Source organism: Pan paniscus, chromosome 6, assembly GCF_029289425.2.
Source record: "Pan paniscus chromosome 6, NHGRI_mPanPan1-v2.0_pri, whole genome shotgun sequence".
NCBI classification, from domain to species: domain Eukaryota; kingdom Metazoa; phylum Chordata; class Mammalia; order Primates; family Hominidae; genus Pan; species Pan paniscus.
The window spans coordinates 171,269,008-171,329,955 of NC_073255.2; the positions used below are offsets into that span (position 1 = coordinate 171,269,008).

The window sequence follows — 60,948 nt, forward strand, 5'->3', positions numbered from 1 at the left end:
ACTCTGCACGGTTGAAGGAACAGAGAATCTCAATTTCCAGAAAGAATGCCTTACCACAGGCTCTGAGTGGTGTCTGGGCACAACCCACCACTGATGAGAGCAGGGAGAGCAGAGGACATCCCTACCCCAGAAAGAACAACTGGGGCCCAGGCAGGAAACTGCCCAGGACACACTGAACTTTCTCCAGGCTTGATGGCGCCTTGATTGATTTTTCTCTGAGGAGCTGCTGAGGGCACACTCCGCAGGCTCGGCCTAGCCACGCACTGCCTGCCATGCAACTGGTGCGGTGACAGGAACATGACTCAATCCAGGCCACGAGACTCAATCTTTGCACTTGAATTGGAACCCCTGAGTCCAGCCCCGGTTCTGCTGGGTCACTGAGCTGGGAGAATGTCAGCCTGGAGCTGCTGGAGGAAAGCGGAGGGAGGCCAAATCCTGGTGACAACATTTACAAGCCTGAATCTCAGACACCTAATGTCAGCGGCTGTTGTTTGGGAAGTCAATCAATCCCCACCCCAAACACACTTTTTTTTTTTCCTGCTTAAGATTAAAGTGGTTTTTCAGTTCTCTGGAACCAAAAGAGCACAGACTAGGATAATCAAGCTTGCGTTGGCACGAAATGAAAAAAAAGTTGTGAGAGGTTTTTCTAGAAAAGTAAAAGACAGCAATGACTGCAAGAGGTCACGAAGAAGCTGCTGATCATTCCTTGGATATGTGCCATTCGCTGGAGACATGTGTGCTGGGAGGCTGATCAAAGGTGCTGGAGGGAAAAAGTCACCTCTGCAATGAAAATGTACAAGGATCCACAACCACATTCTATGTTAATGATCTCAATGTACAGCCCTTCCCTGAGAGAAACTAATTTGCCTTATGAAAAATGAAGCAGCCAACTTAAGCTATGGTGAGAAACCATTCACTAAACTTGGGAATGCCAACACAGGATGACAACATCTCCCCATTCCATGTCAACAAAGAGAAAATGCAAACAGAAGGAGGGGTCCAGATTGACTTCTAAAAAGAAGGTAAACTATGAAAACATGCTGGGTGGCATCCAGGCACAGCCATTACTGATGAGAGCTGTAGAAATTCAGTATATGAAACACTCCAATTACAGCTCAATCATACAAATCCTACATGTTTCTAACCCGATCCTGCCACTAATCTGTGTGCCCTTGATGGGCAAAGCCATGCATGCCCATTCCTCCTGGAACTTCTGGCTCTGCAAAGCTCTACGTTGGGCAGTGACTTGAAATGCTCTGGGCTGATGGCACCAAGTGATGGCAGTGAGAAGCCTCTGCCCTTGAGTCCTCCACCACCTCCTTCAAGACAGCAGTCCTACTTCCTCCTTTGATAACACCGGCTGGCTAATACCAACTCTGAGACACTGATAACTAAAATCAGTGTCTCCCTCCTACACAGATACAACACTCCTTTTAAAACCTAGTCTTCTTCCCTTTTGCTTACAGGTCTTGCTAGTTACTTCAAGATACCCCTCCCTCTCTTCCCTCTGCAAGTCAAAAAGCAAGCCACAGTGCTAAACAGGAAGACGGTCACAGGACAGTGTTTATGGTAAAACCAAAGTATCTCAAAGATTGGATATTTTGCAATATTAACCACGGGGATCTCTGGGAACAGGGAACTCTTCATTTTTGAAATGTTCTCTAGTTAGCAGGTGTTACTACTGAAATGAAAGGATAAGGGGAGGGGGCAAAAGAAACTTCACTTTGGGTAAAGAAACGGTCCTGAGTAGGAAGCATGAGAATGGTGTGCTGATAATCCTGCAGCAAGGAACAGGAAACGATCACTCAGAATCAGGTGTGGCAGCAGAAATTAACTTCCTCCTGTACTGTTTTAATCAATTTGTCCCAAATTCTAAGACACTGCTGTTTCCAACTAGTTGAGATGTGCATGGACCAGGACTGACCCTGTAGGGGCAGGGCTTATTTAAATGTCTTTGGTCTTGAAGAGGAGGAGATGGGGGCTTTAGAGACACCAGGGAAGTGAACAGTAAATCTGGCTCCTGTGTTACCTCCATGCCCACAGCGCCTCAACCCTCACCCCATCCAAGGATCTTGGGCCATCACAAGCTTACCCCACTTGGGGAAGGTGGAGCAAGTCTTTCCTGGCACATTTTCTTTTACCTCATGCATTCTTAAAGTGGGTGCTATTGTCCCCAAAGAGACAAAAATTAGTTCTTTGGGGCAAAAAAAACCCCTCAGCTTATAGAACAGCTTGTGACCCTCTAGAAGGCTACTGGCCATAAGCAGAAGTACAATATTATCTGTGATATTACAATTTTATTTTGGGGCAAATTAGGGGGAAAAAAAAGTCTCACAAGACTCCTAGGTGGGAGGGAGGTAGTGATCATGGCAAAAGATGGAGAAACATAGTTGTACCTTCAGCCCTAGGAGTATTCTGTGAGCATATATAGGAGACTTACAATGACTTTTACCTCCAACAATTTTTCAACTAGATTAAAAACACTATCAGTAACAAGACACTGGTGGGCACCAGACATCATCTCTGTTTTAAAAGCTTCCTGGCTTTACAATGCTGTGATGGGTTTTTGTTGTTGTTGTTGTTGTTGTTTCTGAGACAGAGTTTTTTTTGCTCTTGTCGCCTAGGCTGGAGTGCAGTGGCACAATCTCAGATCATGGCAACCTCTACCTTCTGGATTCAAGTGATTCTCCTGCCTCAGCCTCCCAAGCAGCTGGGATTACAGGCACCCACCACCATGCTGGGCTAATTTTTGTATTTTTAGTAGAGAGGGGATTTCACCATGTTGGCCAGCTGGTCTCGAACTCCTGACCTCAGGTGATCCACCCGCCTTGGCCTTCCAAAGTGCTGGGATTACAGGTGTAAGCCACCGTGCCTGGCCAGTGGCCTTGTTTACTATCCAATGTAGAAGGCAAGACTGCCAGAAAGAAACCCTGTCCAAGCCACATGGGTCTGGGGCAGAGATGGTCTCCCCACCTGCCTGAAACCCTCACCTGAGAAGAGAATGGAGTTTGAGGACCTTCAAGAGTAGAGACTACCAGAGCCCTGCTGAGGGTCTGAAAGGTACAACACAGCCGCTACGGCATGGGAAGACCCAGGAGAATAAGGAACTGCACCTGCCTGCAGGGCCTCCTCCAGCTGTCACAAAGACAGGCAAAGGATCACATCTTCTGTCGAGCATCTGTGAAAGAATACATACACACATACAAGGGAAAGGTTTTTTTGTTTGGTTGTTTTTTTAGATGGAGTCTTGCTCCATCGCCCAGGCTGGAGTGCAGTGGCGGGACCTCGGCTCACTGCAACCTCCACATCTGGGGTTCAAGCGATTTTCCTGCCTCAGCCTCCCAAGTAGCTGGGACTACAGGTGCGTGCCACGATGCCGGGCTAATTTTTTGTATTTTTAGTAGAGACGGGGTTTCACCATGTTAGCCAGGACGGTCTCTATCTTCTGACCTCATGATCTGCCCGCCTCTGCCTCCCAAAGTGCTGGGGTTACAGGTGTGAGCCACCGCGCCCGGCCCCAGGGAAAGGTTTTAAGTCATTAAAAAAAAAAAAGGAAGTTGATTCCAAGTCCATCCTTATACCATTACTTTGACCCACCATTCCCTGCTGCCCCCACCGTACAATTCTACACCAACCTGATCTCCTCATCCACAGAAATACAAGTGGGCGTTTTCACCATACAGCTATCTCTAAAGTCGTTTTACTTCTTCATATGAATTCAACACATAACTTTTGGATACCTACTCCTATATTTGCCAGGCACTGTGAGAAGTGCTAGAAATAGTAATGAATGAAGCAGACATTATCCAATTTCTCAATGAACTCTGTCTACTGGAATGCATAACCTAAATGTACAGATGTTACGATGTGATGTTATCTTAAACAAATACATAGCTTTTTGGGGCGTTGAGTGCTCAAGTGAATAATCTGAAACCCTCTTTCATAAACTTTTACTCCTCAGCCTGGACAACATAGGGAAACCTGTCTCTACAAAAAATTAAAAACAAACTACCCGAGTGTGGTGGCACACACCTGTGGTCCCAGCTACTTGGGAGGCTGAGGTATGAGGACCACTTGAGCCCAAGAGGTTAAGGCTACAGTGAACCATGATCATGCCACTGCACTCCAGCCTGGGTGACGCTGAGCCCCTGTCTCAAAAAAAATAAATAAATAAACTTTTACTCCTTATTTACCCTAGAGTAGTGATTTTCAAATGATGGGTCACAAAACTAGCTTCTGGAGGTATGACAATAATTTTTGGAAAAATGGAAAAGAAAAAAATATTGAAATGCAGCCCACATAGGTTAAGTACTGTTAAGTAATTTTTATTCCAGATACATGTATATATCTGTGCACTGCATCATGCTTAGAAAGTATTTGCTATTGCCAAGAAAGCATCCTTCTGCATCCATTCCAAGAGCATAACATGCAACAGATGGACATTAGCTTGGTGTCAGGGTTGTAATTCAATTACAACCTTAGAGACACCACTGGAGTTTTTGGAGGAAACAAATCACGTACCCTGATCATTCTGGCCAAGAAACACTCTCCCTGATGCAAATGACCTTTTTCTTACCTTATATTTACTAATTTTCAACAGCAGGTTTTAGGGTACATGTAAACTCTTCTGTCCTATTTCAAACATCTCACAGTTCACTCAGTTCTTTCTGTTGTTTTCTTCCCTTGTCTGTGTGTAAATATCCAAGGCCCAGGCCCATATTCAAATTTTAAGAGAAAAACCTGGGACGTGGGCGTGCCAGATGGTTCACACCTGTAGCTTTGGGAGGCGAGGTGGGAGGAGCGCTTTGAGCCCAGGAATTGGAGATCACCCTAAGCAACAAGCGGAGACTGTCTCTGGGGGGAAGAAAAAAGATTAGCCAGGTGTGGTGGTGAGTGCCTGTAGTCCCAGCTACCCGCAGTGCTGAGGCAGGAGGATCACTTGAGCCCAGGAGTTCCAGGCTGCAATGAACCATGATTGTGCCACTGCACCCCAGCTTGGGCAACGAGACCCTGTCACAAACAAACAAGCAAACAACAAAAACAGAAACAGAGAAACCCAGGTTATGGCTGTGGAATATAATATGCAATACTTAGAAGGTTAAAAATTCTAGGTTTTGCCTCAGCTCCCATACCACCACCTTTGTTGCTCAATTTTCAGATAATCAGGCTCAGGCTATTATTTGTGGTTTTTCATATCATATTATCATTTTTCATATCCTATGATGTTTCACGTCCTATTGTCATTCTCATCCGGCTAGGCACTTCTCGGGGACGCTGTGTGGTGTTGAGGTTTTACAGGGAAAATGCTAACCTTGGCGCCTCCTGAATTATCAACTGGCTACGGGGTGCCCAGATTTTCTCCCGAGTTCCAGACCCAGGGCACCCCGAGGCGGCGCCTGGCCGAGGAGCTCCGCACTGCGCCTTGTTAACAGCTGGGTCCGGGCAAACTCGCGCCACCTAATTTAATTCTCTGCCCTCTACCGGCTTGAGATGCTTATTCCTCAGGGAGGGCAAGAACCGAAACGATTGAGACCAACTATTTACAAGTAAGGCAACCGGGCTACAGGTGCCTCGAGGGAAAGGAGGCTGGGGCTGCGCTCCCACACCTTGCCGACGGCTCCACGTCCCTGTCTGCGCCCGAGGTCCACCGGTCTGTGAAGCCCACTTTCCCCGCCTCCCTCTCGCGTTGTGCCGCTTGGGGCGCCCGCTAGGACCCCAAATGCGGACTGGTGGGCCGCCCATCAAGGGTTGCCCGCGGTGGGGCGGGGGCTCCCGTGAGCTGCTCCCAAACCCCACTCGCAGGATGCTGCCCTGACGCCCAGGGCCAAGCCGGGGAGCCAAGGCCCCCGGTCTCTGCAAGGCCGACCCCAGCCCGCTGGGGACCCTGCAAGCCCGCGCGTGGCTCCCAGCACGCCGGGCGTCCGCGGGGCGAGCTGCTCAGGGTCACTCGGGGTCCCTCGCCAACACAGGCCGCGCGGAGAGTGTGAGGCGAGCCCCGGGCCCGCGCCCCCACAAGCACCTACCTTCCAGGTACCCAACCCCAGGATGGGCATCTTGGCGCCGTTGTTGAGCAGGAGACAGCTTGCCATGGCTGCTGCGCTCCCCAGACCCCCGCCCAGTACGGTGCGGCCTTGGCCGCGGCGCGTACCTTTAAATAGCCCGTGAGGTCGGCAGAAAGGGCGCCTGCGGTTGGCGCGCCGCTGCGCGAAGGAGCCTTCTGATTGGTTGCGCTGGGGGTGCCGCGGCGGCCTTCCCCAGGGGTCGGCGGGGATGCTTCTTCCGCCTGGTCCTAGTGGCAGCGGATTCTTTCCGCCCCCAACGCTCGGCCGCGCCCCGCGTGGCAGAAAGGAGTTCCTCAGCTGCTGTATCTGGTGGGAAAGCGAATGCTTTAGCGAAAATAACAGGCATCCCATAAATACATAGACTAGAAGTAAGTTTTGGTTTCATTAAGAGCCCAGAAGAATGCCTTTGTCTGTTGTCCAACCCCAGTTTGATGCTCTTTGGGAATCTGATGAATACCTTGTCCTTAATCTATGTGAATCATACTGACTACACAGTTTACCGCACTTTGTTCTTAGACAAAGGTGCATGACAGAAAAATGGCTTGCAATCCTTTTGCAAAGCACCTTCACAAAATATGGGTTTGCCCAGACTTTTTGTAGCCTTCTAGATCTCTCTTTGCACCCCACTCTAGGTGTTAGCTGTGTCTGTGCATTCTAGGTGTGGTTCAGCAAGCCTTCCACCAAAAGCCAGCATCCTTTGATGTTCTTGAGGTTAGAAAGCCTTGATGGGCTTGATCCAGAACTCTCAGAAGAATTTGGAAAGTAAGGCTGTCCATTCAGAATCAGTAAGACAAATTTCATCAGTCTTTGGAAAGTGAGACTCTATCAAAGCAGTAAGTTCCAGTACAGTAACTTATCAAAACTCTCTAGAGGAAGAAAAGTGAACAGACAGAAAACCACAGAAGAAAAAGTTGACTCTAATATTGTAGCTTCCAGTATTTCAAATTAGAAGATACAAAATAGTAAATTGATCACCCTAATTGGCAGGTAGAAACACACATTTTTCCAAGATAGCCTAAGAAAAGTCACTTGAAGATCCTTGAAGACAATTTTGGTTTCTTTCCAACAACCTCTCTTCATGATACTCTACCTCACCCCAGCTGCTCTTTCTGCTCCATCACCCTCCAATCTTTCCCCTAATTATGCAAGATTGGGAACTCCATCTGCCTGGTAGTGACTCAAGCACCAGGTCTCTCTAAACTCCATGCCGGTGATTTTCCATTTGGTGCTTTCTTTAAAAGTGCTCCCTCCTGGAAAAATTTATACAGAACAGACTAGCCCAGATATTTTTCCATGTAACTTTTGTAAAAATTGTTGCTACTGGGCAAATTCATTTGTCCCCAAGTAATAGAATTTGAACTTGAGCCTAAAGCTGGGAACTTGCTTTGTGTAAAACAGCAAGTTCCTTCCTCCATGAGAGTCCTCTTGACTTGGAGGTTGCTCTGCCAATTGAACCTCCTGGGTCCAAATCCAAAGAGCTAATCTCTTGTGAAAATGATACACCTTGAGTGGCCAGGTTGGTACACACAGAAGGGTCGTCTGTTAGGGACATGGACTCAATATCAGAGGCTTTGTTGTTGTTTTGATAATAATTGAGTATACAGCTTGATTGCATGAAGTTATAACTGTGTCTAAAGCTGGAGTGATATCTGTAGTCTCAGCTTCTCAGGAGGCTGAGGTGGGATGATTGCTTAAGCCCAGGAGTTAGAGACCAGCCTGGACAACATAGCAAGACCCTGTCTGTAAAATAAATAAACCCAGAATGTTTTGGCTGGGCCATGCAGACATGAAAAGTTGTATCAGTGGAATTTCTATAGCAACAATAGCACTCTAGTTGGGACATGCTATTGTGATAGCCCCCAACATCCCCCATTGCCTCTGTAATCTTTGTAAAATGTACACATACCAAAATTTTTGATCTCAAGATTTTTGATCTCCCATCTTTTGATAAGTATACATATCAAAATTTTGTTTGAAAAAGGGAAAAAAACCTTCAATGGAATCCTCCTGAGAAACACTCTAGTAATTGGAATCTTAACATGCTCTGAACCAGTAATCTCCCATCATGGGAATTTTTCCTAAGGAAATAATTTAAAAGGAAAACACACACACACACACACACACACACACACACACTAGGTATAGGGCTGGGCTGGGGCCAAGGTAAGACAAATGAGGTACACAGGTACAAATTTTCATGCCAGAAGGTAGGAGCTTTTTTACATTTATGTCCTTGGCACTTGCCTCCCCTTAGTCCCAGGCCTGCACACAGATATACACATATGCGTATGTATTTTTAAAATGCTGTATACATAAAGTAAAACTGTAAATATCCAACAACAGCAAGAGATAAGGTGTAGCCATCAAAAGTAAAGATGATAAAGACACAGAGAAAAATGTATATGAGGTAATGTTAAGGTGAAAGTAGAAAACAAAGTCATATAGCTATGGAATGATGCTAAGAAGGAAAATACAACCTATAACATTTAGGAAATTTAGGAAGAAGCCAGAAGGAAATGGGGAATACTCTTTGTCAGATTATTTCCTTAATGAACACATTTTGAATTAAAAGACAACTTCTTATGAACTGTCCAATTCCCATAGGATAAAACTTAAACTCTTGAGCCTGGCATTCAAGGCCCTGCGAGATCTGGTACAAGTTTGAATATACAAAAAAACCACCCAATTGCATATTTAAAAAGGTAAATCATATGGTATGTAAATTATACATCAATAAAGCTTCTATAAACAAACAAAGGTTATATGCTACATGTCCAACACAAGCTGGTGGAGCTGAGGGTGACAGTAGGCTCTGTTCACATTGTCACTCAGGGACTCAAGCTATGGAGGTCCCACCACATTGTTTCCCTGCTGTCCCAACCCAAGGTTTCAGGGTTTGGCTTAGGAAGGCAAAAGAGAACCTAAGAGTCTCAAATGAGCAATCAATTGCTCAGGCCTGGAAGTGGCACACATCACTTCTACCTATAATCCTTTGACCAGATCTGGTGGTAGAGCCCAGCCAGGCCTATCTTCAATGGGATGGAGAAGTGTCATCCTCCTGTGTGCCAGAAAACAGAAGTGAATGGGTATGGTGAGCAACAGAAGTCTCTTCCACAACGACAAACCACTACTGAGTCTTTATTATGGTTTGGACACTGTATTATGGTTCAGCACTTGGCATATGTTATATGAAGGTGCTGCTGCTGCTGCTGCTGCTGCTGCTTATATATCTATTGAGTTATGTACATTAAATCATTTAATCTCCATAACCACCCCTTTCATGGATACTATGATCAATCCATGTTACACGTGAAGAAACTGAGATGCAGAGAAGTGAGAAAAATTGCTAAGATCTCACATTAAGTAAATGTTAGGGTCAATATTTAAACCTAGGAATTTGACTATAGCACTCAAACTCTTAACCACTACCAGTAGCTTTCAAATTTTTAAACTGTGACTCACACTAAGAATTTTGGAATGAGTGACGTCAGGAAGAAGGCTGACTAGAAATGCCTAGTTCTTGTCCCCACCATAAGAAAGGACCAAGGGAATGAATAAACCGCTAATATTTAACTGGAATTATGAAAAAAGAGCATTAAAGTGCAATGGGGGAGTAAAGGGGAACTTGTAGTGATTGGAAGCCCAAGAGAGTACCATGGAGGCACATGGCCTCTTGCCTGCCTGCAGGCCCATCTTGCCTGCCACAATTGCATCAGCCCAGAGACAGGAGGGAAGTCCCCTTTTAGGGAGAAGGTAAAAGAACCTTACCAGTCTGCATTGCCACTGTAAATGACTCCAGTCCTCATTACAAAATAATCCCACAGTCCTTGCAAGCCCTGTGCCCAGTTTGAAGAGCTTCTGGGAATCCATATAGCTGTATCACTCCGGATTAGGAGCACAGGGTGTGTACACACCCTTCCCTTAGTGAGCCAAGCTGCTGCAGCATGGCGCCATCTTGAGATTAGAGCCATTTCTGGACTGTGCCTTGCTCTGGGGGCCGTAGCCATTGCACTTCTCCAGCACTGGGGCTCCATCTTCATTCCACCAAGCCCACATGTGGGCCAACTGCGCAAAGACTGGGCCCAGGATTGGCTATGACTCTGGTCCTGCGCCACAGTGAAACCAACCCCTGTCATCTGCAATACAGCTGGAGGAACAGTCTGACAGTCTCACCCAGGGTGAACCTTCCTTTAAGCCAGCCAAATGGCTGTGTGTCCTCCCTCAAGCAGGAGAGGTCCCTAGCCCATCAAACAGCTGACATGCCTGCCCCCAGGCCAGCAGAGTGGCCATATGCAGATGTACAGGGCCTGAAAAACAGGCCTGTAGCACCTACTCCCTCCATGAACATACCCTTGGATTGCCTCGCATTCACAACCAGGGCTTGGAGAAACTTGAGAAGCTGACTGAGTAGCTGTGTGAAGCCCACATAGGTGGCTGAATCCCACAACTCCAGCTGCATGGATTCTGGGCCCAGAATTGCCTGTGACTCTGGTCCTGCACCGCAGTGAAACCAACCTACACTGTCTAGTTTTACAGTTGGAGGAAGACTCTGGAAGTCTTGTCTGAGGAGAGCCTACCCTTAAGCCAGCTAAACTGCTGCACACCCTCTCCCAAGTGAGAGAGGTCTTTGATCCACCTAACAGCTGACATGCCACTGGGCCCACAGAGCAGCTGTGTGCCCATGCCCAGGGCCTAAGACACAGTAGCAGCATGGGACCACACCCCTACCATGAACATGCTGCTGACCTGCCCAAAGGACCTGCATGTGCAGTCAACGCTTGAGAAACAGCCCTGTTGGCCACCCCCAGCAGGCATGCACCCAGGCCAGCCAAGAAGGTGTGTGGCTGCATCCCATACCTGAGAAATGGCCTTGTGGATTGCCCTGGCAAACGCACTTCCAGGCAGCCAAGCAGCCATGCACTCATATCTTGGGCCTGGGAGATAGCCCCATAGGCAATCCTTAGAAGGCAAGCAGGCGGGCCATCAAAGCAGCCACACACCTGACCCCCAGGCTTGGGAAACAGCCCCATGGCACTAAATCAAAGTGAGCCAGACCCAAAGTTGGCCAACCCAATGTGGCCACACATGCACTCAGACATGAGAAAGGCCTGGCAAGACCACCATGGCAAAGCTGCACTGCCACTGCCACAAAATCTCTCAGCCTAGGACACTGAGATACTCATAAACATTGCAAGGATAGATTATAGTTGAAGAAACTATGCAGATGCTACACTACTGCATGCACCTAGAAACAAAGCCAATGCACTGCCCTGAACCTACTCCCCAAGACCGAGCTATGAGAATAAGTCTTTCCATATAAAACCTACTCCATGAAATTGGAAGGAGTGACTGTTCCACCAGATGTGTAGAAATCAGTGTAGGGACACATCAAACAAGAAGAAGCAAGGAAACATAATACTTCCAAAGGAACACAGTAATTCTCCAGTAACAAATTGCAATAATAAGGAAATACTCAAAATGCCAGGAAAAGAATTCAAAATAATAATCTTAAAGAAACTCAATGAAATAAAAAAGAATAAAGATAGAAAACTCAACAAAATTAGGAAAACAATTCATAATTTGAATAAGAAATTCAACAATGAGAAGAACCAAACAGAAATCCTAGAGCTAAAGAATTCAATGAATAAAATAAAAATACAACTGAGAGCTTCAATGACAGATGAGATCAAGCAGAAGAAAGAATTTCTGAACTTAAAAGATAGGTCATTTGAAATAAAACAAGCAAACCAACAAAAAAGATAAAAAGAAAAAAGGAGGCATACAGGAGTTATGAAGCACCATTAAGCAAACAAATATTTGCATTATGGTATTACAGAAGGAGAGTATAAAGGAAATGATATAGAAAACTTATTTAATGAAATAAGTCCAGGCACAGTGGCTCGTGCCTGTAATCCCAGCACTTTGGGAGGCCGAGGCAGGTAGATTTCTTGAGGTCAGGAGTTTGAGACCAGCCTGGCCAACATAGTGAAACCCTGTCTCTACTAAAAATACAAAAATTAACCGGGCATGATGATGGGCACCCGTAATCCCAGCTACTTGGGAGGCTGAGGCAGGAGAATCACTTGAACCTGGGAAGTAGAGGTTGCAATGAGCTGAGATCATGCTACTGCACTTGCCTGGGCAACAGAGTGAAACTCCATCTCAAAAAAAAAAAGCATATTTAATAAAATAATACCTGAAAACTTCCCAAGTGTTGGGAGAGAGACTGATATCCTGATTTGGAAAGCTCAAAGAATCACAAATAGAGTCAACCCAAACAGGTTGATATGCCTCTCTGAGGCATATTATAGTCAAATTGTCAAAAGGCAAAGGCAAAGAAATAATTCTAAAAACAGCAAGAGAAAAGCATCAAATGACTTATAACAGAATCCCCACTAGACTAACAGTGGATTTCTCAGCAGAAATTTACAGGCCAGGAGAAAAAGAGGTGATATATTCAAAATACTGAAAGAAAAAATGACCACTCAAAAATATTATACCCAGCAAATCCGTATTTTGGAAATGAAGAAGAAATAAAATCTTTCACAGGCAAGCAAAAATTAACGGAATTCATCACCACTAGACCAGCCTTGCAAAAATGCTCAAGGGAGTCATACATCTAGAGGTGAAAAGACCCTAATCACCATCGTGAAAACACGTAAAACTATAAAACTCATTGGTAGGGCCGATACACAAAGGAAAAAGGGAAATCGAACCTATCTCTACATAAAACCACGCAACCACAAAAATAAATAATAAGGGAGGAAATAAAGAACAAAGGACATACAAAACAACCAGAAAATGATTACTAATGACAGGAGTAAGTCCTCAACTATCAATAATAACCTTGAATGTAAATGGATTAAATTCCTCATTTAAGAGATATAGACTAGCTGAGTTAATTAAAAGAAAGAGGACACAACTATATGCTTCCAACAAGAAACTCTTTTAACCTGCAAAGATGCACATAGAAAGTGATTGAAAAAGATACTCTACTCAAAAGGAAAAAAAAAATGAGCAGGAGTAGATATATCAGACAAAACAGAATTCAAATAAAAAGCTAAAAAGAAAAATAGATATTATGTAATCATAAAGGAATCAATTTAGCAAAAGAATATAACAATTGCAAATGTATGTGCACCTAACACTGAAACACCTAGATATATAAAGCAAACATTATTAGATTGAAAGGTAGAGATATACTCCAATAGAGTGATAGCTGAGGACTTCCAAACCCCACTCTTGGTATTGGACAGATTCATCTAGACAGAAAAACAATTAAGCAACCTCAAATTTAAATTGCACTATAGACTCAGTAGACCTAACAAATATTTACAGAATATTTTACCCAACAGTTGCAGAATACACATTACTTTTGTCAGGACATGGAACATTCTCCAGTATTGACCATATGTTAGGACACAAAATAAGATTCTAAAAATTTTTGAAGGCCAGGTGCAGTGCTTCAGGCCTGTAATCCCATCACTTTGGGAGGCTAAGGCAGGAGGATTGCTTGAGCCCAGGAATTCAAGACCAGCCTAGGCAAAATAGTAAGATCCTGTCTCTACCAAAAAGAAAAAAATTAGCTGGGGCTGATGGCACATTCTTGTGGTCCCAGCTACTCAGGAGGCTGAGGTAGGAGGATCACTTGAGCCCAGGAGTTCAAGGCTGCAGTGAACTATGATTGCATCACTGTACTCCAACCAGCCTGGGTGACAGAATGAGACCCCGTTACTATAAAACAAACAAACATATAAATAAATAAATAAAACTGAAATTTTATCAACTTTCTTCTCTGACTACGATGGAATAAAACTAGAAATCAATAACAAGCCCGAGGCCAGGTACCCAGGCAAGAATGGCAAGTACACTTCACTCACATGCTGCCCAAAAAATGGCTCTGCTATCTTCTAGTCTTTGTCTGTACTTTCTCTGGGTGGGTAGAAGCATTCCTAACAACTTCAGAAGGTGCAAATATCATCACACAAACCCTCATCATGCATATAATTCCCTGTTTCAGACTCCCAACATCCATCCAGTCCAATAACAGGCCCACCTTCATCAGTCAAATCACCCAAGGCATCTCTACATCCTTAGGTATAAAATGGGTTCTCCACACACCCTACAGGCCTCAATCTTCAGGCAAAATTGAAAAAGTTAACTCTGTCCTTAAAGCCCAACTCACCAAGCCGGCTCTAGAAACCTGCCAGTCATGTACAAAAAACCTCCTTTTCACCCTCATGAGACTCCACGCAACACAAAAGGCACCCTCTTTTTATACTCCCTTTGAAATCGTGTGTGGCTGAACTTTTGTCTTGGAGCCTCCACCCTTTCCAGACTCTGAGCCACTCAGGAATTACCTCTTCTCCTTAATCTAGACACTGGATTTTCATTCATGAAGCAGCAAATGAGACCATGCCTCTCCCTGTCGACACCTCCTTGTCTTCTCAACATAACTGTCTTGCAGGCACAGACGTGTTTATCTGCCAACCTGACCCTCGCAAAAAGCTACAACTGAAGTGGACAGGCTCCTACACTGTGGTACTCAGCACGCCAACTGCAATGAGAGTACAAGGACTCCCCCACGGGATCCATCGCACCAGGTCAAGCTCACCCCCAAGGCTATTTCTTCCTCTAAAACATTAACAGCTAAGTGGTCCTCCAGGCCAATTTCTCCTACCAAGCTTAAATTAACCCAAAAAATGTTTTTAAAGCCAAAAACCCCCTAGAAAGCCTAAACGCGAGGAAGACTAATAACCTGCTTCCAGAGATGGCCTGTATCTACCCAACCGCTTGCTGTGCCTCACTTCCAACCAAAGGTCTTAATACAGGAATATCCCTCACCACAATCCTAATACTGTCAGTAGCCACCCTGCTGTCCACAGCAGCCCCTCCAAGCTGCTGTGATGTGAGTGTTATCAGTCTTTCCACTACGGAGGAAAAATGCAACAATCCTTTACTTACCATAATAATATAGAAAATCCTGTTATGGAACGTTAGTCAAGGAATGTGTTGAATCAGGGAAAAGTTATTATAAAGTGAAAAATCTAGGAGTATCTGGCAGGTATAATGGGGCTATATGTGCAAAAGGTAAGCAGTGGCTTTGCTTCACCAAAATTGGACAATGGAGAGTAAACACTGAAGTGCTAGAGGACATAAAGAGAGAACAGATTGTAGCCAAAGCAAAGGCCAAAATCAACAACTCCCCCCCCAAAAAAAACACCCATGGTATTTCCACCTCTTTATACAAAACTACAAGCAGGCCTATCCCTTCTCAAGCCAGGAAAGAAACCTGCTTGTAGATCTAGGAGAACGCATCGTGCTTACCATGAATGTGTGCAATTGTTGGGTATGCGGGGGAGCTCGTGTGAGTGAACAGTGGCCGTGGTATGGGATAGACACTCTCCCTTACTTACTAGCATCCCAAAACTCCAGCCTCACTTTCACTCCTCAGGAACACCTGCAGTCCTGGACACTTACCAACCCGGTAAGAGGGACGGTGTGCATATCCCGCAAGTGGACTAATAAAACCCATCGTGCCATAGGTGAAAGTCCCTGTCACCAAACCCTAACAGTCAACACCTCCGCAGCAGAGTGGTGGCAAAGTTTACTCCACAGAGCCTAGTCTCCTTCTAAATTAAGCTACCTCAATCATGTCTCGTCAAAAAGGGGCTGGAACTGTACAAACACCACTAAACCTTATGCCACATACCCCCACCTAAGTGCACAATGGAACAATCCTATGAACACCAGCCTACAATGGATTGCCCCTGATGGATTCCTTTGGATATGTGGAACCCAGGCTTACTTGTGGCCACCTTATCACTGGCAAGGTACTTTCTTCCTAGGAACAATTAAACCTGGATTCTTTTTACTTCCAAAGTAGGCGGGCAACACCCTCGAAGTCCCTGTGTATGATAACCTAAACAAAGAAAAACGATCCTTGAAGGTAGGATGAAGCCAAAGATGGCAAGAGGATGAGGCGCCTCCACAAAGGATCATCGAATATTATGGTCCGGCCACTTGGGCTGAGAATGGTTCATGGGGTGATCGCACTCCCATATATTTGCTAAATAGAATAATTAGGCTACAGGCTGTTCTAGAAATAAACACTAACCAAACCTCCTCAGCCCTGGAAATGGTCGTGCAACAACAAAACCAAATGCGCGTGGCAATTTATCAAAACAGGCTAGCACTAGACTACTTGTTAGCAGAAGAAGGTGGGGTCTGTGGTAAGTTTAATATCTCCAATTGTTGTCTTAACATAGACAATAATAGAAAAGCATTTCTAGAAATCGCTTCAAACATAAGAAAAGTAGCCCATGTACAGTCCAAACCTGGAAGGGATGGGAACCAGCAAACCTAGGAGGGTGGTTCTCTAATTTAGGAGGATTTAAAACGCTGGTAGGGACAGTAGTCTTCACCATTGGGTTCCTCCTGTTTCTCCCCTGTATTATCCCACTGATAATAAAAGCCATTAAAAGTCTTGTTGAAACTACAGTTAACCACCAGACAATCCTGCTACAACGACACAATGGATACCAACCTGTCTCTCAGGAATACCCCCAAAATTAAGTTTTTCTTTTTTCCGAGGTGCCCACACCACCCTCTATGTCACGCCTGAAGTAGTTATTTAAAAAGTAATCCCTTTTCCCTTTTTCTATAACCAAATAGACAGGAATGAAAGACTTTCCCGCGGTCCTGAAAGCTTGGGGGAATGAATAACTCCTCCCTTCTCAGATCCAGTGCCAAGGCACAAGGTCACCTGCACCAGCAGTGTGCGTCAGCAAGATAGCCGAAGCAGGAAGAGAGCTGGCCAGAAGACACGTACCCCTTGAAGACCAAGAAAGAGAGGCCGTGGGGTTACCACGTAGCAGTTACATCAGACTGGGACACTTCCTGTTTATAGGAGACTATAAAACCTCTGCCCCATCCTCATTTGGGGCTGACATCATTTTAGGCCTCAGCCCATCTGCACCCAGGCGCTCATTAAAACAGCGTGTTGCTCCACACTGCCTTGTGTTGTTTGTCCGCGAGCTCTTGGGGTTCCAACCAATATTAGAACCTTGCACTTTCTGGCCTCCAGCTCCTGTTTTCCTCTTTGATGGCCAGATCCATGCCTTTCATGAAGCATTCTAATATTGGGAGCAACTTTTGGAAACGACTAGGGCCATGGCTACCTTTGAGATGGCGAAAAATTACTTTGCTAAGCAAACCTCCTAGAAGAAAAGATTTCTGTGCACAGGTGAGGAGCCTGTGGTATTAGCAAGTTTGGTACCTTTACGGAAGAGGTGCATTCATTCAATTATTCAGTAACTTCATTCATTCATCCCACAAGCATTCACTATTTAATATTAACAGAAACTATTTTTGGCCCCAGGATTACAGAGATGAAGAGAATAAAAGTCTCCAGGCCGGGCACAGTGGCTCACACCTGTAATCCCAGCACTTTGGGAGGCCGAGGCGGGCAGACTGCAAGGTCAGGAGTTCAAGACCAGCTTGGCCAATATGGTGAAACTCCCATCTCTACTAAAAATATAAAAAATTACCTGGGTGTGGTGGTGGGAGCTTGTAGTCCCAGCTACTCGGGAGGCTGAGGCAGGAGAATCTCTTGAACCTGGGAGGCGGAAGTTGCAGTGAGCCGAGATCGTGCCACTGCACTCCAGCCTGGGCAACAGAGTGAGATTCCAGCTCAAAAAAAAAAAAATCTCCAATTATATGAAGCTTTCTTTCCAGAGACTGGCCAAGACATTGGTCACTGCCCATGAGTTGATGACCAAGTGCACCACCTGAAGCTCTGTTCATTGGGAGGACTTCAACTTGGCATTGTCTTCCAAAGTTATTCCCAAGTGGGCCATCGTGTAGCTGCCATCCATTTTTGACTTGCACCCCCATAACCAATTCACCAACTCAGAAACCAAGCTCAGGCTTTTTCCTCCTCCATTACCCACTTATAAGGGATCCCCCACATCACCACTTGGGTGAAGCAACGGAGAGGTGCTGGTGCAACAGTGGATGACATGGCTCTGAGTCACCTGCTCACATGGCTTACTTGTGCCCTCTGGTTTTGCTCATGCTTGATCTTGGATATACACTTCTGCTTTGGATGCATTGTTACTGAGCCTACCCAACCTATGGACTTGGGGGGTCTGATAGAACCTAGGACATGATGTGAATTGTGGCTACATTGTCACTTTTGTCCTATGATCAGGTACTCTGCCTCTGTCTGGGTCTGGTAGCACACCAAAAGTTCTTTTTCAAAAGACATTAAATTATCTGCTGCTGATGGCATGGACTTGCTCCAGAGTCCTAGGTCTTCATTGTGATTCTCCCAATTGAGGCTTTCTGTAAGTTCTACACACATCCTTTCCCCCTACTGATACTCTGATACTGATACCATAGGGTCTGCTAGGTTATACAGCCCGAGCAGGGCTGCTCACATTGCAACCTTATCTGGCTGCTGAGCTCTTTCTTCCACTGGGCCTCACCCAAAGCTGGCTGCCTTGGTGACATCTAGGATATGGGTTTGAGCAGTATTCACAAGTGTGAAATATGCTGCCACCAGGGCTTGAAGAGAACTACCAAGAGCTATACTTCCATCTTCATTTATGACAATTAGATTTAGATAGGGAGATGCAACAATTCATCCTTTCTTGTACTTGGGGAAAATGTCCCAGAATGTCCCAACCACTGGACTCCTAAATGTTTTACTGGTGTGACATACATCCTGAGTCTTAATATGATTTATTTCATCTCTCTGGAGTACATTTCTTACCAAAATGTCCAGTGTGCTACCCATTTCTTGCTCATATAATCCAACTAGCATGATGTTATTAACATGATAGATCAATGTGGGATGTCAGATAGTCTAGATATCTTTGAACTCTGACAATAGGTCAGAGAGCTAACCTAGCCTTGGGATGAAGCTGTAAAAGCATACTATTGCCTCTTCTATCTGAATGCAGACTGTCTCTGATCCTCTTTATTGTTGGGAACAGAAAGAGATCCATTTGCCAGTTAAACATAAATGTAAGGAGTAACCACTGTGATCAATTACAGTATCTTAACTGGATAAAGAGGGACAAGAAGAAGTTGATTGTCCAGGAAGATGGTGACAGACAGTAAAATGAGATAAGGTTAGTGGATCAGAGATCTTGATGGTGTTAAAGAATTGATAAAGTATGAGTGTTACAGGGAATAAGATGGAAAGGTAAGAGGTATTGGTCAGAATAAGATGCTTAAATTTGAGACTCAATGGTAGTAGATTTGTTTGTAATGACAATAAAGAGAGGAAAAGTTCTTAACAATTGAGGGGGTAAATTAACTGAGATAACAAAGTCACTGAGAATTATATGGATATGGCAAGTCTCCAAGAATTATTACAAAAGTGGTAGCGAAAAGCAATAAAATCTCTGATGAATGAGTGTGACCTTAAGATCATTTAAAATAATAGTAGCGTGTATAGTTTTGATGCTGAGTACTTCAAAGTACCTGGGATATTGACAAAAAATAGGCTAAGAGCCACAATATCCAAAGAGAATATCTACCTTACTTTTAGGATCACTGGTATGAGGATGGACAAAGAAAAACAAGCCAATTCTTAAGAGAACAGCAGGTGAAGCAATGTCCACAAGGGAATGCATGTTATCAGTTACAGCAAGAACAGGAAATGAACACTGAGAGAAGAGATAGAAGGTAAGGTATAAGGAATGTTGACAATGAGGATTGTTGGCAGTGGTCTGTTGATAAATAAAGTTCAACAACCAGTTCTCTGGGAGGGGTGGAGTGGAGTCCTGATTAGCAGCCCTTGCCAGTTTCCAGGGGATTAATGCTCAGACAGTGGCCTATTTTAAGCTGTCTGACATTCAGTGCCAAGACTGGGGCTTGGACAATCTCAGTAATCATAATGACTAAGGTTTTAATGCAATATTCTAAAAAATCAAAATCAATGCAAAAAATCCATGACAAACAAAGTATAAAACATGGATTAAAGATGGGCTGCTGTTTGTGTTTTTGGACCTGCATGATTGTGCAATGGCAACAGTTGTTTCCAGTCAGCCCGGGGCTCCTCAGTCTTAGTGGCTTTTGAGTCACCCAACAGGGTGTTTTATGACAGTTGACAGTGGCGTGGGAACAGATTGAATTGGGCAAATTTATATTTCTACATATCTCTAATTTACTTATGCAGGGCTTTATACATAATGGTTTTCTGTTTGTTTTTTTTATTTTTTTAAGAGATGGGGTCTTGCTATGTTGCCCAGGCTGGCCTAGAACTCCTGGTCTCAAGCCATACACCTGCCTCAACGTTCCCAGTAGCCGAGACTACAGGTATGTGCCACTGTGCCTGGCTAATCATGGTTTTTTTCTTTTTTCATTTCTTTTCTTTTTTTTTTTTTTTTGTTTTGAGACAGGTTCTTGCTCTGTCGCCCAGGCTGGAGTGCAGTGGCACCATCTCGGCTCACTGCAACGTCTGCCTCCCAGGTTTAAGCAATTCTCATGCCTCAGCCTCCTGAGTAGCTGGGATTACAGACGTGTGCCACCACACCCCGCTAATTTTTGTATTTTCAGTAGAGATGGGGTTTCACCATTGTTGGCCAGGCTGGTCTTGAACTCTTGACCTCAGGTGATCCACCCACCTTGGCCTCCCAAAGTGCTGGGATTACAGGCATGAGCCACCATGCCCAGCCTGTTTTTGTTCTTTATCATAGTACTTAGTTTTTTCCACTTGGTTTACCACATGAAAGGATATTTTGATAACTGTATATAGGGGTGCATGTTTTTTCCTCTTGACTCAGGTTCCGATATGATTTCATATAGCACTGCTGGCTTCTCCAAACATGGAGTCAAGGAGAGATGAGCCCAGTTGCCTCTCAGTAGCCTGTGCAATGGGCTCCAGCTGGCCGGTGAGTGATGATCCTCACGGGAATACAAATAACTCTGCACACAGCTGCAGGCATTGGGCTATGGTGTGGCCTCAGGGGAACTTCCATTCTAGTGGCAGAGACAGATAAATGCTAAGCAAAGTAATACATTTATCAACCAAACAAATACAATGATTTCATAGAGTGATTACAACATCGAAAGAGTTAAAACAGGATGATGGGATGGAGAATGCCTGGGGACCGGGGAGGGAGTGAGGAGGCCTCGCATTTCATTAAAAAATTTCAAGTACTCTGCGGAAATCTTGAAAGAAGTCTTGTTTACTGTTGTGAGAGTCATCAGTTTCATCAGAATCAGGGCTTTGAATCACCATTTTTTGAGAGGTTTTTTGTCAAGAAATGAGAGCAGACTTTAAGAAACTCACTGACTGTGCAGAGGCCTTCTGGAGACACAAAATTGAACTTCAAGCACTTTTCTCTTTTGTTGAGAGAATAGGAAAGACCATTGTTAAAACCATTTGCCAAGCTTGAACATTTATTAGTGTCACAAATTGTTGTAAATATTTTTTTCTATAATTTTTGTGAAAGAAATACATTTCCAATGCAATAAAAATCCATTATGACTATAATTTGGAGTGTATGTTTTCATGTACATTCTCCCAGAGAAGAGTTCTAAGCTTTCTTTCAGATCCTAGAGTGGGTTTCTGACCCAAAAAGGTTAAGATTATTAGAGAGCAGCCTCTATAAAATGTACATGCTAAAAGTACACACTATAAGTCCATAGACTGCAACATGCCTCTCTCTTTGTCTCTCCACATGCACAGACACACAGACACACACAGACACACACACTCACTACACATACATAACTTGTCATATATACATGTGGCAAAATGCTTATGTAAGCTTCCTATTTAAAAGTTGGATTGTAAGACTGTTAGTAAATATCTGTAATACAGCTTGGGGGGAAATGTTTCATGAAACTCTATGCTTAGTTCTGATGATCAGTGCAGAAAAATTCCTAGTAAGTTTTAAAGGAAGTAAAATTATAGTTGAGAAATCTACTCTAATGCCAACCGAGCAAGGGGAACTGAGTTTTCTAAGAGAACATTTCTTGGTAAGCCGAGAAATCAGTAAAGGGTTGTTTCAGCCCTTCTCTGCTGCTTCTTCCTTTCTACTGCCTGGAATGTGGATGTAATGGCTGGAGCTCAAGCAGCCAGCTGGGATTATGAGACAGCACGGTTAAAGCAGCAGAATAGAAAGAGATATCAACCTAAAGGAAGAAACTAAGGCAAAAATTAATGTAGATAATTTATTTTGGCAAAGGTTGAGGACAACTGCCTGGGACACACTTCAAGTTGCCTTGGGGAATGTTCATTTAGCCTTCGTTACAAGCAGGGTATTAAAAGCAAAGGGGGACAAGGAGTACACTGATAAAAATGTTGTTTGACTGGAATTCTCATTGTTTTACAGAGATAACATTGGCTGGTGATTGGCTTATGCATTGTCGAGCTATAGGGTATGAGCTTTGATGTCCAGCATATGGTAGTTTTTTTGTTTTGTTTTGTTTTTTTGAGACTGAGTTTCGCTCTTGTTGCCCAGGCTGGAGTGCAATGGCATGATCTCGTCTCACTACAACCTCCACCTCCCAGGTCCAGGCAATTCTCCTGCCTCAGCCTCGTGAGTAGCTGGGATTACAGGCATGCACCACTATGCCTGGCTAATTTTGTATTTTTGATAGAGATGGGGTTTCTCCAAGTTGGTCAGGCTGGTCTCGAACTCCCAACCTCAGGTAATCTGCCTACCTTAGCCTCCCAAAGTGCTGGGATTACAGGCTTGAGCCACCATGCCCAGCCAGCATATGGTATTTTATGGCTATTTGGCATCAGTTAGTCCAGAGCCCACGTAGCAAGTGGCTTCAAGAGGTAACTATCTAGCTCAAGGGGGAGTGAGATGTTACTGCTGTTGCATTTCAATGCTTCCCTGGGCTTGATCATTAAAGGGAGCTACCATTCCTCAGAAAGAAAATTTATTTTCTTTCATAGAGCCTAGATTCTGTTAAAGGATGCAGCTGCCATGTCAGACTTGCCTGCCTCCAATCTCCTTTTTTGAGACAGAAGAAAAAAAAAAAACTCTCATTGTATTAATGTTACTCTTTTGGGGTCTGTATTACAGCTGAAACTGACCCTAACCTTTGAAGGATTACCATAAACTCTGCACACATTATCTCACTTATGTATCATCATAACCCATAGGTAAGTATTATTGCACCAGTTTTGTAGTTAAGGAAACAAGACCTACAGGGCTTGAGTAGATGACAGAGTCAGGCAGCCTGGCTTTAGAACTGGTTCTGTTAATCCATACTAGGCATTATTCCAAGCACCTAAGAAGTACAGGCATATCTCAGAGATACTGTGGGCTTGACTGCAGACCACATTAATAAAACAACTATCATGATAAATCAAGTCACATGACTTTTTTTTGGTTTCCCAGTGTAAATAAAAGTTATGTTTACATTGTATAATTGTACAATAGCATTGTGTCTAAAAAACAATGTATCTACCTTAATTTAAAAATATTGCTAAAAAAATGCTAAACCATCATATGAGCCTTCAGCAAGTCATAATCTTTTTGCTCTTGCCTTCGTGTTGATGGCTGCTGCCTGATCAGGGTAGCGGTTGCTGAATGTTAGGGTGGCTGTGGCAATTACTTATAATAAGAACAAAGTGAAGTTTACTGCATTGATTGACTCTTCCTGTCACAAAAGACTACTCTATAGCATGCAATGCTGTTTGAAAGCATTTTACCCACAGTAGAACTTTTTTCAAAATTGAAGTCAGTCCTCTCAAGCCCTGCCAGTGCTTTATCAACTAAGTTTATATAATACTCTGCCTAAATCCATTGTCATTTCAACAATATTGAGGGCATCCTCACTAGGAGTAGATTACATCTTAAAAAAGCACTTTCTTTGCTCATCCACAAGAAGCAACTCTACATCCATTCAAGTTTTCTCATAAGATTGCAGCAGTTCAGTCACATCTACAGGCTTCATGTCTAATTCTAGTTCTCTTGCTGTTTCTGCCATATCTGCAGTGACTTTCGCCACTAAAGTCTTGAACCCCTCAGAGTCATCCCTGAGGGTTGGAATCATCTTCTTCCAAACTCCTGCTAATGTTGATATTTTGATTTCCTCCCATGAAACATGAATGTTCTTAATGACATCTATAATGATTCCTTTCCAGAAGGTTTTCAATTTACTTTGTTCAGACCCATCAGAAAATAGCTATCTATGGCAGCTATAGCCTTACAATATGTATTTCTTAAATAATAAGACTTGAAAGTTGATATTACTCCTTGATCCATGAGCTGCAGAATGAATGTTGTGTTAGCAGACAAGAAAAAAAATACATGAATCTCTTTGTGTATCTCCATCAGAGCTCTTGGTTGACCAGGTACATTGTCAATGAGCAGTACTATTTTGAAAAGGATCTTTTTTTTTTTGTTCTGGGCAGTAGTTTTCAACAGTGGGTTTAAAATATTCATGTTGTAAACCATGCTGTAAACAGATTTGTTGTCATCCAGGCCTTGTTGTTTCATTTATTGAGCAGGCTGAGCAGATTTTGCATAATTCTTTAGGGCCCTAGGATTTTCAGAATGACCCATGAGCACAGGCTTCAACTTAAAGTCGCCAGCTGCATTCACCCCTAACAAGAGAGTCAGCCTGTCCTTTGAAGTTTTGAAGCCAGGCATTGACTTGTCCTGTCTAGCTATGAAGAGTTCTAGATGGCATCTTCTTCCTATATAAAGTTGTTTCATCTACACTGAAAATCCATTGTTTAGTGTGGCCACCTCCATCAATGATCTTAGCTAGATTCTCTAACTTGCTGCAGCTTCTGTATCAGCACTTGCTGCTTCATCTTGTACTTTATTACAGAAATGGCTTCTTTGCTTAAACCTCATGAACCAATCTCTGTTAGCTTCAAGTTTCTCTTTTGCAAGTTTCTTACCTCTCTCAGCCTTCATAGAATTGAAGAGAGTTAGGGCCTTGTTCGGGATTAGGCTTTGGCTTAAGAGAATGTTGTGGCTCGTTTGATCTTCCATCCAGACCACTGAAACTTTCTCCATATCAGCAATAAAGCTGTTTTGCTTTCTTATCATTTATGTGTTTACTGGAGCAGCAGTTTTAATTTCCTTCAAGAGCTTTTTCAAAGAACTGTGCATTCACAACTTGGCTAACTATTTGGCACAAGAGACCTTGCTTTCAGCCTGTCTCAGCTTTTGGCATTCCTTCCTTGCTAGGCTTAGTCATGTCTTAATCTACTTAGCTTTTGATTTAAAGTGAGAGATGCGAGACTCTTCCTTTCATTTGAACTCTTAGAAGTCACTGTAGGATTATCAATTGGCCTAATTTTAATATTCTTATGTCTCAGGGAGTAGGGAGGCCCAAGAAGAGGAAGAGAGATGGGGGAACGGCTGGTCAGTGGAGCAGAACACACAACATTTATCGATTAAGTTTGCCCTCTTATATGGACACGGTTCATGGAATCCCAAAACAATTGTAACAATAACATAAAAGATCACTGATCAGAGATAATGATAACAGATATAATAATGATGAAAAAGTTTGAAATATTGTGAGAATCACCAAAATGTGACACAGATACTCAAGTGAGCACTTGCTGTTGGAGTAATGGCACCAGTAGACTTACTTGACTCAAGGCTTCCATGAAACTTCGGTTTGTAAAAATGCAATCTGTGAACTGCAATAATAAAGTGAAGCGTCATGAAATGAGGTGTGCCTGTACAAATGGATGAAAGGTAGATACAAAACTGGTTAAATTCACGCCGTTAGTATTGCTCTATTTTACAAGTACCAGAGCTTGTTTGACAAAAAGAACACTCATTTCATGTTAGGCAAAATATAATGTATGTTCATATGCATGGAAATCTCTGGAAAACCAAACATAAAATTAATAGTCAATGTGTATTTATCACCCTCTACTGGAAGTTGAGTAGGACTGCTCCTCCTTTCTTGAACTGATAATAAATTGAGTAACAGACACCAGGCACATGAAGATCAAAATATCAGCTTGGTTTCTGGCAAGGTTGAATTGCAGAAGGTAATTTGATCTTTGTCTATAGACTCCACCAAATGCCCCCCTGGAATGAATGTGCCCACCAGTGTCAGGCGAAACTGGACCACTGTGACTCCCTCTCAGAGGTAGATCACCTGGGTGGAAAGTATGTGCAACCTGAAGATAGCATTCTTTCTCAGAGAGAGAGAGTGAGCAGATCCAAAAGAGGCTGTGCCAAGTGCACACAATTCCTTTTTCTGATTTCATCAGATAAAACACTCCACCACCCTCAGAAGAGAGTAAGTGATGAGCTGGATGAAAGAGAATAGGTGTTATCTTGTAACGATTTTCCCAAGAGCAGAACCTACTTTATGGGGGTAAAGTAGAATCTGGAGAAATGTAGCAGAGAGGTCCCATGAAATGGTTTGCATGAAAGGCAATATGCTAAGTGTTTCATATGGCAAGGTGACAGGTAGTGAGGTAGTCTGAGTCTAGAGACTCCACACAAAACCTCCAGGCTGCGTGGACACTTCCAGACCCTGAGGAAGAGCAGTCACAAGGGGCCAGCTTGGATGAAGGGGCTGATCTCATCACAGGAGTGTCACATACACATCACCACTGAAGCATAAGTGATGCACCCTTCTCTCCACCTTTAGTGTCTGGACAAAGATGTTCTAAAATGGAGGAGGTGTTTTGTGAAATTGCCTCCTCCGTGCAGCCTATTTCCATCCAGGTTTCTCTAGTCCTCTTGATATCCTGAAAGGTGGGTATGGTTGCTATCTTACAGATGAGACATTTAAGGCCCAGAAGGGTTCAGTAGCTTGCCCAAGACCATACAGAACTACTCAGGGAATGGAGCCAAGATTGAATGACTTTAGAAAGCTCCTTCACTTTTCACCTTATCTAATTGCCAACTAGAGAATTCTTTCCCAAGAGCTTGAAACTGGTTGGAGAGTGTGACAATACTAACTGATCTACACCTTAAGTAGGATGGGTTATACGATCTATACATAGAAAAGCCCCGTGGTGAGGGAGCTATGCATATGTGATGAATTTAGAATTTCTTTCTTTGCCTGTTTCACCTAAGTGCCTAGAACAAAAATGTGTTTCTTTTTTCATGGACTTTTCAGAAAGAGGCTTTAGCTATGTAGTAGTCTTGAGTGTCAGGTAGTCATGAGAATACAAATCTGTCAGCCATAAATCTCCAGAGCTTTTTTGTGATACTAGCTTAAGGGCCTGGTGTTTCACAGTTACAGGTCCTTGATGGGCCAAGAAGGACTCAAGAAGAGAAACTGTATTGAGCTGGAAGAAATGACAGTGATGGATAACAGTGGAAGATGAATGTGGATACGATTTGATAGAACTTGGGTGTGGGCAATTCTTCCATTTCTTCTTTAAAAATTCAAGTAGCTAATGGTTTAATAATTTAATAAAGAGTTGTAATTTTATAGGAAGACGGAAGGCCATTTATTGCTGGGATTTTTGCCAGACACTTCATATATTATCCTTCTTAATCCTCAAAAGAACCTACAAAAGTAGGTTGTAATAGCTCTGCCTCTGTCTCTCTTTCTTTCTCTGTCTGATTTTTAGCACATGAAAATGTTTGGGCTTAAAAAAGATTAAGTAACCTAAGTATACAGGTCAAAACCCACATTACTTTCAATATATAATACATTCCAAAAACTTAGCTTCTTAAAACACTATAGAGTTAAAACACTATGAGCAGTTCACATACATTGTCTTCTTAAGCCTTCACCTGACCCCTTGGAGTTAGTCTTTATATTGCTCACTTTGTTGATGATAAAGCTGAAGCTCAAAAAACTTACTTCTCACAGCCAGTAAAAAGCAGAGTTGGAATTCAAATGCAGGTCTTCTGACATCCAATATCAAGCTCTGTCCTCACTGTTCCACTGAAATCGGCGACACATTCCTTTTCACCCACAGGAAGCCTTTCTGTGTGAGTCATAACTTTGCATACAGAACAAAGCTGGCTGCCTAAGGACAGATGGGGGTTCATGGCCTTAGACCTTGAAAATCAAAATCTGCAAAGTGAGGCCAACATCATTATTGTAAAAAAAAAAAAAAAACCCTTTGGGACAAGTAATTGTGGATAGCAGCTCCAGAGTGCATTGTTAAAGGAAACTAGAACCTTTGGCATCATCCCAAATCAATTACATTGATATTAAGGAAGATAACCAGGATCTTTCTCCACATATACCTGGTTGCTCTTATGAGATACATAACTAGATAATCATTACATCTGTAAAGTCTAGACATTGGCACTGATTTTGTATCTTCTTTTTCTCTCCCTATTTATTTTCTTCACACATCCATCTCCTACATTAAGCTGCTTCATAATTGCACTTGGCAGCACCTGCCCAGCTAAAATTAAGTTTCAGGCCGGGCATGGTGGCTCATGCCTGTAATCCCAGCACATTTGGAGGCTGAGGAAGGAGGATCACTTGAGCATAGGAATTCAAGACCAGCCTGGGCAAGAGAGCGAGACCCCACCTCTGCAAAAAAAAAAAAAAAAAAAAGACTGAGCCTGCAGGTCGAGGCTGCAGTGAGCCATGATTGCGCCACTGCACTCCAGCCTGAGACTCTGTCTCAATAAAATAAATAAAATATAAAAAAAATAAAGTAAAATAAAATTTCACTGATAACAAAAGGCAGCATGTTATGGAAATTGACAAGGATTCTTTGCTTGGCCAAACTTCAGTCAGGCTTCTAAATCTTCTACTAGGCCCATCTGTGCACTTCTTTGTAAAATCCAGTTCTAGCAAACAGCTCTACTTAGTCAGTTGTGCAAGAAACCCCCATCCTCAATATCTGATCCACTCGATATTTGATCAGTTTCCTCCACAGCTCCAGGTGATGTCTGATCACCCTGGCCAGGAAAACAGTCAAGGGTTCCTAAAAGAGGATGCGGGAATAAGAGACATGGTAAAAATCATTTTTTTCACAATAAGAAACCCCGGGCAGTTTTGGAAGGCTTCCCATTGTCTGACATGCACCCCTCAGTCCTAGCTATCTGAAAGAAAAGGAGAAAGAGCCTTCAAGGATCTCCAGGCACATAAAATGGAATCTGCTCTTCTTGCTTGGATCAATTTCTCACATCCAGGATAAATTGTCTGTAGGTACGGAGGTAAGTATACTTCATTAGGTGAAAAATGGAATATTTAAAAATACCTATTTTAAAAGAAGATTCTACTTATCTCCTGTCTGGAAATCAGAAGCAAGAGGAGCATAACTTTGATACGGAGTAGTTCTCATGGAACTTAAACTTTTAAAATGTTCTTATTCTTCTTCCACTTTTTAAATACATCACTTCATCCTTGTAAATTCAATTTTAAAAAGCTGCCACAAGGGTTAAAAGTATAGCAATACCATAGGAGTGTGCAAAGTGGCAGGCTTCATAAAGCTAAATGAAACCAAACCAAGTCAAGTCAATGTAGTTCAACTAACATGTATTGCACCATGTGCCAGCCTCCTGGGCCTCAACGAACTTACACCCTGGCTTAGAGCAAACGTGCAGAGTTAGCCTCATGTATTAATCAGTTCTTGTATTTCTCACAGTGCTGAAGGCTAGAAGTTCAAGATCAATGTGTCAGCATGGTCCAGTTCCAGTGAGGGTTCTCTTCCTGCCTTGCAGATGGCCACCTTCTCACTATATCTTCCCATAACTGAGAGAAACAAAAAGAACAAGCTCTCTGGTATCTCTTCTTATAAGGCCACTAGTGCCATAATGATAGACCCACTCTCATACCTCATCTAAACATGATTACCTCCCCATTAAAATAATTACTTTGGAGGCCATTAGGCTGAGGCAGCTCTGCCACCTTGAGTTTCTACATCAGCAAACTGAAGCCTAACTCAGTGTAAATAGTAAAACAAAATTTAACTAATCGGAGATTACCAGCTAACCTCCAACTAGCAACTTTGTCAATCAGAAACTGCCAACTATCCTCTAACTAGGGATTTTCCACTTGAATCAATCAAATATTTTCTTTGTCTTGCTTCTATAAACACCTTACAAAAGTTTCCCCTTGTGATCTCGTGGTAGAGCCCTGAACTGCTTGGGGTCTGGTGCTGCCCAATTCATGAATTGCTGCTTGTTCAAATAAACTCTTCAAATTTTTTATGTGTCTAATTTTTAAACCTTTTAATACCCCCAAGGCCCTACCTCCAAATACCATCATATTGGAGATTATGGCTTTAATGGGGACACTGGGGAGTGGGGGTGGAAGGGGACAGTTTTCATAGAGGGGTCCTATTTGTCCTAGCTCTTGAGTAACACTGTGTGAAGAGTTTGGGGAGAACATCTAAGAAGGTACTGGGGAAAGGGAGAAGAAAATATGGCCAGAAAGGTAAACTGGTACAGATTGTTTAGGTTTTGAGTGCCAAGCAAAGGAAGCTTAACTTCTTGTGGATGTGGAATATTCTGGGAATTACATCAGAAAATCAGAGTGTGTGCATTGCAGAGTAGTATCAGCGATGCTGCCCTGAAGAAACAGTGATGGAATTTTCACTAAGTAAATAGATGGTTCTGTTGACTCAGCACTGATTGGTGTGAGTGGACATACCATTGGTTATTGTAGGTGTCATTCTCTTTGTTTGAATGTTGGGGCTATTTCTTTGTTCAATTCTCCCAATGTTTTCTAAGTAGCTAGCAATAATTTCTAAAATTCTTGCCTAGCTTAGCTATGCTAAGGGAATCCAAAAGAAAGGATATTTTTGTTTCAACTTGAGCTAGAATTGTAAACTGTACTCAGGGAAATCTGGGCATGGTGGTGATGTGGACACTAAATATTAGCACTCAAAGAGGAAGGAGAAGCCTGGGGGACAGAGGTAGCTGCTTGGTCAACTTCTCCTCCCTGTCTAGAGTTTCCATGAATTAATTAATTCATTCACTCCTCAATAAATATGTGTAAATATATTTGTATTGAGTTTTATAAATAATTTATATTATTTATATATAATAAATATCAAAAATACAACTTTATGGTTTCTCTTCTCTTTGTTTCTTTCTTTTTTCTTTTTCTTTTTTTTGTTTTTGGAGACAGCATCCTGCTCTGCTGCCCAGGCTGGAGTGCAGTAGCATGATCTCAGCTCACTGCAACCTCGACCTCCTGGGGTTAAGCAATCCTCCCACCTCAGCCTCCAGGGTATCTGGGACGACATGTGTTTGCCACCATACCCAGCTACAAAATTTTTAAAAACATGTATGCATGAGGCATCTTTTTCTTTATAAAAAATTGTGTGGTTTTCTGTTATTTTTTATTTTTATTTTTATTTTTATTTTTTGAGACAGAGCCTTGCTCTGTTGCCCAGGCTGGAGTGCAGTGGTGTGATCTTGGTTCACTGCAACCTCTGCCTCCCAGGTTCAAGCAATTCTCCTGCCTCAGCCTCCTGAGTAGCTGGGATTACAGGAGCACACCACCACACCTGGCTAATTTTTGTATTTTTAGTAGAGATGGGGTTCCACTATGTTGGCTAGGCTGGTCTCGAACACCTGACCTCATGATCCACCTGCCTTGGCCTCCCAAAGTGTTGGGATTACAGCCACTGCATCCAGCCTGTTTCTTTCTTTTTCTTTTCTTTTTTAAAGTGAAAACCCCAGTGAGAACTGAAACTATCCACATCTCACAGCTTATGTGAACATAAGTTTGCTTTCTTCTTTACCAAACTCCTTTAGGAAATTCTTGCCCAAGAAATTAAAAATTGCTGATAACTTTATCATTGATCCTTGGAACTTCCTAAATGACTCATTAACTCTTCAACAGAAGAATTTGGTTAGCAAAACAAATATTTAATTTAGCCCCCAAAAAGTCAATTATTACATAACCTGCACTCATATGGCTGGTTAGAATGGGAAACTGAAATATATATTATTGAGAAATTATATAAGGTATCAAACGTTAGTTTAGTTTACACTTCAAGATTCCTTGAACCCTCTCCTCAAAATCTTTGCCTTGCTGCATCTAACAGTTCTAATCTATTATGTCATGATGCTTATCTAATTTTAATTAAGCTCCAACCCTTCCTCCCTCTTCTACTGAGAGAGCTGCTTTGAACCAGACTTCAAAAATCTCAATACATTTCTTCATGTTGACCTTTCCCTCTAAGATGCTAGTAAGACGTCACAGAGGTAGCATTGTCTTATCAGTAGGATCAATAGATTGTTTTGGTGTTATTTTGGGGGATCCAACATTCCACATATGCCCTTCTCTTAAAGTAGTAGAAATATTGTATAGAGCACCCTTGACATAACTAATTCCATTTTAGGAGAAGACTCCATTTTATATTTCATAGGGTACTTTGCCAACAAAGATAAGATATTTTGTTTAATAAACAAATAAAAAATAAAGACTGCATCCAACCAGATAAGGACACTCTTCCACTCTCAGTTCTCACCAGAGGAAGCTGTGACTATCAAAGATTAGCTCTTAAGCATCTCAAAACGGCCATCTTAACTGGCACTTGCCATTCTTGCCGTCACTCGTGTTAAGAACTTGGCATCTGACCCTGAAGGCTCTGCCACCTCAAAGACTCTTCCTTGCAAGACCAACAGACCACCTGGCCCAGACCAGGACTCCTTTTGTCTTCTTAGTTCTCTGTGCACTGGCTTGTTACTCTTTCTCCTATCTCTTTTTCCTCTTAATGTTAAATGTTACTTTGTCTGTTGTGGGATGTTTAACCTATAACATTTATATATTGATTAAGTATACAATTATATATGATGTGTAATGTTGACTGACTGTGAAGTGGCTTGAGTCTGTGTGCCCACAGCTCTGACTACAAGTCAATGGGAAGTACTAAGGAGAATTGCCTCCTTGGGAACTTCATGTAGCTTGTGGATTTTGTGATTGAAATAGCATCAATAAAAGCCTGACACTGTGGAAAGACACAAACATGTGTGGATCTGGTTATTTCTAACCTTGCACAGCTCAGGACAAAATTGACGCAGTTGGCTTACTGGGTACAATGGGCACAGTTGTCTTACTTGGCATAATTGGCATAGTTAGTTGATTTTTAAGGCTGAAGTCCCCACTTAAACTGAAATTGGAAATCATGCCATTTGGCAAAACAAACTGCCACCATCTCTAAGAAGAGATAATCTCTCTTCACCTTGAAAGTCTGTCTCCCCGAGGAAAACCTTGGGTGACAGGGGACCTTACCTAGGTCATGAAGATAATGATGGCTGACAAGGTCTTGACTGATGCCAAGCTAGGAAGTTGGTGGAGCCAGAAAGGCTCATACCAAGCAGGGTCTCAATTTATGAGATGATGGTTAGCAAAACAAATATTTAATTTGGCCCAAAGAAAGTCAATTATTACATAACCTGCACTCTTATGTCTGGTTAAAGTGGGAAATTGAAATATATCTCATTGAGAAACTATATAAAATAGCTACCAATATTGCATAATGTGGGTCCTAGGAAAGAAACTTAAGCAAGCATGCTGGAGGGCTTGTCACCCAAATGCAGTACCCAGTGTTGAGGATCCTTGGTACCCCACAGAGTTGGAATCCAGGAAAAGACTCTCTGTATGATCCTCTGAGGACATACAGTCAGACATGAGGGACCCAAAAATTATTCAGCTTTTAATTACCAGAGCCCCCAAAGAAGAAATCCCTGCACTTTTAATGCAAAGTATCTTACAGATAGACAGGGGTCACCACAAAGGCAAAGAGCTAGCTCACAGAATTCTAAGGAAAAGTCAATCCCTTTCAGATGAAACTTTTAAGGAGGAAACCCTGTGTCTTAAGGACCTCCATCCAGAGGACCTAGGAGAATCTGATGATCCCTGTTGGAGGTGGGATCTATAAGTCAAGACCTATGATAACTAGAAAAAGAGTTATAGATTGTAATGATGGAAATGGCAGACCTCAGGACGATAATACACCAGAGCAGAATTACAAACACTAAGAATAGATTTTTGCTAAAGACAGACCACAGATGCAGACTGGCTCTGCCATTTATGGGATAATGGAACACCATAACACTATCAGGTGCAGAAATGCATCCTTCTGAGGAGGGATCCAAAAATTCCAGATAGTCTCCCCCATGATGGGGCTTTGGGCAAAAATTATGTCTGTCTGATTGGTGAGCCTGGGTGCCTAAAGAAAGGAACAGAATCTCGCAATTTATACTAGAAATCATTCTTATAGGAGAAACTAGAAAAGCACCAGAGACAGGGAATGGTTTTTGGAAGCAGGACTAGTCTTGGAGAAGAGAGGTGGGAGAAAGTTTGTCTGACTGGCATTAGGACCCAGGATGCAAGTGTCAGGATAGATGAGATAGACGGGTGAGTATCACTTGGGCGACGTATCTTTGAGAGTTCCGCTCATGGCTGCAGGATCAACCAACTTTTTGTTGGGACCCCAGAGCTGAATGGCTTTCCTCTCTGTTGACCCTCAGCTCTGCCTGGAAGTACAGGAAAAGTGGAAGCTGGTTCCAGGCAAACCAACACTCCCAACTCCGAAGAATCGGGGGTTGTTAGAGAGCCCTTTCCCAGAAAGCCTGACACCTGTGTCTTTAGTCTGGCGGCTGTGCTAGTCACTTTTAACTGGCTGACAGGTGCCCGGTGTTTAGCCCCCGAATTCTAAGGAAAAATAGGACAGAATAGCAAGCAAAAGGGGTCTGATGGTACTCACCACATGGCAATATCCCAGACGAGCCCCCAAGATGTGTCTGGGTTCATGGTCTTGCTGACTTCAAGAATGAAGCCACAGACCTTCACAGTGAGTGTTACGGCTCTTAAAGGTGGCATGGACCCAAAGAGTGAGCAGCAGCAAGATTTATTGTGAAGAGTGAAAGAACAAATCTTCCAGTGTGGAAGGGGACCCGAGTGGGTTGCTGCTGCTGGCTGGGGTGGCCAGCTTTTATTCCCTTATTTGTCCCCACCCATATCCTGCTGATTGGTCCATTTTACAAACTGCTGATTGGTCCATTTTACAGGGTGCTGATTGGTCCATTTTACAAACCTCTAGCTAGCTACAGAGTGCTGATTAGTGTGTTTCTACAGAGCACTGATGGGTGCATTTTACAAACCTCTTGTAGGACAGAAAAGTTCTGCAAGTCCCCACTTGACCCAGGAAGTCCAGCTGGCTTCACCTCTCAGTGGCACATGCCTGTAATCCCAGTTATTGAGGAGGCTGAGGCAAAAGAATCACTTGAACTTGGGAGGTGGAGGTTGCAGTGAGCCAAGATCATGCCATTGCACTCCAGCCTAGGCAACAGAGTGAGACTTCAGCAATAGAGCAAGACTTCATCTCAAAAATAAATAAATAAGATCACTAACTATAATGACAAATACTCTGTAACCATAGACATGTCAGATATGTTCTTTGCCACACCAATAGACCACGAAGACCAGGAATATATTACCTTTACCTGGGAAGGCAAATAATACCAATTTAAAAGATTACCACAGGGATATTTAAATAGTCCAATAACAGCTCACTCCATTTTATTATCACACATAGATCAATCAAAATACACATCACTAATTGTACATAGATGACATTACAATGGTAAACAATACCAAGAAAAACTTACCCAAAAGAAATCTCAACACACTTGAGATCACTGAGATGGATGATTATTATAGATACAACTACAAATCAAGACACCAACTGCAAAGTTTTAGGAGTACAGTGGTTATCAGAAGGGATAAAAATTCTGACCACAGTGATAGATGGATCAAAAGCCCATAGGGCACCAAAAAATAAACAGGAAGCATAGACTAGTAAGTTTCCTTGGATACTAGAGACAGCCTATACCTTACCTAAGCATCATCCTAAAACCAAAAAGATAACCAGGAAATCCCAAGACTTCATATGGGGACAAGAACAAACATAAGCATTTGAAACACTCAAAGACTACATCACCACATTCCAAACATGACATTACCCATCTCCAGATTCGGAACTTAGGTTGGAAATTTTAATGAGCAATGAACATGGAACATGGTCATTATAGACAAAGAAATCAGATTCTAAATCCTACTGGTCAGATTTTGGACAACAAAGTTTCCATATTCTAACAACAAATACACTGTGCCTGGGGCCGGGCACAGTGGCTCACACCTGTAATCCCAGCAGTTTGGGACACCAAGGTGGGCAGATTACAAGGCCAAGAGATCGAGACCATCCTGGCCAACATGGTGAAACCCCATCTCTACTAAAAATACAAAAATTAGTTGGGCGTGGTGGTTGTGCACACCTGTAGTCCTAGCTACTCAGGAGGCTGAGGGAGGAGAATTGCTTGAACCTGGGATGTGGAGGTTACAGTGAGCTGAGATGACGCCACTGCACTCCAGCCTGGCGACAGAGCAAGACTCTGTCTCTCAAAAAAAAAAAAGTATATATATATATGTGTGTGTGTGTGTGTGTGTGTTTGTGTGAGTGTATCTTAAATATGAAGCCTTCAAAAACACTGAGCCTCTGACTGGCAACAGCAATATTACCATTAGATACCATACGCCTCTCCTTCATGGGATAAAATTGAGTCCTGAAAAATAAAAAAATTGATAGGTATCCAAATTGATCCAAAGCTGTTCACATGGAAATGGTATATCCAGGATGGAGACACAGGCTTTAGGGGTCAACCAGGTCTCCTTACTGAGGAAACTCACAACACTGAAATAGATGTGCCAAAATTTATTCTGAGAGTAGGTACAATTTATGCTAATATAGGAAAATGGGGCCCAGGCTAGTCAAACATCTTACGCAACACCTGGTTTATAGACAAAAAGGCCTCTGTGACCCAAGGCCAGGCTCAATGGACAGCAGTAGCACTCAGACCTCAGGACCAACTGGTCCTGAAGGAGGCAGGTCAATCACTCTTGGCAGAACTAATTGCAGCTGTTCTAGCAGTCAGGCACTCAGAAAATCAAAATAAAATTTACATTTTTACAGACTTGCAGGCATAGCCCTGCAGCCACATAAATGAAGACAAAACAATTTCAAAATTAATGGTAAAGGTATATGGTCCAAATCTTACTGGGAGCAACTACATGAATTATCAAACTGAATTAAGATATTTGTGGCACATGTCTCAGCACACCAAAAAGTTAATTCAGAGCCCACAAAATTTAATAAACACGTAGATACATTAACAAGAAACATAACCATTGACATTCAAAACATACCCAAATTAAAACTACACAGAAATCCAGACAACTCAGGGAGACATTCATTACACCTCCACAACTCAGGAGAAAAATCAGATAGTGAATGGGAGTTACCTTAAGTACCCCTGATAACTATAATGAAACAAGGTGTGACTTTAAAATTAAACAGACACCAGACACCATTCCACAAACACTCCTACAATTACATAAGCAAAAAGGACATTTAAAGGGAACACACAGTCAATGCATAGGTGGCTATCAGACAGAAATCAAAAAGTGACATGGCACCAAATTAAAAAGGCAAAAGCTAATTGTGAGCAATGTAAAACTAACCTAGACAAATATAGATATGCTAAATTCATAGATATATAGTAATATAAACCTGATGTCTTTAATTTCTGCTTACAGGTAGATTTTATAGCACCATTAAATCACTCCTATCCACAAAAATATGCAGTAACAATGATGGATACATATACAGGAAACGGTGCAGCAATAGCAGCTAGCCACCCACCTGCTAAATAAACCATCTCATCTTTAGAAAATTGGGCAGCTACAATAGAACCCCTAAAACAACTGAACATGATCAGGGAACTCATCTTACATTAAGGACAACAAAAGCATTGGCAGATCAATGAGATATACAATGGAATATTACCTACCCTATAATCTGACAGCAGTGGGATATACAGAAAGATTGAATGGACTACTAAAGAGTATTAAAAACCTTAGACAAAATGAGTACATTCCAATAAGCTTTTAACCTGGCATGTTTCCATTTAAATCAAAGAGAAAGACTTAACAAAAGCAGCCCCCACTTATATCTTAATCTACTGACCTTAATGGTCACAAAAGATAAGGAAGGACGTAATGCAAATATTAAACCTTACAAGGCAAGCACTAAACTAAATAACAACACTATCTCCCAACAGGACATTATGGCCAATGGACACAGAAACACTTATAGGATTACAGGAAACAGAGGAGAATCACAATTACACAAAATCTTCAACCTCTCTCCAAATTCTCACTAAACTTAGACATGCTATCACACTTTCTGCAGTATTGTTACACTGTTTTCTTCTAGTCATGCAGTAATATTTTCCATAAGAATAAGTGAAGGCATGCTTCAATTCAATCCAATTTTACTTGCCACAAACTTAATATTTTTAACTTCAACATCACTTCAGCCAGGTGCGGTGGCTCACACTTGTAATCCCAGCACTTTGGGAGGCTGAGGCAGGCGGATCACTTGAGGTCCAGAGTTTGAGACCAGCCTGACCTATATGGTGAAACCCCATCTCTACTAAAAATACAAAAATTAGCCGGCTATGGTGGTGGACGCCTGTAATCCCAGCTACTCGGGAGGCTGAGGCAGGAGAATCACTGGAATCCAGGAGGCAGACATTGCAGTGAGCCAAGATCACGCCACTGGACTCCAGCCTGGGCGACAGAGTGAGACTCTGTCTCAAAAAAAACCCCAAAAACCAAAACATCACTTCTAGTTATCACCGAAATAATTAAATACCATACCCACTTAAGACATCAAAATGGCTACAAATTTGTGTCACTTCTCAACTGGTCTTACCACCTTTCTCATTCACCTCATACTAGCCATCATAGTGACTTTGCTATCTTGTTACTTACATTGCCACCGGAGAGACTGTAAACAGACAAATGAGACTAACACAAGTAAACACACCCCTTGCAGGCAAATTACAAATTACACTGTCTGCTTATTAAGAGCGTTATTTGATTAAGCATTTGCAGACTGAGAGCTGTAGTGCACTCCCAGCATACGGATTTAACCTCTCCAGGATCTCCATCACCCTCATGTATCCCGTCTTGCCCTCTTTCCTCTTCAGTTTCAGCCTCATCTTCACCACCTACAGCTCTCAGAACCACTTCACCGATTTCTTTCAGGAATTAGCTAAAGCGGACTGGCCCATGCAGGCCGGCGGAGGCTGGAATTTCATACCAGACTTTGTAGAACCTAAGTGCCACTGCCACCTTCCGACTCCTTACATTTATGAATTAAATGTGGCATCAGCAGCCATTCAAGGTTTAGCTGAAAGTGTACACCCCGATGATTGCATTGGTCTTGCTTGGATGCTAGCCTATTATGTAAGTTGTATTGTTAAACCGCTTAATAGGAGAGAACAAACTCCACATAACTACCTTATTTTGTTGGAGCTACGCCAATTTAACCCAGCAGCCATACCACTGCTGGAAGCAACCCTTGACTATACTATTAAAGAAGTAAATAATTACAATGAGATTTATACATAGATTATTACATCTTTGTTTGCAGTTAACACTACTCTGTTTGCAGTTTAATGCCTATGTATCTGATCATTAATCCCAAACATAGGATTGATACAAATAGCTTAAAATGTGTTAGGAGGTATAGAAGGGAAATAACAGATACTATTACTACTACTACTATTAATTCTAGTTCTAAAGCAACCATTAAAATCCCTAAGCCTCAAACACACACATATCCAACAATGCCAACTCATACAGCACCTAAAATTATAGGATTAACAGAACACATTTCATAACATATACTTTATGAAAATATACCATTTTTGAACAATTGTTGGAAAATCAAGGGACTGATAAAGGAATACTTAGAGCTTCAATTAGACCATTTTGTTTGTATTTGTTTGACCGAAGCGATGCCTGAAGAGTTTCTACATGTGCATTGAATCAATGCATCTTTTTTTTTTTTTTTGAGACAGAGTCTCACTCTATCACCCAGTGGGGAGTGCAGTGGCACAATCACTGGTCTCAAGTGATCCTCCCACCTCAGCCTCCCAGGTAACTGGGACTATAGGCACATGCCCCCACGACCAACTAATTTTTTGCAGAGATGAGGTTTCACCATATTGTCCAGGCTGGTCTCTAACTCCTGGGCTCAAGCGATCTGCCTGCCTTGCCCTCCCAAAGTATTGGGATTAAAGGCATGAGACACAACCCAGCCAATGCGTCTTTATAGAAGCTTTGCACAAATTTTTAAGCACCCCTCGGAAGAATGCATAAAAGACATGACTAAATGTGACACAGCCAATTTATGCAGCTACAACCAAGCATTCAATAACACCTCAAACCAATAGACAGCACACATAATGGATAGCGAAATGCTAACAGAAACAGACATATCAATCAAAATAGATCATTGCATAAGAAGCAATAAATCAGACCAAAGAGCAATCATAATACCACAGATAGAACCATATATTGCAGGATCTAACATGACATGCTTGAATATAATACCCTTCTACAAGTAAGTCATTTGTTAATACTTGATATGAATTCTGAAGGAAATGAAGAAACCCAGGCTTGAAGGAAATGAAGATTATGATTATGAAGTAGGTCCAAAGGATGATACTACACCAGATATTGCTACCACATGAACCACTCCATATTACATATACCCACATTTCAAACCTCCACAGGAAAAAGTATGTTACTGGGATACACATGAGACTATGACAGAATAACAAGGATATGATAAACAGCTAATTTTACCAAATTTATCTCCACTAGATAAATATCATCTAAGAAAACCGCTACAGATATTTGCAGCAATTGGAATCATTTCAATTATTACTTCAATTATTATGTCCACAGAGATAAAAGACATAATAAGAGGATAAGACATATTGTAACTATTATCTAAGGAACTTTTGTTCACTTTCCATTTTTAGAAAGTTTTTCTTTCATCCACCCTGTTCATCTTATGATTACTATGCCAAAAGGCAAGATTATTTGACAGGACCACAATTCTTTAATAAGCCAAAAAAATTATTACCAGCAGAATTAGATTGTAAACAAAGATTATACCCAATAATCTTAACAGATCCTATCACTTTACACACACTACCTGTGAAACACACACTAAAACAACACAAGATTATGTAGATAAAGCTTGTCCTGAATACCAGTATATTGCTTTCAAGGGTACCAGTTAAACATCACAACTGATGAACTTAAAATGTATAGAATCAACGCTACCCAACAAGATATATATTTTGAGGCACAACCAGCATTAATATACTTTAAACTTAACTTGACATACACTAAAGCTACATTTCATTATCCCACAGGTGAAAAATCTTAGCCTCATCCATCCTTCAACATAAATTACTAATCAACATGGCTACAGATGCCAAGACCAACATGCTTTACAAATCAAACTGAACCAACAGACACAGCCCAATTCAGGCAGCTTTGGCATAACACAACACATACTAAATTTACACTAGATAGAAAACTTCTCTATGATTATCAAAACTACCTTTAGCCAAAGAGCTTATAGAAAATGCAGACAGATATGTTATCATAACTGGAAAGTCTGCTGTATCATGGGATGCAACAGAAGCCAAAACAGGCTCATTTTGGACACAATTGTGAAAAGTACACTGGTTCCCAATCATCACAGTAGATATAGCAACATACAAAATACCTGCTAAATTTACTGACTTTTGGAAGTCAACATCTTCTAGAAATCCTGGATGGTCCTGGACATCATTGGAAATGAGTATTTTTGATAAATTATGACAAATAAAATGGGAACAATTAATATTCACATGTACTCACAGACCAGATAACTACAATTTGCTATTATCTAAGTCACCTTTAGTACTTGGACCATTTATATCCACATACGAAACAACAGAGATTATTAGCACATTCTCTACAGGAAACGAACCACGAAATATGATTATATTAAACAAATTTACCAGCAAAACCAAATATGTACAAAATCAAGTTATTTTTCCCATGTGTCCATTGGAAATTCAGGATGATATAAACAACAATACATAATTTAAATCAATTGGTGGGAAACACTAGGAACCAAAATAAATATGAAGAAAGTCATAAAAATAAACCCAGGTATGTCAAATTACTTTTTCTCCATGATCTAGCCATCTAATGGATCATGGAATAAAGTTACATGGTCAGTCCAACATCCTATTTACCAAACCATAACCAGACTAGACTCCACTTACCTATATTTGTAGCTAAAGACACTTCTTTTGCAAAATGCTCTGTTAAACCCTGTAACTCTGGACTATGCATAATTGACAGAGGATCCTGGAATGACACACATTGCTTATGAACACACCATTGGAAACCACAGTGGACCAAAGGCATAACAAACTCTCCACCTAAATTATTAAAATCAAATTTATTGAAACACATTCTAATTAACTTATTAAAATTAATTTACAAACCAACACCTAGGAGAGTAAAATATTTTTCAAAATAGAACAATTTAAAGTCACATATGTCCAACCACAATGTATACAATTTGAGGGACAAGGATATGACAAAAAGGGACAAGGATATGACAAAAAGCTCATTTTACCAAATTTATCTCCACTAGATAAATATCACCTAAGAAAAGCGCTATGAATATTTGTAGCAATTGGAATTATTTCAATTATTGATTGAAATCATTATGTCTATTATTTCCACAGAGCTAAAAGACATAATCTACAAGTAACTGCCTTAGAAAATCTACAAATAACTGCCCTAGTCATTTCAGGAATACAAAAAGCAGAAATTCAGGAAGTTAAAACAGACCTATCTGATCTTTAACATAAACTTAACTTCTACATAGAAGGGCAATACCAAGCACTAGGTATGAAAAGAACATGAGAGATATATAGAAACTGACAGAGTAGGAAATTGTTGGCAACAAATGAGGAAAAGCAAAATGAGTTTAGGAATTAAATTGTTTTGGAAAATGATTAGATGGCTTCCACTTTTGCTAAACCAATATTGTAATTGTTACCTAATTACAGGCTGTGGACTATGCAATAAACTGGGTTTGTTTTGAGGATAATCTAAGTAATCTAAAAATAACAGTACTAAAAAGTAGAGAAAAGGATTTGTTTAGTTATCTGGCCTTTGTAAAGGTCTAAACACTAAACAACTAGACAGATCTAAACTAAGTTTGAACTTACACAGTTGTGAAACAATGTCAACCACGTAAGTTCAAATTTAGTTAAAATAATTTAGTTTATGTTGCAGTGTTCTTCTTTTTCAATTGTAATTAACTTTGCATTTATTCCAACATGTCAGTGACATAATTATGATAAAGCTTATGTAGAACCAAGAAAAAAGTAAAAATTACTTGGAGATTGAAAATCTCCCCTTTGCTTCTAGATTTATGAATCAAGAAATTACTTTTTGGGCAACCTCAAATGTAAACTTCCTCATAGATATATCAACTTTGACATGACCCACTATAATCTTTTCAAGATAGTTTATTTTCAGATAAATAATATGATGCTGTCAAGAGTATCAGACTTCTAGCTGGGTGTGGTGGCTCACACCTGTAATCCCAGCACTCTGAGAGTGTTGGAAGCCAGGAGTTTGAGACCAGCCTAGCAATAGAGCAAGACTCTATCTCTATTGAAAAAACAAACAAAAAAGAGTACTGAACTTCTAGTTGAAGATTAATGAATCTTGACTATGGCAAAAAAAAAAAAAAGAGAGAAAGTAGAATGATACTTTTAGATTCTGATGAATTCACATGTCTATGCTTTGTACCCAAGTAGAGTCCTCTTAGCCATGCCCTGAAAGGGGAGAGTGTGGCTTATTAATGCAGTATTATTAGGTTGATAAATTGGGTTGATTCTATCAGACTACAAAGGGTTGAAGTGTATCTGGGATCTAGAGATGCTCTCAGAGGGATTCAGGAGACTAAAACCATTTTTGTAATGATACTAAAAGCGTTTTTCTTTTTTATTCTCATTCTCTCACAAGTGTATAGTGGAGTTTCCAGAGGCCACATGGTGTGTGATATTCCAATAGAGTGAATAAAGAAGGTATGAAAATCAGCTGTCTTCTATTAAGTCATACATTAATGAGTTTTATAAAAATGCAAAGTAGTGCCATGCTTCTCACTAAATTTTTGTTTTAGAAAATATAGTTGTATTTTCATAAAATTTTATTTGTATAACATATAATGTTTATTATTTTAAAAAATTATTAATATATAAATATTTTTTAAATTTCTGAGTTTTAGTTTTCAGTATGGTAAATATTGATATATAACCCATATTAAAGAAAAGCTCTTTGGGGTCTTCAATAATTTTTTTTTTGAGGTGGAGTCTCGCTCTGTCTCCCAGGCTGGAGCGAAGTGGTGCAGTCTTGGCTCACTGCAACCTCTGCCTCCCAGGTTCAAGCGATTCTCCTGCCTCAGCCTCCCCAGTAGCTGGGACTACAGGCATGTGCCACCAAGCCCAAGTAATTTTTGTATTTTTAGTAGAGACGTGTTTCACCATGTTAGCCAGGATGGTCTTGATCTCTTAACCTTGTGATCCACCCGCCTTGGCCTCCCAAAGTGCTGAGATCACAGGCATGAGCCACCGCACCTGGCCTCAATAATTTTTAAGAGTATAAAGCAGTCATGAGACCCAGAAGTTTGACCACTGCCGTAAAGTTCCACTGATATTCCTCATTCAATGAGGAATCATCCACAGCATCTCTAATTGTTGGTCACTGAACCTAGGAACAAATAATTCCATTCTGTTTTTTTCTACTTTCAGATCTACAGTAATAATTAACCTTGTATTGTTTGATGCCAACTTTTGTGTTTTTACATGTAAATAGATGAATATGATCATTTATGTACAATATGTGAATATAATAGGACTCTTCAGGTAGTAGTTAATCTCAATATTCTTGAACCAATATTATTAGCACTACTTTAAACATTTTTTTAAAACTTTTATTTTAGCTTTGGGGGTACATGTGAAGGTTTGTTACATAGGTAAACACATGCCGTGGGGGTTTGTTGTACATATTATTTCATCACCCAGGTTTAAGCTCAGTACCCAATAGCTATCTTTTCTGCTCCTCTCCCTCCTCCTACCCTCCCTGCTCAAGTAGATCCCATTGTCTGTTGTTTCCTTCTTTGTGTTCATAAGTTCTTATCACTTAGCTCCTGATATGGTTTGGCTGTGTCCCCACCCAAATCTCATGTTGAATTCCCATGTGCTGTGGGAGGGGCCCAGTGGGAGGTAATTGAATCCTGGAGTCAGGTCTTTCCTGTGCTATTTTCATGATAGTAAATAAGTCTCATGAAATCTGATTGTTTTAAAAAGGGGAGTCCCTACACAAGCTCTTTTCTCATCTGCTGCCATGTAAGACGTGACTTTCACCTTCTGCCATGATTGTGAAGCCTCCCCAGCCATGTGGAACTGTAAGTCCATTAAAACTTTTTCTTTTGTAAATTGCGCAGTCTTGGATATGTCTTTATCAGCAGTGTGAAAATTGACTAATACAGCTCCCAGATACTTTCATTCTTAGTGAGTGCATGGGTTTGGGAGGCAGCTTGTCAATTTGTCAGGCAATCTTAATCATCACGTCTTTATTCCATGCCACATAGAACTCTTGGAACCATCCTCTTTCTGGTCTTAGTGCTGTCATAAAAGTTTCATGACAGTCCTTCAAATTCTGAAGACAATATCATATCTCACCCAGTTGTTTATTCTGCAAACAAATCATTTCCTGTTGTTTTGACTGTTCTCCATCTGATATGATTTTTAATCTTCTCATTTGTCTGGATTTTCATGGTCCTGGCACACATAGCAAGAAGATAATTTCTTTGGGAAGGATCTTACTGGAGCCAAGGGCAGTAAGAATATCAGCTTTCTCAGTTTGTCATTCTATTTTTCATGCTGTTGTTTCTTACTTAATTACTTGTCCCAAAAACCTTATTTCTTTTTATAGAGTTTCTCCAAGGATTAAGTCTCTGCCATTCTGTTTGTACAGTATTCGTCAAACCCCAACTGTCATTCAGACCTGGGGTTTATCCCCAAATTTCAGCCTATCGCATTTTAAGTCTTCCCTCAAATCAAAAGTGGTAAAACTTTCTTCTATCTTCTCCCGTTCTTGGAATAAAGAATGTGAATATGACATTTTAAAGCAAGTAAGCCAGTAAAAATTTAATGTTATATTTAAAAAAGAAAGATGAAATAGTAATAATAATAATGGCCTACTTACTCAGTGCTTATAGAAAGGACAAAAGATAGAGTGAAGAGCAATCTCACTTCTTTTAAGGAAAAACCAAAACAATTTTTATTGTTTTTTAGGTGAACTGCCTGAAATGATTGCACGTGAAAAAAAATCTCTGACTGGATTTTATCTCCAAAGAAAATGTTATGCAAATCACTGTCCTCAATTCCCCCATTCCTATCTAATTTTAAGCACTGAGTATACCAAGTACTTACAGTTACTTTGGCCCTCAGATTAATTTATCTCATAGAAATTTTTAAATTAACCTTTGAGTCTCCTCAACTTTGTTGTGGGTCAAGTGGAAGTTATTTATTGCGCTCACTCACCAAAGGCAAACGGCAAACTCTTCAAAGTGTCTCAAAGTGAAGACAGGAGGATACAGCCATGCCCGTTCCATTCAGGTGATTTAACAACTTCATTTTTGAAAGTGAAAATCCAAAACCTATGTACACACACACACACACACACACACACACACAGGTTTCTATATATAGGTTAACAAATATAGGTGACTATATATGTGTGTGTGTATATATATATATATAGAGAGAGAGAGAGAGAGAGAGAGAGAGAAACATTTAATACAACTATGTTTAAAACATAGCTAGTGTTCTATACTATTCACTTTTGAGTGAATTACTCTGAAGAATAGTCACTTAAAGATTTAAAGAGCCGGGCGCGGTGGCTGGCTCACACCTACAATCCCAGCACTTTGGAAGGCCGAGGCAGGTGGATCACCTGAAGTCAGGAGTTTAAGACCAGCCTGGCCAACATAGTGAAACTCCGTCTCTACTAAAAATATAAAAATTAGCCGGGCATAGTGGCATGCGCCTGTAATCCCAGCTACTCAGGAGACTGAGGCAGGAGAATCACTTGAATCAATGAGGCGGAGGCTACAGTGAGCCAAGATGGCGCCATTGCACTCCACCCTGGGTAAGAAGAGCCAAACTCCTTCTCAAAAAAAAAAAAAAAAAGATTTAAAGATGTTGTCAAATTTGAGTAAGCTAAAACCACATTAAAGTCCATAATGTTATTAATTGTTATTAATAACATGTTATAAAATGTTATCAATGAAAGTATTGAGAATTGCTGTTCTTAATTTCGGTGGGGTCCTTTTTTTGAGATTGATACTGTCCCTGTATTCCCTGAACGTCCTAACACATGTGTATATGTGTTATATACATATACATATATATGCATTATAGATGCATACATATACATCTATAAGAGCATGTGTCTTAGTCAATTTCCTTTGCTATAAAGGAATATCTGAGGCTGGATAATTTTTTTAAAAAGAGGTTTATTTGGTTCGTGGTCTGCAGGCTGTACGAGAAACATGGTGTCAGCATCTGCTTTGTGGATTTCTACTCATGGTGGAAGGGGAGAGGGAGCAGGCATCATATGGCAAGAAAGGAGGGAAAAGAGAGGGGAGGGAGGTGCCAGACCCTTCTTAGGGATCAGACCTCAAGGGAACTAATAGAGTGAGATTTCACTCACCACCACAAGGATCCACCCCCATGACACAAACACCTTCCATCAGGTCCCACCTCCAACATTAGGGATCAAATTTCAACATGAGATTTGGAGGGGAAAATGTCCAAACTATATTAGGATTTTTAAAAACTTTTATTTTAGGTTCAGGGGTACCTGTGCAGGTTTGTTAAGTAAATAAACTTGTGTCATATGGGTTTGTTGTACAGATTATTTCATCACCCAGGTATTACCTGGGGAGAAGATGGGAGCTTTTGTCATATTTTCTGAGAGGTGATGGCAAGGGAAGGATATATGAAAGGCTGAAAGCTTGATAAGGGAAGCAGTGGACTGAGAAAAACGGCAAGGGATACTGCTTCAAAATTGAGACTTTGCCCTTAGAGCACTTTTCAAATCTATTTTGCAGCATCTAAAGATCTTTCGTTTTAGAATTGGGAAATGTTAAGTCATTCAGCTCAACCTTTCACAAGAAACCATGATGGTCTCAGTCATTCAGCCTCTGAATATCTCTGGTGATAAGGATGTTACTACTTCCTGTAGCTAGAACATTCTTTATTACATGAAACCCAAATCTACCTTAACTAACGACCTTAACTAAGACTCATTGTCTTAAAGGGAGAGCATCAGGATAAATAGGGGCTTAATACCTAGGTGATGGGTTGAGAGGTGTAGCAAACAACCATGGCACATGTTTACCTGTGTAACAAACCTGCACATATTGCACATGTATCCCAGAACTTAAAAGAAAATAAAATTAAATATAGAAAGAAGAAAAAAAAAGAAAAAACCTATCTTTTTTTTGGGTGGGGGTAGAAATTAACAAACTGATTCTAATATTTATATGGAAGGACCTAGAATGGCCAAAAAACTTTGAGAAAGAACATTATTGGAGGACTAACACTAACAATTTTAAGACTTATTATAAAGGTACAGTAGTTAAGGCAGTGTTGTATAGTTTTTAGAAGATAAAAAAAAATGTCTTCCCGATCTCATGTTAAAGAAAGCATCTTAGAGAGGATATAAAGAGCACTAAAGGAAAAGATTGATAAATCTGATCCCATCAAAATCCAGCATATTTTTCATATGAATATACTATAAAGAGCATACAAATTTGAGCCCCAGAATGTTTTAGGATATTTGCAATACATATATAATTAACAAAGGACTGTTACCAGAATATATAAAAGACTCCTACAATCATTAAGGAAACAATAACCAAATAGAAAAATCGGGAAACACTTGAGCAGATATTTAATAAAACTGGAGATCCCAATGGCCAATAAACATATGAAAAAGTATTAAACTTTATTAGTCATCAGTGAAAGGCAAATTAAAATCACAACCAGATACCATTACAAACCATCTAGATTGGGAAGAGTTACAGATGGTATTTATTGTTTGTGAGCAACATAATTTTTCATATGTACCTGGGGAAAGCACATTGGTAATCACTTTGAAAAATAATTTGTTATCTAGAAAAGTTGAAGATATGAATGTTTGTACTTCAGCAATTTCTGTCCTAGGGAAACTTACACATGTGTATCCTAGTGCCTATGTGTACAAAGATGTTCACAGTACCATGGGTAGTAACAGCGAAAGCCTAGAAACCACTCAGATGCCTCTCAGCAACAGATTGGATAAGTACATTGCAGTACATATACACAACAGACTATCAAGATGAAAATAAAATTACAATTAAAAGAATGAATGAAATTACAATTAAATGAATGAAAGAAACCTCATCTTTCATGATGAAATGAGGCAAATTATTTATGCTATAAATAATATAATGTAAATGTTAATATTAATATATAAATAATACAAAAGTAAATAATATATTTATATCTATCCTTTATATATTGTATTAGGGTTCTCTAGAGGGACAGGATTAATAGGATAGATGCAGATATGAAAGGAAGTTTATTAAGGAATATTGACTCAACATGATCACATGATGAAGTTTCACAATAGGCCACCTGCAAGCTGAGGAGCAAGGAAGCCAGTCCAAGTCCCAAAACCTGTGAAGTAGAGAAGCCGACAGTGCAGCCTCCAGTCTGTGGTGAAAGGTCTGAGTCCAAAAGCTAAAGAGCTTGGAGTCTGATGTTTGAGGGCAGGAAGCATCCAGCACAGGAGAAAGATGTAGGACAGAAGACTAAGCCAGTCTAGTCTTTCCATGTTCTTCTGTCTGCTTTATATTCTGGCTGTGCTGGAAGCTGATTAGATGGTGCCCACCCAGATGGAGGGTGGGTTGTGCCTCTCCTAGTCCAGCTGACTCAAATGTTAATCTCCTTTGGCAACACCCTCACAGACACACCCAGGAACAATATTTCACATCCTTCAATCCAATCAAGTTGACCCTCAATAGTAACCATCACATATATTTATATCTTTTATATATCTTCTTTTTTATATATATTTATATTTTCTATATATATCTTTTTATATATATTTTCTATATATATTCTCTATATATTTCTCTCTATATATTTTCTATATGTATTTCTATATATATTTTTCTCTATATACCTTCTATATATATATATATAGAAGATATAAATATATATTTAATTTTACTTTGTGTAGAACCCCCTGAGGGTACCTCACAGCCCTTGCTGACTGTGTCAGTGTCCATGGGCAACTTATTCCCAAAGCCATTAGTCCTCAAGGAGCAGAGTGAAGCTGGGTTCCATACCAAAGTGGAGAGAAAGTTCTCTACCCACTTTATTTTGTACTTTGTTACATAGATACCAAAGCACCACTATTTGAGCCCCAAATCTTACAAAATCTCTCACCAAAACAACTCCAATTTTTACTTCTAACCTCTTCCTCCAAAAGGGCTCAAAACAGTCCAACATGACTGAGGGTGAAGAGGGAGGCAGGTGGTGTGGTGAGGACAAGAGACAATGCCATCTTCTATGAACCTCATCTCCAACTGCCAATGAAAAACAACTGTCCTGACCCCAAACAAAATCAGCAAACCTCGCTCTCCTCTTTCTTTGTTCAACAACAACAACAACAACAGCAATGAAAAATACTCATTCTTAGGACACTTAGAATTTGCTTAATAATTTTAGAATTTGAGCTCCATATTTGCGTTGGTAAATTATCATGCACATTTTCTCCCTGGCTGGACTTCCAGATGCAGGCTGCCTGAACAAAATATATCTTTCTTGCTTCCTTTATTTTTATCCAAATATTCTCTGAGACTTATAGATTTCTTGTTCAGGTGTACTTTTTTCTTTCTTTAGCATCTAGTGTTTCCATGAAATGTGTTTCTTTATAAGAACTCACGCCCTTAGTTAATCAAATTCCAATTGATTTGTATGAAACTGTCCTCATTTTCTCCATGCAATACTATTTGGGTACCTGAGGTCCATAAGTAGGGTGACCAACTCATCCTGGTTTGTCTGGGACTTTCCTGATTTTAAAAGCAAAAATCCTGTGATTTGGGAACCCCTCAGGCTCAGGCTAGCAGGGATGGTTGGTCACCCTAGTCAGGGTTTTTCCTAATAGGTAATCCTATCCTGTTAACCCAAGAATTTTAAGTTCACCCCTTCTATGCTGCTTTCTGTCATTTTTGTTTTATTCATTGTATCGAATTTTTACTGGTTTCTCCATAAAGTTCCCTGTTTTTTTTTTAATTATAAGGTTCACAATCCATTATATTTGGAGGAAACTTACATAATATCTGGTCAAACTCATTGATCTACAGATGATCAAAATGAGGCTCAGAGAGAAATAGTCTGCTAAATTCACACATCTTAAATCCAGAAGTGGTTATACATCATAATAATAGTATCTATAATAATAATTGTGACTAGGCCGGGCACGGTGGCTCATGCCTGTAATCCCAGCACTTTGGGAGGCCAAGGTGGCTGGATCACGAGGTCAGGAGTTCAAGACAAGCCTGGCCAACATGGTAAAACCCTGTCTCTACTAAAAATACAAAAATTAGCTAGGCGTGGTGGTGCATGCCTGTAATCCCAGCTACTCGGGAGGCTGAGGCAGGAGAATTGCTTGAACTTGGGTGGCAGAGGTTGCAGTGAGCTGAGATCGTGCCATTGCACTCCAGCCTGGGCAATAGAGTGAGACTCTGTCTTAAATAAATAAATAAAATAATAGTGACTAATACTTCTGTGTCCCGAAGTCTTCCTGTTTCCTGGGTACAACTTGGTCTTTAAGGCCAAGTAAAAATTTCCTCAAACTCAGATCTCATCTATGCCAAGTAACTTGGCTTCTTTCCCATCTTTAGAATCCTTGGGGTTCTCACAGTTCTGCTGGGTCCCTCTGGCACTGGGCCCCAGGCTCTGCTGATTTGGGATGCCTGACCTGCTTTAACCTTCTGCATGTGCTCTTTTCTATACAATGTTGCTGGAGCCCCACTGCATGGGACCTTGGCAGCTGAGGCCCTAATTTCGCTTCCAGCATCCCTCCTTCCAAAGTTGTCATCACCATGGTGATGGTAACTGGACTAAGGTCCTCTTCCTACCATTGTTAACATTAAAAAATAATGGATCATATGCTATCTGGACTTGCACTCTTAGTTTCTTAAAACTATTTTTCTGGCCGGGTGCAGTGGCTCGCACCTGTAATCCCAGCACTTTGGGAGGCCGAGGTGGACGGATCACTTGAGGTCAGGAATTCAAGAGCAGCCTGGCTAACATGGTGAAACCTCATCTCTACTAAAAATACAAAAATTAGCTGGGTGGGGTGGCACATGTCTGTAATCCCAGCTACTAGGGAGCTTGAGGCAGGAGAATCACTTGAAACCAGGAGGCAGAGATTGCAGTGAGCCACCGCACTACAGCCTGGGCGACAGAGCCAGACTCTGTCTCAAAAAAAAAAAAAGCCCAACAAACAAACAAACAAACAAAACCACTATTTTTCTTTAACTCATCCTTCAGTGACATACAGGCACAAATCTTCCATACCTTGGAACTAGTTTCACTAGTCTAGGGTGGAGAACCCTGTGAGAGGCCCCACAGAGCACCTTCCCTGGCAAGGCTCTGTGGCTCACACTTGCAATCCCAGCACTTTGGGAGGCTGAGGGGGCGGATCACCTGAGGTCAGGATTTTGAGATCAGCCTGGCCAACATGGCAAGACCCTGTCCCTACTAAAAATACAAAAATTAGCCGGGCATGGCGGCACACACCTGTAATTCCAGCTACTCTGGAGGCTGAGGCAGGAGAATCACTTGAACCTTGGAGGCCGAGGTTGCAGTGAGCCCAGATCGCACCGTTGCACTCCAGCCTGGGCAACAGAGCAAGACTGTCTAAAAAACAAAAACACAAAAACAAAAAAAAAAGCACCTTCCCTGAATCATACTTTAGGTACATATGCAAGCACATGACTCGTTGCTACCTTTAAGAGAATTCTCTGCCCATCCCACATACTGCACAAGAAATGAGCAGTCATCTTTCCTTCTCTTTTTATACCTGGGTCAGAAGTCTTTGTTACAGGACTATTGCTACCAAAACGTCCCATCATGGCTTTGTCCAGGAAATGGATCAAATCCATGCAAAGAGGTTCCCAAGGCCCCTAGAATTTACCTGGGTCTCCAGATGTGCACATCACACCTTCTCAGGATCCTCACTATGTTTAATTATCTATAATAATAATATCTAAAAATATCAATAATAATTCTTAAGACCCTACCTTAGTTGCACTGATACAATTTTCATGATATTGGTATGAATATAGAGCAATTTCTACCCCAAGCTGTGCTCATATGATTTATGTGGTATTAACATAAAGATGGGGGCTAGGCGCAGTAGCTCATGCCTGTAATCCCAGCACCTTGGGAGGTTGAGGTGGGTGGATCACTTGGGGTCAGGAGTTTGAGACCAGCCTGGCCAACATGGGGAAGCCCCGTCTCTACTAAAAATAAAAAAACTAGCCAGACGTGGTGGCGCACATCTGTAGTCCCAGCTACTTGGGAGGCTGAGGCACGAGAATAGCTTGAATACAGGAGATGGAGGTTGCAGTGAGCTGAGACTGTGCCATTGCACTCCAGCCTGGGCAACATAGCGAGCCTCTGTTTCAAGGAAAAAAAAAGAAAAAAGATGGTTGCTATAATTATGGAAATATGCTACAGTGATGATTTTCTTACTTCCCTGAGAGACAGGGAATGAGCTTCTTCTTTATTCTGCAATGAACACATGATTGTTTTTATCTCTGTACTGTTGCTTTTCTGTTAATTTTTAGGTAATAAGAAAGTCTATGTTCAGCTCTCTCAAAGTGGGCCTAACCTGACTGCACAGCAGCCTCCTGGGGAGCTGCAAAGACCACCCTGGTGGACTGCAGAGGGAAGCTGGAGAGGATGGAGGGATAATGCTATGGTCTGACTGTTGGTGACCCCAAAAATTCATATGTTAGAACCTAATCCCCAACATGATAGTATTAAGAGGTGGAGCCTTTTGAGAAGTGATTAAGTTACGAGGACTCCACCTTCATGAATGGGATTAGTGCCCTTTTAAAAGAGGTTCAAGCAAGCTCCCTTGCCCCTTTCTGCCATCTGAAGACGCAGCAAGAAGGCACCATCTTTGAAATGGAAAGCAAGCCCTCACTAGATGCTGAATCTGCAGGGGTCTTGATCTTGGACTTTCCAGCCTCCAGAATTGTAAGAATACATTTCTGTTCTTTATAAATTATCTAGTCTGAAGTATTTTATTATAGCAGCCCTCATAGACGAAAACAGATTCATGTTCCTTATCACCCCTGGCTTTGTCCCAAGCTTTTAACTTTATTCTATACCTAAACAATTGTCAGTGAATAAATCACAGCAATTTTTGGAACAGTGTTTCCCTGGGCCAGCCTGAGCCTGGCCAATCCATCTTCCCTCTGGAAGTTACAGCCAAGCATTTCTAGGGGCATCCTGAGACTTCTGTCATAGTCCTGCTCAGCGTCTGGTGTTCCAGCAATGGGAAGCATTGGGCCTGGCTGCATGTAAATGTTCCTCCTAGGAGGGCATTTATTTTCAGTAACAAAGACATCCCCAGTGACAAGGTTCTACTTCAATAAGTCTTGGGGCCATCCAAGGAGGTCTGGCTCCAAGTCAGCTCCTGCCCAAAGGATCACACTGTCTTCATTTTGAAGAACTGATGAACCACTCTGGTGCATCACTTGGAGACAGGCACTGGCAGAGGAAGAGGAAGATGTTCTTAAATATCATGTGCTATGCTCACCTGTGAGCAAGTCTTTGAACATGCTGACCCATAAGATGAATGCTATACAAGTCAGAAGTGATTAGGAGAGCCATCAAGATGCCATACTGAAATTTAGACACAGGCTGTGTCCATCAAGAAGCACAGGTTTTATTAAAAAGGACAAGGTGTATCTACCTCAAGTATTTTTGCTTTTGAAGAATGACCACTTATACGGCTTGCCAACATCCTCCTGGTTTCCTTCTGTAAGGCCTTTAAAGGTCATCTGGAAAAGTACCTGTGGTCTCTCTCATTTTCACCCATTCTTGCCATAGGAACTGTATCTGTTCATTTACTAATTAATTCTTTACTCATCAAATAATACTATCTTCACCGAAACTGGTGAGAGAATGTAACTGTGCTTGGTTCCTGCTCTTAGGAAGCTTCCAGACTCAAGGAAGAGGATAAACACTTATATAATGTATAATGGTACAGGTGGTCTGAGTAAAATGCCAAGAAAGCACAAAGGATTTAGTGATTAACTCCCGGATTCTACCTGCAAGGGTTGAGAAGGACTGTATTAGTCTGTTCTCACACTGCTATGAAGAAATACCTGAGACAGGGTAATTTATAAAGGAAAGAGTTTTAATTGACTCACAGTTCTGCATTGCTGGGGAGGCCTCAGGAAACTTACAATCATGATGGAAGATTGAAGGCAAAGGAGAAGCAAGCACCTTCTTCACAGGGCAGCAGGAAGGAGTGACTGCAAGCAGGGAAAGTGCCAGATGCTTATAAAACCATTAGTTCTCCTGAGAACTCACTCAGGATCAAGAGAGCAGCATAGGGGAAACCACCCCCCATGATCCTATTACCTCCACCTGGTCCCGCCCTTGACATGTGGGGATTATGGGGATTACAATTCAAGATGAGATTTTGGGTGGGGATACAGCCCAACCACATCAAGGACTTCACAGGGGAAGGTAGACCTGGATAGATGAGGGGACCTTGTCAGGCAGGGAAGGCAAAAACAGTTACAGAGACCTCACCAATGGCAGGACCGACCCTGTTCATGGCCCAGGCAGTCTCTAACCTCAAACCAACAGCAATGGTGTGAGCACACATGTGACGTATGGTGGACAATAACAATGGCTGCCTCCTCTTTCTCACACCTCTTGCTGTTAGGCATTTTCTATCCTTAGCATGCCAAAGTGACCCTTCCTGGAGAACATAGGAAGCAGACGATTTTGGGTTCATTCATTCCACCGGGAACTGCACTTATTATATAATTACATGTCCCTGGCCCTCTGGGGGAAACAAGGAAGCATTAGGGACTGTCCTTGTGCAAGAAGAACTTATAGTCTTAGTAGGAACAGCACAATACCAAGGCAAAGTTGAAAGTGTGAGTCACAGAAACAAAGGCCACAGCTTCTGTTCACTATGGGTATGTGAGGCCTTCCATATTTTATGAGATACAATACTGAACCTCATAAGCCCAAAATATAGCTCTCTGAACTTTTCTCTAATTTTCTCTAGGAAATTAAGCTCAACTTATTTATAAAAATGTGCTCACACTGACTAAAGCTTGTTAGACTCTGAAATTCAATGATCATAGTTATGATGCTGATGGCAATGTGTACTAGTGATGAGTAACCAACCATCCCTGATGCCATATCAATAATTCAATGTCAATAGCATCAGTTGTTTTCTATTTCTATATATACCCAAGAACGTACCATCACCATCACAGCTATAGTTTTGATGACACTATACATTTCAACTTATTTTTTATTTGAAGCATTGATTGAGTGTCTATCCTAGGTCCAGCACTTTTTCAGGTGGGAAAATTCAAAAGAAAATGACAGGAAGAGGAAAATACCCTTGGGATGGGACATACTTAATATCATCTCCCCATATACTCTACCTCGGAATGCAGACGTCTCTGTAATTGGAATAACAGAACCTCTTTCCCCTCTCTACCAATTAATTCACCTTCTCTACCAATTCGCTCTCAAGATTTCAGTTCAAGTTCCAAGCTTTGAAAAGCAAATGTCCTAGGGAGGTAGCTGTTGGGTCTGGCTCATCAGGGACTCATGGATCATTTAGCTCCAAATGAATAAGTTTTCAATGGGCTTAATTAAAGAAGGGAGCAGAGAACCCCCCTCATGGGGACTGGGTCTGGGCTTGGGAGACCTGAAACAGCAAGGTGGGTACTGGAGCGAGGAAGGATTGGGGGAAGCTGTAGGTTGAGGCAGACCCTGTGAATATAATGAGTATACATATATATATATAAATATATTGGAGATGGAGCCTTGCTCTGTCACCAAGGCTGGAGTGCAGTGGTGCAATCTCGGCTCCCTGCAACCTCTGCCTCCGGGGTTCAAGTGATTCTCCTGCCACAGCCTCCTGAGTAGCTGGGATTACAGGCATGTGCCACCATGCCCAGCTAATTTTTTAGTAGAGACGGCATTTCCCCATGTTGGCCAGGCTGGTCTCTACCTCCTGACCTGAGGTGATCCACCTGCCTCGGCCTCCCAAAGTGCTGGGATTATAGGCGTGAGCCACCGCACCTGGCCATGAGTTTATATTATAATTGCTTCTTAGCACAGAGGAAACAAGAGAGTGCCTAGTATGCGTGAACAAGGATGCAGAGAGAAAGGGAGAGGGCTAGAGTGAGAGCAACAGAGAGACAGAGGAGCTAGAGAATGTACTTATTTTAGAGATACCTCCAGGGCTAGATCTAGGGCAGGCCCTGGTATCAGTTCCTCCCCTTCTCCTCCTGCTTGTGGGTCCCTAAGGAAATTCACGAGAAATTCACACAGTGAATTTCTTCCTGTCCTATGCTCTGTTTTCTTTCACCTGTGAAAAAGGGAGCGGGAAAGTAAGGTAGAGAATAAAGGCAAGGCCAGAGGGAATGCGGGAAAAAAAGCCTAGGGAGGCGTCAGCAGGCCTTGGCCTCTGTTATCTGTTTCCTGAGAGCACAGAATGTCTCATTCCTGTGGGTGCTCATTCCGTTCTCTGTGGCCTTTATAAAGGCTGTGCAGTTTTCCAGATCAGTGCCGTAGATTCCTACATCATTATCACAAGCTCACACAGTGATGGCTATTCTTCCCCAAGGGCGTCTCACGTGGCCCTGGGCCCAGAGCTACCTTCAAAAACCCATCTGCGGGGCCTGGGAAGCCTTCTCTTCTCTTACCAAAGCAACTCTGAGACTACTACTCAAAATGTCTTATTCTGCAGAAAGACAAATATCCTTCAAATATTTGTCCCTCAAATATCCCTCAAATATTCTGCAGAAAGACAACTATCCCTCAGAGGCTTTGAGCACCAAGGAAGAGCCTGGCTTCTCAGCCTTGGAACATGAGTGCACAGCTTCTTAGCTGACCTTGGTGTGTGTTTATCACAGGTGACACATAAAGCTTTCTTTCAGACCCAGGACATAGGCACGCAGCTTCTCGGTTAGCCTCCCAAGTTTCTGAAGCCCTGACTGTGGGTGTGGGGACTTTGTGCAAGCCAGGGTTACGTTCATGGAGGGGGTAGTGCTGAAGGCCTGTTTTTCAGACCCTGGACATCTGCACGTAGCTGCTCCACTGGCCTAGGGGCATGTGAGGTGCTTGGTGGGTTGAGGACCTGTTCTCCTTGGGGGAGAACACATAGTTATTTGGCTGGCACAAAAGCAGGTTCATCCTGGGTGAGACTGCTAGGTTATTCTTCCAGCTGTATTGCAGATAGCATGGGTTTGTTTCACTGCTGTGCAGGACAAGAGTCATAGCCAATCCTGGGACCAGCCTCTGTACAGTTGGGTACCATGTGGGTTTGGTGGAATGAAGATAGAGCCCCAGTGCTAGAGAGGCACAATGACTATGGCCCCAGAGCAGGGCACGCTCCGGCAGTAGGTCTGTTCTCAGGATGGCTCCATGGCTCAGTGGCGTGAGGGGGAGTGCACACCTTATGCTCCTCACCTGGAGTGACACAGCTGAGTGAATTCTCAGCAGCTTTCCAAACTGGACTCAGCGCTTACCAGGATGTGGGATTCTCCCGTAGTAAGGACTGGAGGTGTTTGCAGTGGCAAGGGGTGACAGGGGGTTCTTCTGTTTACCTTTTTCCCCTAAGAAGTAGTCCTCTTATCTCTGGGCCAGTCCGATCCAGGTGGGTGAGATGGGGCTGCGGAGGCCATGTGCCTCCATCCTGTCCTCCTGAGCCTCCAACCACCTCAGAAGCATCTCCACTCCCCTGCTTCACTCCATCGCTCTCCTTTTGGCACTCCAGTCAAATTTCAGCTGTATATTTATTGCCTTGGTCCTTTCTTGTAGGGAAGATAAGGGTCAGGCATCTCTAGTCAGCCATCTTGCTAATGTCACTCTTCTATTTAATCAAAGTTGTATGTGAAACAGGAGCCTTCAGAAATAAAACCTCCAAAACCTAGGGAAAACTGTTTTTATGCTTAGGTTTGATGAAGAATGAACAGCTGTGTAGAAATGTGATTGCACAAAAGGATGGGCTCTAATGGCAATATACTAAGAGCGGGTGGGAAGCCCAGCAAAGCCAGTCTGTTCAGATTCTTCTTGGCCACTCTGTTGAGCATTCCTTCCTCCTGGCCATATGGCAGGACCCCTATGGATTGAGAGTCTTATGGCCTACTATCAGATAAGGCAGGTAAGCTCCTACACAGAAAGGTGGGAGAAAGGTTAGAGTAATATTTTTAGGTTTTATGACTCACCTTGGGGAGAGGAAATTCTGGTTTCTATGATTCACTTCAGGGGAGAATGAGGGGCAAGAGACAGGAGGGTAGGAGAAGACCTTGCTTCTGAGCCTGCTTTCAGGGCCTTCCAATTTCCTTTTTTTCAAAGTGCTAAACTTGAGATACAGTTTTCTGAGCCCCAACAATCTTTTTGCGGCGTATCACCCCAATGTTCCCTTGCTCAGCTGTCATGTGAAGACAAATATAGCCAGGTGGTTAAAAAAAAACACACACTATGAGGTCCCTAATCACCTGAAGAAGAAATCTCAGGTCTGCCCACCTAAGGCCACGCGAAGTGCTTCCCTCTTGTGAAGGCTGAAATCAGCAGGAATCTTCCCCTGTGGGGAGTGAAGTTGGCACAGGGAACAGGGTAAGTTTCTAGGCAGCATGTGTAGGTAGGGAAGGAGTGCTGACATCGCGGCTTCTCAAACATCAACATGAACAGCATGGGAATCTTGTGAAAATGTAGAGTCTGACTCAGAGGGTCTGGGGTGGGATCCGAAATTCTGCTTTTCTGTCAAGCTCCTAGGTGATGCCAATGCTGCCAGTCCTCTAAACATACTTTGAGAAGCCAAAGAGGGACATGGAATGGGAAATGATGAGGATTCAAAGACAAAGTTTTCCTTCATTGGGAAATTGCCTTGGTCCACCTCTGGACCTGGGCTTGAGTTCCAGATTGTGTTCTAAATGGACTTTAATTTTTTATGCCCATGTAGACATGGTTAAACCTTGTTGCCTTTCTCCAGAAAGCATTTTCTCAGGGCAAGTTTTGTGACTTTCCTGGAAAGCCCAGGACATAGGTATGTGCTACCCTCTGCTGGTTAAAGTCTGACATGTACACAATGTGCCGCGGCCCCAGGCTTGATTTTGGATGGGGTTTCCCGATCACACCTGAAATTGTCAAGGCAGTTCCAGGCCAGGAAAGGGATTAGATTGACTCCTTCAATCTTCTAGGTTTGCTCTGTAACAAACCTTTATTTTGTTTTTTGTAGCTGTTGTTTTGTTTTTTTGTTTTGACATGGAGTATCGCTCTGTTGCCCAGGCTGGAGGGCAGTGGCGAGATCTTTGCTCACTGCAACCTCTGCCTCCCCAGTTCAAGCAATTTTCCCTGCCTCAGCTTCCTGAGTAGCTGGGATTACAGGCACCCGCCACGACACCCGGCTAATTTTTGTATTTTTAGTCGAGACGGGGTTTCACCATGTTGGCCAGGCTGGTCTCGAACTCCTGACCTCAAGTGATCCGCCTGCCTCAGCCTCCCAGAAGTGCTGGCGTTACAGGAGTGAGCCACCATACCCAGCCTTGTAACAAACCTTTAGATACACACATTTTCTGAGCTTCACCACAGTGGCAAGAACTTGCTTCTATTGCAAGCAATGGATCTAGGGTGGA

General features: G+C 41.9%; 1 protein-coding gene and 1 pseudogene across 2 annotated transcripts in view; one reads left to right on the forward strand and one right to left on the reverse strand.

Moving 5' to 3' along the window:
• AKR1B1 (aldo-keto reductase family 1 member B) overlaps positions 1–6,273 on the reverse strand; it is a 16,862-nt gene extending 10,589 nt beyond the window's left edge. Inside the window, exon 1 of one of the 2 annotated variants that reach the window (XM_063606102.1) lies at positions 6,149–6,273. Coding sequence is in view for 1 of the 2 variants with exons in the window: in XM_003813448.6 (XP_003813496.1) it covers positions 6,024–6,089 (66 nt within the window). In the remaining variant the exon portion in view is untranslated. Of the gene's footprint in view, positions 1–6,023 lie in introns of both variants that reach the window. The other variant, XM_003813448.6, reaches the window with a different exon arrangement.
• Positions 6,274–14,832: 8,559 nt separating this feature from the next.
• On the forward strand, positions 14,833–40,567 carry LOC103785238 (uncharacterized; annotated as a pseudogene).
• Positions 40,568–60,948: the final 20,381 nt, after the last annotated feature.